This window comes from Panicum virgatum, chromosome 9K (assembly GCF_016808335.1).
Source record: "Panicum virgatum strain AP13 chromosome 9K, P.virgatum_v5, whole genome shotgun sequence".
Classification (NCBI taxonomy): domain Eukaryota; kingdom Viridiplantae; phylum Streptophyta; class Magnoliopsida; order Poales; family Poaceae; genus Panicum; species Panicum virgatum.
In genome coordinates, this window is record NC_053144.1 from 59117668 (window position 1) to 59189756 (window position 72089).

Genomic DNA, 72089 nt, shown 5'->3' on the forward strand with positions numbered 1-72089 from the left:
CACCATGGTGCTAGAATAAGCTGGGCTACGAACATACACAGGCCGAGCTAGAAGTTGCATAACAGCACTAGTTTTACGAAGCATTACCCACTGATATAGCAGGAATGAGTTTCATAAGACGGACAACTTGGGGTGGCATGGGGACGCCAAGTTCTCACGATCACGGCCACCCTCGCCTTCCTTCATTGGCTTCAATAGTTGTTGGTGATGCCCTTATTGTACACGCAGTTCGTCATGTTCTCACGGTACCGTTGATGATTCTACTGTGGTACACTGGTACCTGACGGCGGCCTCCTGAATCATGCGTTTGACGAACGCTCTGTATTCCCATCTTTAAATACTCCCACCGTCCCATATTTACTGCACTTATAAGATTCAAAAAAATTCCCAAATTAAACGCCCAGTATACCAACATCTGTACGGAGTATAGAGAGTAAAATAATCTGTAGGCCCATTTGTTAGTTAAAAAAGGAAGTGAAGCTTCTTGCTGCGCTGAAAAGGCCAGAATGCTCTAGTCTCTCTCCGCATGGCCAGCGTTCTCAACGCTGGAGTATCCCTCACTGGCAATTAAAAAATTACCCGTGACTCAGCAGCAACCTTTGAATAGGGGCGAAATTGTAATTTGCTGTCTATATTAATTTGCCCCCCTGTCCTTAAAATGCAGAAATATTGGGAGGGAGGGAGTATTCTACAAATAAATGAACAAGAACTCTGTTCTGACAATAATCGCCGAGCAGTGACAGTCGCAGCTGCCTGTCGCTTCTGCTATCGCCGCGGGCCGGCGCCTGCAACCTGTTCGACGGAATGCTTATGCCAAGGAAATCAGCCTCGCCGTGTAGCGGCATCGACGCAATGCGTGCAGCCCGTTCCGCTTAAACGATACTGTGATCTTAAGCAGTTTTCACCGGATTGGAGGTTGCTACTGCACCAGTAGGAATTACCGGAAACGAAAAAGGAGGATAATGATAACAATAGTAGAGCATGGTTCAAGATAGCAAATAATAACAATAGTAGCATTACGCAAGCACAGCCAAGTCTGCCATAACAGTACGAGGTTATTTTCTTAGGCAGTGCTAATATTAACCATACTAGTACGTTGTAGATCCCTGATCCATGCCGGGTGGCTGGCAATTAGGTTGCAATCCTCTTGAACCGCTGCGCCATGCTCTCGATCTCCTCCTTGCTCAACCTGCTCCTGTCGTTAGTTATGATGATGCTGTTCGTCTGCCCGGTGGATCTGTGCTTCGCTGACACATTCAGTACGCCGTTCGCATCGATGTCGAAGGTGACTTCCATAATGGGTACGCTCTTGGGCTCCGGGGGGATGCCGGTGAGCATGAACTCGCCGAGCAGGTTGTTATCCTTGGTGCTGGCGCTCTCGCCCTCGTACACCAGAAACTTCACGTCGATCTGGTTGTCGTATAGGGTGGTGAAGTTCTGTGTCTTCATGGTGGGGATGGCGGTGTTCCTGGGGATCACCACGCTCATTGTATAGTCATTTCTGATCTCGATCCCGAGAGAGAGAGGGGTGACGTCGCGCAGAAGCATATCCACCATCCTCCCGTCGTCGGTTCCGCCACGCAGAATGTAGGCCTGGATGGCTGCCCCGTACGCGACGGCTTCATCAGGGTTGATGCTTTGACAGAGCTCCTTCCCGTCGAAGAACTCCCTGAGCATGCTCCGCACCTTGGGGATGCGGGTGGAGCCTCCCACAAGGACGACATCTTGGACGCTGCTCTTGTCAACCTTGGCATCGCGGAGGCACTTACGCAAGGCCTCTAAGCACTTGCTGAAGAGCTCCTTGTTGAGCTCCTCAAATCGGGAGCGGGTGATGCTGATGCTCATGTCAATACCTTCATGGAGCGAGTCGACCTCGATGGTGGTCTGTGCCGTGGCAGATAGCATCCTCTTGGCTCTCTCGCAGGCAGTCCTCAGCCGCCGCAACGCCTTCTGGTTGCTGTTAATGTCCGTCGTCGTCTTATATTTCCTTGCGAACTCCTTCAGAGAGTATTTCACCATCTCATTGTCAAAATCTGCCCCGCCAAGGTGGGTGTCACCGGCGACGGCCATCACCTCAAACATGCCCTTATTCATGTCGACACCTGGATCGATGCTAAGGAGGGAGACATCAAAGGTACCACCACCAAGATCAAAGACAAGCACCGTCCTCCTCGTCCCTTCGTCGCAGACGGGCATCTTCTCAAGACCATAGGCGAGGGCGGCGGCGGTTGGCTCATTGATGATGCGCATGACATTCAGGCCAGCGATGGCACCCGCGTCGATGGTAGCTTGGCGCTGGGAGTTGCTGAAGTAGACAGGGACTGTGATCACGGCGTCCTTGACCGTTTTAGCGAGGTAGGCCTCTGCTGTTTCTTTCATCTTGGCAAGAACCATGGAGGAGATCTCCTCAGGCATGAACTCCTTCTCCTTGCCTTCATACTGCACCACGATCATGGGCCGGTCGTCACGACCTGCAACGACTTTGAAGGGCCACAATTTGATGTCTCCTTGTACAGACTCGTCATTAAATCTTCGTCCTATCAGTCGCTTCACTTCTGTGAGAATTTAGTGATGTATAATCGATGAGTTGAGTGAACGATAAATATTACTAGTAACAACATTGATTTGCAACTCCTGCCATTTCCGTTGAAAAAATTCTGGTAAAATAATACTCGTTACTCTTCTAATGAGATTGTGCACGAGTTGTGTAACACCCCAGGTGTTAATCACCTATAATCAAGATTAATCACGGGCTTAACTAGTTAATTAGAGACTTAGTTTTTCGGGTACAAATCGAGTCACCAAAAAATCGACTCAAGTTCAGTCCAATTTTCTGGAGCCTGGGAAAACCCGGATACTCCGGGTTTGCACCCGGATATTCCGGAATTACCCGGATACTCCGGATTTGTTTCCGGATAGTTCGGACCTGGAGTTTCTATATCACGTGTCTTAGCTCTTGCACTGTTTCCAAACATTAAAACATCAGCTCTTCTCTATTCCTCACTCCCTCACGCTCACCCTCACTCTCTCACGTCACTCTCTCCCTCTCTCACGTCCACTCCCTCCCTCACTCTCTCCCTCAAGTGTTCTCCCTCTCCCTAGAGCCCTAAACCCCAAATCCTCCACCCCAACTTGAGCTCAAGGCCAAGAAGGCTTCAAGATGGCGAGGAGCACCTTCTTCTCCATATGTTCCTTCCCGGGAAGTCTTGGGTTTCAAGTTATTCGCGCGGGGAAAAGCTCGTTCAAGGCACTCCAACTTGTGCCGGCCCGATCTATCTTTCTAGGAGGTTCTAAGTGATTTTCTTTGGTCAATCATCTCCTTATGCATCCTTGAACTAGGATTCAAAAGGGTTTCAATTTTGGTGGGCTAGTTTTTCCACCATGAGAATTTCTGTTCTTGGTAGAAAAAATGTTGTCGGGCCCGGAGACTCCGGGTATAAGCCCGGATACTTCGAATTTGGAACACTCCGGGGAAAACTCGGGGTATAAACCCGGATACTCCGGATTTTTAACATTCCGGGGACAACTCCGGGTATAGACCCAAAAACTCCGGACTTGGGATCCGGATACTCCGAGAATACGTCCGGATACTCCGGATTTTGTCTCGAGTCTCACATAGGCCAGACCGGTCTGACCGCTTTGGTATACCGGTCTGACCGATAGTAGTAGGGCTGACAGGCGTAATTATATGAGAATCGTAGCGTTTATACTCGGTCAATAGTTGCTTCGTGTTTGTGAAATTATAATCGTATTATTTATATGCATGTACATTAATTGGCATTTCATATGCATTCGTATAGAATACGTGGTGAGAACGTCGACTACAGATGGATCGTGAAGCTCAGGATCGGTGAAGCAGGATTGAGAGGGGATTCGTGAAGACCCGGCCCAATGGTCGGAAGGGCCCAAGGCCTTGTTAATATTAACGCCAACTTAGTGTTACCCTCAGGCAAGCCCCGGTGCATGTCCTACTATTTCAATTTATGAATTACTATGTATGCTTATTACTTGTACATTATGTTTCAGGAGTTGTTTGAATCCTTAGTTGCATGATCTCTAGGTTTTTCTGGGCCTTATACTAGTATGTGTAGGTCGGTAGCACTGCTATGCTTAACAGGTCTCGGTAGAAGTCGAGTGATATCCTGTTACTCGCGAGATATAAGATATTTTAGAGTCGAGTAATTTTCTGTTACTCGTGAAATATATGATGTCTCTATAAATTGAATACATAGAATATTGGAAGATGCAGGAAAGGAAAGGAATTGGAGACCGGGCGGGGAAAGGCTAGTCCCGTCTGTGTCGGTTTAGGACCGTACCGTTGTCTGGCCCTGCTGATCGAGTTTGAATTGTACTAGCCGCATGCCGGGAGTAGGAGGTAGTCGAAACCGGTAAGCCGAGTACTGCTTTGCTTCGAAAGTACAGGAACCCGCACCCAACTCCTGGGGTGGTCGAGTAGTCGCGGAGAATTGGGGATGCATATGTTTACTTTTGGTGGTCTCACGTTGAGCTCGGCTGACCATATGTCGTTGGGCTGCTTCCTGTAGTTCGAGGCGTGGAGGGGAATGGTTAGTGTGTGTGGTCCGACGGGGCGTACGCGTGCAGTGTTGGTTAGGTTCACCTTGCAAGGTTAAATCGGATCGATTCGCTGTCAGTCGCTCTCGGATATGAGCACCTTGATCGTAGCACCGTATCGTAGTAATGCTATATGGAATTTAAGTGATGATTGAAAATGATTATCATGAATTATTACACTATGTTTGTTACGATTGCTTAGCAGGTGCAAATACTAGTTGATGATTTTAGCATATAGAATTTGGAGCTAAAAATGAAAAAAAAAATAAGGACTCATTTTAGAAGCCTTTTTTGCAAAATTAGCCACCAGCCAGAAAGCCTTGCATGTCTAGATATGTGGGCTAAGTTATATGCACTGGTCGGGTAAGTCTTGCTGAGTATTAGTTGCTCAGGGTTTGTTGTTTACCCTATTTCAGGTTTAGGAGCTAACTAGGTGTCATATCGGTGGGCTCGATGTGGCGCCTTGTCTTCACGTCTCGGTAGTTCTCGATTTATTTAGTTTGTTTTATTTATTCTCTAGTAAAAATGGTCTGTAAGTAGATTCTTTTCCGCTGCTATCTTTTCATTTGTAAATTTTAAATTTAAAGCTGTTTTGTAAAAGTCTTAATATAATTTGCTATTTTTGTAAGATTGTATCGTGCTGGTACCTTCTGCGCTCGTCTTCGTGCGAGACTTCTGGTGTGTTTCGGTCGTCCTGTGGGTTGGAAACAGCCTGTCAAATTACACTTACTTAAGTTAATGCGCTAGATGGTAGTGGTTACGTTTAATTAAGTATTTTAACTCGACGGGGCTGTCACAAGTTGGTCCTCTCCGGATCTAGAATCGGGTGGACTGATGGGTTGCCCTGACTCTTTCACAACAGCACAAAACTAAAATAAAAGAATGGCGATACTATGAAACTAGCTATTTTGAATCTATTCGACATGTTCCCTTTTTCTTGGCTGAATTTACTAGTCCGTGCCTGCGTAGAACACAAAAACATAACGATTAAATAAGTGGCAGAAGTATATGAGCAGGCAGCTAGAAAAATTATCTTACTCTTCGTGGTCTGAATTGTGTTCCGTAGGGCTACGCAACATGGGCAGTTGGGCACATATGGCAACTGCTACGACTGAACTCGTGGTTTCATTTTTCACAGTGGAAGGCCTTGAGGTGCACCTCGTGTGGCCGTCCCACCACCCAGTCACGCCGTCCTCTTTCATCCTGGTTCTGCTCCGCTAGTTTAGTTTCTCAGTGCATTACAGTTCATGGATGGAAGTGCTCATCTTTCACGTGTGACGGTGTGAGGAAAGGCTTTATTGTTGAACTATCCCTCCACATAGAGGAGAACTTGGAGCCCATCAAACTCATTAAGATAGCCAAGCTCAGTGCTTGTGCACCATTAATTTGGTACTCGATCCAACGGTTGATAGCACTTCAAAGGGAAGTATAAGCACAAGAAAACCACAACCTTCTCTCAATCCCATCTCAAGACTTCACTTGAGAGAGGGAGGGAGAGCAAAACACACACAACACAACTAGAGAGAAGAGGGAGGAGGAAGGAGAAGGTCTGTCCATATTTGGATATTTGGTGGCTCTCACTAATCTTCTTCTAGCCAGCGATTGGAGGCTCAAACGTGCTTGGATTTGCACCAGACTTGGTGAGTTCGTTCTACACTTAGAGTACTTCAATTTGGTCAGCTGGTTTGAGGATTGGTTGACCAAAGCATCAGATTTGAGAGGAGTTTTATAAGTTCGAGTGACTGCAGTTTCAGCACAGAACAGTTTTGGTAGACGATTAATTTTGGTGGTGAAACAGTGCCCGATTGAGCTGAAATTTTGTCAATGGACTCGTAGATCTATTTTTCTATCGTGCACAATGGTCATGCGGTTTATGAGATATGAACTAATTATCGAAGGGGACAAAATCGGTGACTTCTCAGTTTGATGTTGTCATACCTCTTGTTAGATGATTGTGGTTGTTGTTGTTGATGATGCTAAGTTTGCATTATGGTGAATGTGTTGCTGCTGGTATAATTATTTGTTGATTATAGTGGAAGCTTGAAGTGGACCGATTGGTTCTGTGGCTTTTTACTCCTCACCTTGAGGTGGTTTTCCCACATAAATTGTTGTATTTTTTGTGCACGCGATCGTTATTATTCCGCTACATATCTGTTGGTAGATGTTATCCTTAATATTCATCACTAGATGAGAGATTAATTAGTACATTTCTATGGCCTTTATCACAACATTTATTTTAAGTTAAAGTTGTACTCTTGTAATTTACTCTTTATATCAGAATAACACATGGCTTTCACATGTACTGTATGCCCCCCTCCAGACTAGCGATGAGATACACCACAAGCAGCATGCCTGCTACTGGGCCGAGCAACACGCCCATATCTGCTTGCGCATGCAACATGGTAACAGGTCATATGTAAATTAATTAAGTTCTTGTCAATTTGGATAAAAAGTTAAAATTAGAGGCGAGGTCGTGTTAGCAGTGGCGAAGCCAGAAATGGAAGGCAGGGGGGCTGGTGACCCTTCTTCTTCCTTACTCCCTCCCTTCCTTCATCAATGGTCTCCAAAATTTTAGGGGGGGCGGTGGGGGCTCCAGTAGGGGGCCATGGAGCCCCCCTTAGATCCGCCTCTGCGTGTTAGAATATAGGATGTAACTAATGTTATTCTAATTTTTGTAATATTTTTTACTAAAATAAAAAGGATCCGCTATAATAAATTTTTAGTAATAACTACTACGCACGATTACTATTAGTTTTTTCCTGAACTCGATTCAATAATGCAGTAATTCGGCTCATTAATTACTCATCAGTTTGGTCAATAGTTTAACTACTAGGTTTAGAATAACCCTACATCTACAATGCAAAAAAACGTTACCGTACTAAAAAATATAAAACTATGATTTTTTAAATAAAATAGTAGAATTTATATTTTTATGTCGCACTGCACGAACATCTCTAAAGACCCAAAACCAGTGAATTTCTTGAGCAGAGATTGCGCCACGTCAGCCACCTTTCCTGGCAGTTCGATCGGGCGCGCGAGTCCGATCATTTTGCAAAAAAAAAATTCTCAATCTTTAGTTAAATCAAGTTCAGCCTCGTCTCTTAGATATTTTTTCAAAAAAGACCACAACTTTTATCAAAATTAACACACAGACCAACCTTCTCGGTTAAGGAAATTTGCAAAGAAAACTTTAGACTTCCATAAAATCAACCCGCCATCCTGCTTCTCTTCGGAATTTTTTAGAAAACCCCTTGGATTTCAATTAAATCAAACCACAACCTGTTCCATTCATTTCGTATACACGAGCAATATTATACGTACAATTTAAACATCAAAACATGTCGCAATCAGAAGTTGTTCAATATAAAATTTGATAAATTTTTTTGAGAACTACAACTCTATTATAGAGCAAAATTTAATTCGTTTTCACAAATGCTTATGTGGGATCCGTTGTACCTACAATTTGGATACCAAAATATTTTCAAATTAAGAAATGTTCAATACAAAAGTTACTCATAATTTCAAAATCTATAGCTTTATTATATATGCATTACAATTTCAAACTCAAAGCACTTTTAAAAAAGTTTTGAATACAAACATTGCTCAAATTTCAAAACCTAAACTTTGCTACACAACAAAATTGTAAGTTCGGCTTGTTTTCATAATTCATTCAACATATGATCCTATTTTGCTAAAACTATTATATCGTACCACCCTTCTTCTATGGCTTTTAATGCTACCTATACAGAAGCGTGTCATATTAATTGCCACATAACTAAAAGTCAAAATCTCCTCGTTTCTCAATTACATTAAGTCTCTAGCTAATTGTGTCTCCTTATTTCTCAATAATTTTACCCCTACTTTCACCACAATAAATAAAGCTAAAAAAATCATAGATCCATTTCGATACCTAAAATAATATACTACCTAAATAGTAGCGTCACGTTAATAGAATGCACAAAATATGTATCAAGTGCAATAGCAGGCTGCAGGACATGACACTTACACGGAAATAATGAAGCGACAGATTTATCTTACCCACGCTGCTTAAAAAAATTGATCATTTGTCTAGGTACAATACTTGCTATATATATGAACTAAATTATAACACTACAACATGAGATACATGCCCCGTGCTATCATCTTGCTCCCATAAGAAATGTAGTTCCTTCTAAATACACGCTTCGTACTTTAGATTGACCAGAGAGTTACAATTAACACTTCAGACGATCTCTCATGAACCTTTTGTCTGCAATTGCAAACATTGACAGCCTATCAAGCATCTCCAAGAGTTTCTAATATTTTTTTCTCCAAAACTTGTTGTTTGCCAACTCTCTAAATAGGTATGGAGAAGCAAAAAGGAGTCTATCTCCAATAGTTCCCCATTTTTACTCCTAAAAATGAGAAGTTGTGGCCTCACAAGGATAATTCCACGAGAAACTTCCATGGCTTGCGGACATGGCTGGCAGACAGGAGCTTCTTGCAAGTCAGAATGCCGGTGATTTAGGCCACAAGAGGTCTTGAAATTTGGAGGAAAAGAAAGAGAATGACGAGAGGGTTCCATTTTACCTCTTACTTGCGCCGGTGATGCACCGTGGTGGCCGGAATCGGTACGGGAAGAAGTGGCGGCGGGCGCAGTTCATGGCGGACAGGCCAACAACGGCGACGGTGACTATAGAAACTAAACCCTAAATCCTAAAACATGGGGAAAAAATCAAAAGAATGGATTTGATCCATGGCGCGATGGAGGGATGGTGCGGGGAAGAAGACGACGCGATAAAAAAAGTCACGGGGAAAGGGCGATGGGGAGCGATGAAGGCATGCGTATTTTTACGCACAAGGGAACCCAATTTGCCAATTATTAGAGATGGAAAATTGGGATGGGGAACTATTGGAGTGTGTGTTTTTGGCTTTTTTTCCAAAAAAAACAAGGATGGGGAAGAGAAATAGGGTATTCTTGGAGATTCTCTGCTCCATACTGCGGGGTGGGCAGCTGCCCCAGCTACCGGTGGAGCAAAACCCCCACTCCGGCCCCTCCCATGGCGTTCCAGCCGGCGGCGACGAAGGTCGGCTTGGGAGATGACGCAACAACATACTTGGCGGCGGTGAGGCCCTAGAAGAGCATGAGCAATGGGTGGTATGGTTGTCGTCAGAGAGGAGGGAGCGGGTGCCCTTGCGGTGGCGGAGGAGCCGGTGGGCCTTGTGATATCGAGCGTCGGGGGCCTGAGTGGGGAGTGCAGTGGGGCCAGGTGAGGTGGAGGAGGATCGGCGATGAAGATTGGGAGAGAGGGTGGCCGTTGAGGAGGAGGCGACGAGCATGTACACTGCCACGCCGGCGTGGTGCAGGCGACACAGACGGTGCTGTCGGAAATGCAAGGCGAGGTCCCACATGGAGGAGGGGAGCAGCAGTCTGGACGCGCTCACCATTTGGGTGTGTGTGTTGCGCGGCGGAACTCTAGCCGCCGTCGGCCGACCCCTTGCGGCCTCGCCCCTCCTATCCATGGCTCCGTCTGTTGGCTCGCACTATGCACTCACTATCCCGTCGGCTCTGATTCATGGAGGGGGAGGCGGAGGCGCATCAGCGTGGACGCTCCTGCTGGGCACGGCCGTGGACGTAGAGTGGAGGCGGCGGCAGCGGCTAATGCCAGGGATGAACAACCAGTAGGCGTCAGTGTTGGGAGTTGGGCGAGGGTGAGTCTGACCCATCTAAAATTTCCGGCGAGCTACGCCACTGTTTTGAAAGCTACTGAAATAGCTGGTGCTCCTACAAAGGAGCGGCTGCTTGTGTTTCTAGTATTCTCTAGCTAGTTATTACTACCTCCGTTTCAAACTGCAGTTTGTTTGACTTTTTTTTACTAAGTCTGACCATTCATCTTATTCAAAAAATATATGCAAACATTTGTCAAATTGAAGTCATTCTTGAAGATCTTGTATTGATAAAGCAATCCACAACAAAAAAATAATATTTTGTATAAATTTGTGAATAAGACGAGTGGTTAAACTTGAGGTCAAAAAAGTCAAATGACCAATAATTTGAAACGGAGTGAGTATGTATAAAAACCATTTAAGCACACCCGACGCAAATCAGCGACACCACAACACATGAACCCAAAACTCGTGGAGTCGAAGAAAATAACAAGATAGTATACTCCTAGATATATAGGCGAGTGATGAAAGAGCACGTGTGTAGTTCTCACCGAAGATTGTGTTGGTGGGGTTCAAGGCGGCCTGGTTCACGGCCGCGTCGCCGACGTGCCTCTCGTCGCCCTTGAACGCGACGCAGGACGGCGTGAGGCGGTTGCCCTGGTCGTTGGCGATGAGCTCGCCGCGGTCATGGCGCCAGACGGCCACGCACGAGTAGGTCGTGCCCAGGTCGATGCCAACCGCCGGCCCGTCGTCCTTGACCTTGGAGGCCGCCATCTCCCGTCAGGAACGAGCGAAGTACGTGTAGTGCTAGTGCCGCTGGGAAGAAGCGCGTGCGATGATGTATTAATAGACCGATCGACACCGGCGGTTTTGGGCGAGATATATAGACCGACACCGACGACTTGGCGTCAACTCGGCCCGTCGATCGGCGACTTCGGGCGTCAACGGAGGTTTCTAATCTTGTAGAGGGGTGCATGCACCCCCGCCCCAGCCAAAGAGAACACAATGCAAGCACGTCGCGTGTATACTAAATGCCAATGAGGGTCCATGTCTGCTGGGCGTGAAGGATGCTGACAAGATGGAAGAAATCGTCAAAAGATTGGCCGTGGGTGCGGGGTTTCGGTTTCGCCTAGATGATTGATCGTGGACGCAGCATTTCCTCCAAATGGATTGACCTGTTGCTAGCTCTGATGAGAGGAGCCAAACCAACACTATTTCTTTTTTCATAATAGCTTTATTGATTTTCAAGAGCATATATTGACTTGATGTAAAGTCTCGAAGATGCACGTAGTCTAAAAAAATATTTCTTCCATATTGTAAAGAAAGTCGGTCATTTTGACTCTATGTTAAGTCAAATATTTTAAATTTTGACTATAAATAATTTTCTTTGGGTTGAGCCTGAAAATATAAAAGCGATTTTGACTGTAAATAATGTAAATAATTCGTATTGAAATGTAGCTTAGTAAAGGAATATGCCGACTCTTTTTTTTAGGAAAAAGTCCACTTGACACCCGTGAACTATCACGAAAGTCCGATTTTCAGTCTTCAACTCAAAAACCAGATAACAAATGCCATCCAACTATTGAAACCGGACACATTTGACCCCTTAGGTGGTTTTGAAGGTGGTTTTCCATTTTGTGATAAGTAAAAATATCAATTTCAAATTAAAAAATTCATAAGTAATTCATTTTTAATCAAAAAAATGTGAAATGGGTTTCGAAAGTTTTTTTTTAAAATATAACATATCTAAGTGCATATTTGTGGATCTATTATTGTTGGATTTCCATCATTTAGCAGTAGAATAATAGATCCACAAACATGCACCTAGGCTATGCACCTGAAAATTTTCCAGTGAAATACACATGCAAAAATTAGGCTACCACAAAATTTTCAAGATTTTTAGACAAACAGAACAACAGATACAAAATAAACTAGATTAAACACAACCTAAAATTTTAGAGGGGCAAAATTGACATTTCACATGCATGAGTATTTTTTCTCTGTAGATCTTGATTTAAGAAACCTAACAAAATTAAGTTTTATTTTTTTGATTTTTTTATAATTTTTAATTAAATTTAGAAGTTCACTGTTTTGAAAACTAAAAAATAATTTTTTGCCTGGCCTACCGCCCCGCCAGTTGGCGGCAGGCCCGGCAGGGGGGCGGCAAGCTCCCCAGGGGTCAAAATGTAATTAAAAATAAATTTTATTTACATTCAGATCCCTACCGCCCCGGCAGTTGGCGGCAGGTACCCTGCCACCCCACAGCCGGGCGGTAGGGGTTCAAAACTGTAAATTATGGATCCGAAAATATATTTATGTAAAAAACGATTTTAAAAATATAAAAATAAAAAAAACGCCCACTCGGGCTGCTGCGCGCGTCTCGCGGCCTGCTGCCGCTGCAAGCTGCGCTCGCAAGCACCGCCGCCTGCGAGCTGGTGCTGCTGACCGCGACGCGCCGCTGCGTGCTTGGATCTGCCGCCGGGAGAGCTGCTGCGCGCCGTCGCCCGCCTGCTGCTGGCGAGCTGGTCTTGGGGCCGCCTGCCCCACGTGCTGGCCGCCGCCGCCGCGGAGTCCTTGCGTCCCTCGCGCACCTGCAGTGCAAGAACAGGAGGCAAAGAGGAAAGCAAGAAACGAAAACCGAACCTTCTGCTTCAAATTACTCCCTCAAAATGCGACGAATCAAGATGAACTTCCGGTAATAGATGCGTGACTACTAGACCAAATAGATCCACGACGAATCAAGGGAAAAACCGGAAGCACCTTGAAGAACACGTTCTTGACGAAATCTCAAAATCCGGACTGAAATCGCGATGAATTCAAGAGGGGATTGAACCAAAGTTGCTCCCAACGATCCTAGCAACAAAACCCCTCAAGAAATCCTGCCAAAATCGCACCCAAAAGCGACGAACGAAAATTCATCCGAAAATCACCCGAAAATGCGCAGAAAAGGAAAAACGCAGTGAAATAAAATCAAGGATTCAAATCTTCGATCCCGGAGGGCACAAAAGGTTTGGGCCTCCTTTCCCAACAAAATCTCCCATAAACTCTAATCCGAAAATAACAAGAATTAGAAGACCAAATGAATTAGGGTTTGCTAACCCCTCTACTAGCCATCCCTATCTATATATAGTGCTGCCGAAAGACTAAAATACACATATACTATATATTACAATAGCCACCCACGCAGGGGCAAAATCGTTTAACTTTTTATTGGAGTCCCGGACAGACACGCCGTCTTCACAACTTCGCTTCGCCTCGACGCAAGTTTCGCGATGACGCCACGTGCCCTCCGCTCGGACCTTGACCGCGTCAAGTCCCCCTCCGGTTTTGAGGCCCAAACCGGTCAAACCCGTCTCCCCCAGTTTTGAGATCAAACTGATCAAATCCTCTCGCACACCGCCGCACGACGTGACTGACTCCCCGATTTTGAGGTCAAACCGTCGATGTCAACGCGTGTTCGACCTCCCGCCGAGCCTTGACGCCTTCAAGTCGTTCGTGCCCACCCGCCACACGGGCCGCCTACTTGACTCGCCATCGTCCTCGCCGACTTGGCCGACGCCGTCTTCATCACCATGTACTCTTGCTCTTCAGTGCACCGTGTGGACCGCCCATGGCTCCGCACAATCTCCTCAAGTCTCTCGGTCCAGGCCTACTCGCATTCACCTTTTACCGTCTTGGTCCTTCAGCATGAATCTTTCGCCTGACCTTCACCACGTACTGTCGACCGCCATGCCGCATCCAACACCTGCACATCACGAGTCAAGAGATACATCAAATCCACACGATGTTGTCAATCTGTAACATCCCGAAAATTCGCCCAAATAAATTACTCGCTAAAAATGATTTTCAAAATATTTTCATCGCTGAGCTCAAATATTTTTCGGTGGTTCGTCGCCCTGACACCAAACCTAATTTGTGACACTGAAATCAATCGTCGTCTTCTCCTTGTTTCCTTTCTCGTTTTGTGTGCGCATCGCTTCCCGCCGAAGCCGCGCGGCGCACTGACGACCGACCCCTCTCTATTTTTTTCCCGCTCTAATCTTTTGCCTAAACACCATTTAATATTATCTTCCTTTTAAGCCATCGGTGCAGCCTAATCCTCTTCCTCCTAATCTCTTGCCCTCTCTCCTTCCTATCTTTTTCCCACGATCAGACCTCAAGAGCTACACTTGGGAGCAAGCAAGTCAAGCAGCAGCACGCACTCCAGTCTCCAGCTAATCAATTTTCTTTCCTAATCTCTTGCTCTCTCTCTAGCCTGTGCACTCTCCCACACACGCAGCACACAAGCAAGCCAAGTACTAGAACTAGCAAGCTAAACTCCACACACGCACTAACCCTCCCTAGCAGCCCGACCTTGCTCCAGCGGGAGCCGCGGCGTCCACGCCCAGTGCAGCCCGTCAAGCTAGGGACCCCCTTGCCGTGCCTCTTCCACGCGCCGCACGCGCAGCTCCCTGTGCGCCCACGCGTTCCCCGCGCCCGGGATGCTCGCTGTGCCGCTCGGCCCCTACCCGACCAGTCCCGTCGTCCCATGCCGCCTCGCCGCTCGCGCCACCGCTCCGCGACGCCGAGCGCCGTTAATGGCTGCCGAGATGCTCGCCGCGCCGCTCGGCCTCTGCCCGACCCGTCCCGTCGTCCTGTGCCGCCTCGCCTCTCCGCGACGCTGCGCCGAGCGCCATTAATGGCTGAGATGCTCGCCGGCCGGCCGGCCACCGCGACCGCCTTTCCCCTTTCTTGCTCGGCCTATAAATAGGCCCTCCACCGCGCACTCCACCTCCACAACCACCTCCACCACCGCGCGCCCCTCCCCAGCCTTGCTGGTCCGCTACCAGAGCCACCTCCGCCCGCCTCCGCCGGACACCGTCGCGCCGCCTCTTCGCTCCGCCATAGCCCGAGGTGAGTAGGGGAATCAGACCCCCTCGGCCTCCTCTCCCTTTCCCCCTCTTCCCGGCCGCCGCCATGCTCCGGAGAGCCGGATCCCAGGGGCGCCCCCTCCTTCCTCCCCCTCCTATGTTCTGTCGAGGGAGAGAACGGGAGGAAGAAGAAAGGGCTAGTTTGCCCTTAGCCCCCTCCTCTCTTCCCTTTTCTGTTAAGAAACCCCCCACCTCTCTTGACCGATTTCCAAAAGAAGCCCCTCTCTTATTCCTTTTAATGAATAAGCCCCTCCACTATACAAAAACAATTACACCGAGATCCCTGCCCCTTTTCAGAGTGGCACACACATTTCTAGGAATTCCAACCAAGCCCTTCCAATCCCAAAAGTAATTACAAATAAACCCTTGAACCCCGTTTAGCCCTAGACGCCTCTTCGACCTACCATTTTATGCACCAAAAATCCTCCATTCACTCCAAAACTTTACCACGCCCTTTCCAGTAGTATTTTGGCCAACTCCATTCAAAAAAATCCTTCCAAAAATATTTTCCCATCTTTATTTCTTTATTTTCTCCGATTCGAGCTCAACGATAAAATATGTGTTTCTTTTCTTCATTGTGTGCTTGTCTGTGTGACCGAGGAAGAATCCGTCGACGAGCAGTACCGCGAGCAAGTGTGCGAGGACCAGTACAGCGACCCCGAACCCGAAGGACAGTACATCGATCAGAACTTCCCGGAAGGCTTTGTGAACGGCAAGTTCAATCTCATCCTTTGATGCATATTTTGTCCTAGTTTTATAAACACCACCTATTGGTCTGTTTTACAAAATTGCATATGCTTTGACTGCTAAAATCTGGTTGGATAGCTATCCCTTGATTTGTTATAAGCATTCCTTGATTACCTAGATTAATGTCTAAATATGATTTGATATATTTGGATATGGATCGCTGCTAGAATTGCTTAGGACCTTATACTCATCAAATATGGTGTTATTGTTTATAAAAGAAAATGTGTGAGTGTGTGGGGAGGGAAAAGGTGGATTTATTGAAGAATAAATAAAAGATGTGTTTTGACGAGATGGATGTCATTTCTGTGTGAGGTGCCAAAAGGTGTGCTTGACCCGGTGTGGTTGAGCAAGGTTGGGAGATGTCCATCTTGTCACAGTTAAGGACCAAGTTGTTGTGACGTCTTGCCTAACCCAATCCATCGTGCAACCACTCGACTGTTGTATGTGGCAACAGCTTAGCATAAATCCCACTAGCTAGTCTGATAGTCATCAAGAGAGCTGAGAGCAACAGGTGGCCAAGGAGACGGGATAAGATCTGGGTGACTTATGCCCGATTAGTCCTTGTGGGTAGGTTAACCCCTTGGTGGAGTCCATGTTGGCTAGCCAGGCTTAGCTAAGGTGGGTAATGGCTTTGTTGGGATCTGCACCAGCACTAAGGTGACCGTGGTGCGGTACCCCACTTGTGGGTAAAGTGTACAATCTCTGCAGAGTGTAAAACCTATTCGAATAGCCATGCTCACGCGATTGAGCGGGTTATGGTTTGGTCACATAACTAGTGTTTTTTCTGGGGATGTTTGGGATGGCGTGAGTTGTTTTTGGAAAAGTGTCTGGCAGTAGTGCCGTGTGCTACGGCGGATGAGGAGTCCGGTAGCAGCTTTTAAAACTTGTATCCAGTGAGGATCAAGCCCATTTTGTTACTCGGCTACGATAAGAATTGTTTTATGAAAACTCTCTTTTCAAAATAAACTCTTGCATAAAATTAGCTTTTCGCAAATTAACTGATAGTCTTATTCTTGATTAATCCTATACATGTATTCTGTGTTATCCCCCTCCGTGGGTGGGGTTGGACTTGCTGAGTATGTTTGTACTCACCCTTGCTTAATATTTACAGAGGAAGATCCAGAGTTCGTTCCTGAGGACGTTGAGTAGGGGTTTCGTTCTGCACCCAACCTTACCTGTGGTTAGGGTCACCCGCAGGAAGCTTCGTATGGCGCAAGACTCTGATGACCTCGACGTGGTTCATGTTCTTGTTTGGGTTTTAGTTGTTGTTCTCGCGTTAGTGGCGCTTCATTATCCATTACCGCGTAGAGTTGTACGGTGATGTACCATATGATGTAATAAATGTGTTATCAACCTCCTGGGACTGGTATTTGTATCACATTTAAGTCACCTCTTATGAGGGGACGCTTCACAATCACTCATCATCTAAGGATAACTACCATTGGTCCTCAATTGCATGATATTTTTCAGTTATTCATATCTGTTTTTTATTTTCATAATATTTGGTTGTAGTTATGTCTTATTTTTTCAGTAATCAAGATTCAAATAGATAAATAATAGATAGGTTAAATTTTTAAAAAAAACTTTGATACTAGTTTCAAATTTTTCTGATTTAAAATGAATTATTTTTTAGATCTAAATAGAATTTTTTAAAAAATTTTAAAAAAACACCTTAGAAACCACTCGAAGGGCCAAATTTGCTCAGTTTCGACAGTTAAATGGCTTATGTTATCCGGTTTCGTAGTTGAAGGTTAAAATCAGACTTCTACAATAGTTCCAGGGTGTAATTCAGACTTCTCCCTATTTTATAAATGTTTTATAGTACAAAGTTTGTTTTGGGAGACCGTGACGATGTCCGAAATGACTTTTTTTGCAATATGGAGGGCATAAAATTGATTGGACCACACTAGTGAGAGCAAATCTGTAATTAAGAAGATAGCATTTAAGGGCGTTCGCAATGGTAATAGCTAGCACTAGCTACGTAGTGTGCTGATGTGGAGCTGAGAGATAAAAGAAAAGACTATTTTATACAATTGGACCCACATGTTCCTCTCATATATTTTTGGACTATGTGAAATAGATCAGTTATTTACTCATTGCTAGTTACTACACTCTCTCCTATTTTTCTATCGCCACATCAGATCTAGCTAGCTAAATAGCTAACTATTGCGGATGCCCTAATGGAGAAAGAGGTTACATCTTTCTTCCCAAAAGCTAGGCATTTATATATGGTTATACTCCCTCCATTCTCTATTGATAGTTTTATTTCATCTTGACATAATGATCAAGGAAAAGCAACCTTACTTATCATCTAATTAATGTATGCTTTTTGCTAGTCCTCCAATGTCTTTGCTAGAATTTTCTCGTTACTAGTACTATTTATTGTCATGGTCCAGAGCAAATAGGATTATCATTTATAAATATTTTAATTTTGCAAGTGAGACTATCAAAAGAAAGGAGAATGGAAGGAGTACAGACAAACAAGCAGTAGCCGTCAGTCGGCACTAGCAGAATTAATGGTTCCCAATTTTCCATGACAAGTCCTGAAGCCGCCTATATAATGGACTGCAAAGCACAAGCACAATGCTCCCTCCATTTAGTTTTAATTGATATATTTCTATACGACACAATGATTAAGAGCACCAAGTGTGCTTATCAATCTAATGAATGCAGCATAGACTTTTTTGTTGGTTCTGTAATGTTTTAGCTGGGAACTCCTCGTTACTAGTGTTATTTATTGCTACAGCTCATGCCAATAGCAAATATAACTATCATTTTTGAACATTTGAGTTTTTGAAATATAGCTATCAAAAGTGAATGGAGGGAGTAACATTAAAAAATAGATGTATAATTATCTCATCTTTACGGCAAAACATGTTATACTATCATGCCAATTGTGCTTCACTAACTGAATTATCTTTTGTCAACAGTACCATTTGTAAGTACCACATGGCGCAGCGGCTGTTTAAATTCTAAATATGTTTGTTTAGAACTATGGATCAAAGCTAGATAATGAGATTTAAGTAAGAAAGGACCACTTGGTGCAAGTTCAACCGAGCACGCTTTGCCCCTGGGCCCTGGCTCAATACAAGTGTTCAGGGCTATGTTGTATTTCCTAATCACTTTTTTCCCAAAACATAATTTATAACACATTTAACTATAAAGGTTCCAAAATGTAGAAATTCTCGTTTTACTGAACACAAAGACTAGCCTAAAAGGCTGGGTGCCTATTTTTCCATAGAACATATGAAGCAGCTTATATACTAATTGCATAGAATTTTTTGTAAGGCCCATCGCTGCAAGAAGGAAATGAAATGATATAGTGGTATAGCACGACGTCTGTGGAATACAGCGTCAGGCATCCATTGCAATACCATGACAAGTAGTGGCTTACTCGAGCCTTGAGTTGATCTCCTCACTCTTGTACCTCTCGGCCTCCTGCACCATGCGCTCGATTTCCTCCTTGCCCAGCCTGCCGTTGCGGTGAGTGATGGTGATGCTGTTCCTCTGCCCAAACATGTTCTCTGCCATCACGTTGAAGACTCCATTCGCATCAATATCAAAGGTGACATCAAGAGGTACGCCCTTGGGTGCAGGAGGGATGCCGGTGAGGTTGAATTCGCCAAGCAGATTGTTGTCTTTGGTGCTCTGGCACTCGCCCTCGTAGACCTGGATGGGCACGGCGGTCTGGTTATCGTAAGCGGTTGTAAAACGCACCTTCGTCTTGGTGGGAATGGCTGTATTCCGAGGGATCAGAATGGACATAACATCATTTCTCCTGGTCCCCATCTCATCCAATGTGGTCGCTATCCCAAGCGAGAGCGGCGTGATGTCGCGCAGAAGCATATCCACCAACCTCCCGTCGTCGGTATGACCACTGAGAATGGAGGCATGGATGGCAGCGCCGTACGCGACGGCTTCATCAGGGTTGATGCTCCGGCAGAGCTCCTTCCCACCGAAAAAAGTCCCGGAGCATGCTCTGCACCTTGGGAATGCGTGTGGAGCCGCCCACGAGGACGACGTCGTGGACGCTGCTCTTGTCCATCTTTGCATCCTGGAGGCACTTCTTCAGAGCCTCCATGCACTTGTGGAAGAGGTCTCTGTTCATCTCCTCAAATCGGGAGCGGGTGATGGTGGTGCTGAAGTCAATGCCGTCATGGAGCGAGTCCACCTCAATGGTGGTCTGTGCCGTGGCAGATAGCATCCTCTTCGCTCTCTCACAGGCAGTCCTCAGCCGCCGCAGCGCCTTCTGGTTGCTGTTAATGTCCGTCGTGTTCTTATGTTTCCTTGTGAACTCCTTCAGAGAGTATTTCACCATCTCGTTGTCGAAATCTGCGCCGCCAAGGTGAGTGTCGCCGGCGATGGCCATCACCTCGAACAGACCCTTGTCCATGTTGACGCCTGGATCAATGTTGAGGAGGGAGACATCAAAGGTACCACCACCAAGATCAAACACAAGCACTGTCCTCCCTTTGTTGCTCACGGGCATCTTCTCAAGACCATAGGCGAGGGCGGCTGCCGTTGGCTCGTTGATTATGCGCAAGACATTCAGGCCGGCAATGGCGCCGGCGTCGATTGTAGCCTGGCGCTGGGAGTTGTTGAAGTAGACAGGGACTGTGATCACGGCGTCCTTGACTGGTTTGCCGAGGTAGACCTCTGCTGTTTCTCTCATCTTGGCAAGAACCATGGAGGAGATCTCCTCAGGCATGAACTGCTTCTCCTTGCCCTCATGCTGCACCACGATCATTGGCCGGTCGTCACGACCTGCGACGACTTCGAAAGGCCACAGCTTGATATCTGCTTGTACAGACGCGTCATCGAATCGGCGGCCGATCAGTCGCTTCACTTCTGTGAGAATTCAGTGATTATGCAATCAGTAATCAATCGAGTGGACTATAAACAATTTAGCAGTAAAATGGATTTGCAAATCCTGCCATGCATTTCCATAAAAAAAATTAGTAAGATAATACTAGTGACTTTTCCTATACCAGATATTATTAGCTTTGGGTAGTTTCCTACAGACCTCGTTCCTAATAAGGTTGTGCACGAGTTGGTGCGTTCCTTCTTTTATCCTCGTTCGGCTGAACTTTGAAGATTAATTAATTAAATGCCCTTAATTGTCACTTTTTGGCATGTATACAAGAATTCGAAGCGAAGAGTTATTTGGAATTAAAAGTAATGCACGGTATTCATGAGATTTACAAGTCTTATAAAAGTGCCTCGGGAGAGTAAACGGATGCGTGAAGATGAAAACGCACTCCACTAAAACACGGTTAAATAAATGGTAGAAATATGAACAGTAGTCACAAATTGCAGCTTGCCAGTGCGCGCTACTGCTTGGATACCGATACTGGGTACGGTGATGGTGATGGAGCGGCAAACTTCCTAATTCCTAATACATGATTAGTACTATTCAACCATGAGCGCCTAGGCGATCGATCTACGTATTAGCTAAGCTAGGCCAACCACCACAACTCACATGACACAACCGATACAACAAGATCATAATTAAGCGAGTGTGAAAGAGCAGCTCTGTGTGCAGTTCTCACCGAAGATGGTGTTGGTGGGGTTGAGGGCGGCCTGGTTGACCGCCGCCTCGCCGACGAGCCTCTCGGCGTCGGTGAAGGCGACGCAGGACGGCGTGAGGCGGTTGCCCTGGTCGTTGGCCATGATCTCGCCGCGGTCGTGCCGCCACACGGGCATACGGCCACGCACGAGTAGGTCGTCCCCAGGTCGATGCCGACCGCCGGCCCGTCGCCCTTGGAGGCGGCCATCTCCACCACCGCGTCAGGAGCCCAGGAGGCGAGGGCGAGCGAAGCACGAGTAGGAGTTGCGCAGGGGCGTGCGTGCAGGTATATATGGAGGCATATGTATGCGAGTGCTAGGGTAAATCGCTTCGTGGGCTTTGTGTCATTGTGTGGCCGCGGATAGGCCACTTCGGCCCAAAATGGCCCACCACTAGCTAGGTATAGTGATTAATTCCATTGGGAGGTAAAGGTGAGCGTTTTCCCATTTCCATTTGATTTTATATTTTCCACAATATACTTGTAGTAGTAATTAATCACTTCTACGATGTGACCTTAGAATTGGAAGAGGAAGGAGCTAGCTGGGCCTTTCCATTCATCCATTGTTGTAACATCAGAAAAAGGAGCTAGCTCGAGAGAAGTTTATTTTCTATTTTTGAATATAATATATAATTATCCTGCCTGATTTTAGGATGGACGGTTTGGATGCGTCGACTCCTGCGCTGTGCAAAAACCCCAGACATGCTCCTTCCTCGAGTGCGGCCTGGCGTTGAACAAACACAGCGATGACATGCGGAACAGAAACGAGAATCTGTAGTAGGCAACTTCTTGCTTGCACTCAGTTATGATCCGAGCCGAGGTAGGATCTGTTCGGCCTTGATTTGTAAGACATGGTCGTCGCTGCTAAAACGAAGCCACGGACGAGAGAAATCGGGTGGCCACGATGGCATGGAGGAGCGGGCTCTGGTTGATTTGATCAGACTCCCATAAAGGCTGTGTTTAGTTACTCCAAATTTTCCAAACTTTCCGTCATATTAAAATCACATCGAAATATTAAATATAACAAATAATGCATACATGGAATACTAAATGTGGGTAAACAAAACAACTTATTGCACAATTTGGATGTACGTTGCGAAATGAATCTTTTGAGCCTAGTTAGCCCATGGTAGGACAATATTTATCACATACAAACGAAAAGTGCTACAGTGCTTTTCAGCTTTACTTTTCGCAAACTTTTCGCATCTAAACACAGCCAAAGGCAGAAAAGCTGCAGGTGAAAGCCAGGGAGGCACGTTTTTGCCGGTGCCACTGCAGCTCACAGCTCGCTGCCTCGCTCCCTGGCGGAGACGGTCCTTTGCAGATGCGCATGGCATCGAGGACCAGCATGTTAGAATTGCCAAAACTTAATATTAGTGGCACGTTACCCAAGATTTTAACATAATCTAGTTCATGACAAATCAATCTAATGCGGAATAAATGGTAATCGTTATACCAGCGTTAGCAGTAGCAGCAGCCATTTACGCCTGATCCATAGAGGAAGTAGGCGTTCTTGTCGGTGTAGGAGATGCAGCAGCGAATCGGCATCCTCCGGGCGCCAACGGGAGTGCTTGGCCTTACAAACCCCTCCAGTGCCCTTAGCGATCAGACTAGCGGTGGCTAGGGTTTTAGATTGAGATGAATGGGTGATTAAGGTGCTAACCACGACCTTATATTTATAGTCACTGTGGGGCTGGGGGCCAGCCTCTGGAAACAGGCCTAATGGGCCTACTGATCACAGCCCATTAGGGTTTTGTCATTAGGTTTCCTTAATCGCGTTTAGGTGGTTTAAATGCTTTTCTTAACAGTGAAGATCACATATATCTTAACTGAAATATTTCCAACATTCTCCCACTTGATCGAACGGTTAAGGCTAATGTTCGTATCATACTAATGTTCACCCTTAGTAGTAACAGAAAGTACCGGACCAATGCGTCGTCAGTAGCTTGATGCACTACTGGGACCCCATTACCCACAGTCTCACTGAAACACCTCGGTAGAACGCTTATTCGTTAGTTGGGAGTTCGTAATGGCCCCAAACCAGGACCTAAAGACTATCCACCAAACCCATATTAGTAACGTGCTGCTTAAACACGTTCGGTGGTAAACCTTTAGTGAGCGGATCCGCTAATATAGAGTTAGTTCTTATATGCTCAATTTTAATGGTTCGATCCTGGTATTTTTCTTTCACAACACGATACTTAAGGTCAATGTGCTTGGAAGCACCACTTGACTTGTTGTTACTCGAAAAGAATACTGCAGACTGATTATCGCAGTATAACATTATAGGTTCCGTAATGCTGTCAATTACCTTGAGGCCCGGAATAAAATTCTTAAGCCAAACAGCCTGTCCAGTTTCTTCATAGCATGCCACAAACTCAGCTTGCATCGTCGACGCTGCAACTAAACTTTGCTTAGAGCTTTTCTATGATATAGCTCCACCAGCTAACGTGTAGATATATTCTGATGTAGATTTCCTACTATCTACACACCCAGCAAAGTCAGTATCAGTATAACCCACAACTTCAAGGTTATCTGATCTTCTATATGTGAGCCTGAAGTCTTTAGTGCCTTGGCAGTAACGTAATGCCTTCTTGACACCAACCCAGTGGACCTTTCCGGGATTTTTCTGATATCTTCCAAATATTCCGGTAGCAAATGCCAAGTCAGGACGCGTACAGACTTGTGCATACATCAGACTTCCGACAGCTGAAGCATAAGGTATGTCCTTCATCTCATCTGATTCCAATTGGTTTTTAGGACATTGGGCTTCACTAAATTTATCTCCTTCGCTAATGGAACAGGTGTGGCCTTACTCTTATCTATATTAAATCTTTTAAGCATTTTCTCAATATATTCTTTTTGAGACAATCCTAGTACTCATTTGGTCCTATCTCGGTGTATCTCAATGCCCAGAACATAAGAGGCTTCACCAAGATCTTTCATATCAAAATTGGATGAAAGAAATCCCTTTGTCTCATGCAGCATACGCTTATCGCTGCTCGCTAATAGGATATCATCCACATAAAGCACTAGAATTATAAATTTACTGTGACACCTCTGGTGTCAGTTTAACCAAAGCCAGGCAATTAACATAACTTCACACACAAATGAGCTAAGAAAACTTAAATAAGAATCCTATATCTAGTTTTTGCAAACTTGTGTGTAAATGTATGAGTGCAATGTGCTTGAAAAACAATAATTGGTACCCTTTTAAACTTGACTTGACATGTGTGGTAATAAGGCAATAAAATACACCTTTCATAATGACCTATAAACTTTCTATGCAAATCAAATCCAAACTGGAAAGCCCTCAAATGCAAAGATCAATGGAACCATTCTTTGATTTGTGAAGAGCTACTAATTCAAACAAATTAAATCAACAAGAGTTCAATTTCTAGTAATAAGGAAGTTAAAAACAACTTTCAAACCAATGCACTTATGCATAGGAAAATGAATAGACATATTCACCATGTCATGTTAAACAAAAACCTAGTTGAAGCCTAGGAGTAAAAGTGCCAAAATTCACATGAAATGATAAGTATTTTAAATGGCAGTTTTTGAAATAATTAAATAACTCTCAAACCATTGCTCGAATGAAAAAGTGCATAACACGAAAGTTGTAGATCTCGAAAAACTGAGCAAAAGTGGTATTCAACACTTTTTCATTTGGAGCCAAGAAGAGGGAGAAAAATTAAAATTACAGAATGGAGTTTTGAACTTCGGTTTATTTACGAAACTGCCCCTGCCGTCTTCTCCTACCTCCGTTCTCCCTGCTCCCTGCCTACGGCGTCACGCCGTACGCCGCCGGCGCCACCTGGCCGCCCACGCGTCGCGCCCCAGCTCCAAACCGCTCCTGCGCCCCCGGTATTGCCGAAACCAAGCTTCCCTGTCGCTCGCGGAGGTCGCCACGCGCCCCCCACCCTTCCTGCGCGCGCCACGAGGATGGCCGCCGCGCCGAGTCCGCGTCCTCCCCTGGCTTTGCGCCCTGCCCCGGCTGCTCCCTCCCCAGTTCGCCCTCCCTCTCCTTGCCGCCTATAGAACGAGTCCCTGGCCCCCTCGCGCGCCCAGACCCCATTTCCCCATCCGTCGCCCGCCATTGCCGACGGCAAGCTCGAGCTCGCCGTGGCCAGGCCATTCCCGAACCCCATTGCTTGTTTGGACGCCACCAAAACCTTCCTCGCCTCTCACTGGTGCTGTACACCCGGTCGAACGCCGCTAGAACCCGCCGGAGCACCGCCGCGCCGGACCAGAACCTCCGCCGGCCGCCCCTCTCCGCGGACCCGCCTCCTCCGTCCACCTCCCGGCGAGCCAAGACCACCGGAAGGTAGCACGTGAACCCCTCTCCCTTTCCCCCCACTTTCCCCTAGCCGCCGGCCATCCCCAGCGCCGGGAACCGCCGCGCCAAACCCTCCTCTGTTCCTGACTTCCGCCAGGGACCTTGTTTGAGAAGAACCAAAAGTTTCAGGGGTCCAACTGCAAAATATACATGAACCTCCAAACAGCAAACTTCAAAAATTCCTAGAAAATCGTATAAAAATCAGAAAAATGCAAACTAAAATTTTCTGGAATCCTTAGAACAAGAACTACAACTTTTGTTACATTCACATGTTCATATTTTGCTTTTATTTTAATCTGAGAAAAAGAATAAGAAAATCACCTTATGCATGTTCATGAAGTTCTACTCAGCAAATGACCTTGATTTTTGGATATGTTATCAATAATGGAATAATAAGATCACAGTAAAAAGATGACACCCAACCAAAATAGTTATCATATTGGAACAATCAAGATTCTCTAATCTGTTATTGACATTCTTGAATTAATACTAGAAAATATGCACATGAACTTGCTCTGGAATTTTGACTGCATGCATGTGAAACTGAATCCCTGTTAATACCTAAATTTTAGATTTATTTGAGTTCATTTGCTATATACCATGATTTATGCTTGTTTAATCAACTTAATTCTTCATATATAGTTCTTATGCTCAAAAAAATCTATATTTATTTCTGAAGTCTCTTTTTAGCTCTGTGTTCCTGTCTAAAAATTTTGAGCTTCATTTACTGAGTTTTGCTTTGGTGAATAATCATGCTTAGTATCTTAGGGCTAGATTTACTATTTTTGTTCTGAGTAATCTACACCATAACTGATCTTGATTTTTGTACATGATCTTGTTTAGAGTATGTTTTATCTGTAATAAAAATTTCATGCAGTACTGGTTAAATGCACCTTGAGAAATTTATGCTAAATCATGTTAAGTTAAATGCATAACTAATTTATCTAGTGGTTATAAAGCTTGATAATTTTTCTGAAGTATGTTTAGCTCATGAATAGGCTCTGGTAAAAATTTGAGAATCATATCCCTAGTACAACTCTCTGGAGAATTAATCTTAATTAATGGCTTGTTGTTTTTGTTCTTTTTATTACCTCAGCTGTATAAGTGAATAAAATCTGAAAAAATTACAGTACTGAGTAGATGCTTGGTAGATGCTCCCATAAAATTTGTAGCACCAGAACCCATGTCAAACTTTCTGTGCAAAAAGGTGAAGCAACTAGAGTAATCTACTTACATGCTTTGTTATGGATAATTGCTTTATGATTAGATGCTGAAATTGATACCCTATATGCTAGAGTATATGATCTGTGTTACATTAATTTTTTTTATCACTAGCTCATGAGTAAATTGGTTGCTATGAAATAGTGAAAGTCTGCTATGTTTTAATGATAAGAATGAAAATCAAAACACACAGCTCTTTTATGAAGTAAAGTGAATTTAAGAACTACTCTATAAACGATTGCCCAGAAAATAAAGTTAACTAAGACCACCACAACAAACACGTGCTATTCTGGACTACAACTTTATAGTGAAGGAAAGAAATATGTTTATATCATGTTGTAACAATATCATTTCTGCATGCATATAGAAACGGTAAATCTACTCGACGGTGATTACGAATTGGTGTCCGCGAATACTACCACTCCGGAGGTTGTCTCTCTTATTTGTACTGACTTGAATCAAGACCCGAACCAATGTTCGGAAGAGCAAAAGGCTACTTTTGAACAGTGCCCAAGAAGGCAAGCCCCGGTGCATAATCCCATTATTTTACGCCTTATATTCATCTATCTATTTGTATATGTTGTAATAATTTTTATTGCGCATTTACGTTTTCTAGGAGTTGATCGAAAACCTTAGGTGCATGATCCCTAGGTACCTATGTTTGATACCCGGATCTTTTTATCGACTAGTTGCCATGCTAACTAGGTACGGTAAAAGTCGAGAGGTTTCCTGCCTTTCGCGAGATTATAGGAGTTGACTGACTTTAATTCCTGCTAAAATATAAGGACAACGGGCGGGGTTGTGTAGTTGTGATACCCCGCTGGTATAGTCGAAAATGGTTAAGGTCGCGGTGTGTGGCTCATTTCGTTAAGCGTTTGAAAGTACTAGCCACATACCGAGAAATATGGTAATCGGTAAGCTGAAGTACCTGATTGGACCAGCGAGTGGAACGATCTCGCACCCTCTTGGTAGAAGTAGGTTTTATTTTTTTTTGTCCGGACGTACGGGTGCAGAGACGTCGGGCTCTGTAGTCGGGGAGGGTGTTCCGGATCCACGGACTGGAAAGAAAGGGGAAATGTTGTGTGGGTGACTTGGTTCCCATACGTGTGGTCTAGGTTCCCCTGGCCAGGTTGAAATCCGATTCAGAATCGTCCGCCTCTCACGGCATGAGACTGCTTAATGTTTTCGGTCACACAGAGTAACAAGTGGAACATAATGATGATAATACTGCTGGTTGATTAAATGATTGCTCTACCATGTTTGTGTAGAGTTGGATGCAAACTTAGAATGGTTAATCTAACTAGAAGATGGCTAAATAAAATCTGAAAATAAGGATCAACATTTAGTGGCGTTTTTGGCAAAACAAACCCCACCAACCAAAAAGCCTTGCATGTCTAGTTATCGGACTATGTTATATCCAGTGATGGGTCAGTCTTGCTGAGTATTAGTATACTCAGCCTTGCTTGTGGCACTGTTTTTCAGGTACTAACTTCGAAGATCTATTTGTAAGTCTTGCTTGGCCGTGTACCTTGCCTCCGGGCTGGTCTTTTGAGTGGGATGGTCCTTCAGCTGGTGCTGACCACCCTCCCGCTGAGTGACGCTTTCGTACGGGCTTTATCGATGCGTCACGTTATTTCGTTAGTTATCTTTTACTGCTTCCGCTGAACAATGAGACTTGAATAATTTGAGTAGAAGGAACTCTGTAGTACTTTCGCTACTCTGATCATGGTTTGTAATAAATTTCTTTTCCGCTGCAATCACTCTGAGATGTATGAAATGTTCTGTGTTGTAACCTCTGGGCTCACCTTCGTGTGAGTGTTGTCTGCTGATCCTGGAAGAGCGTGGCTTTTATCGAGGCTTCACTCGAGGAACTACCGGTGAGTGTCAATTTGGGTCAGAGTTGCTTAGCAACAAAGATCAGTGCACCCGGGCCCAGTAGTTTTGGGTGGTTCCGCCACAGCTGGCATCAGAGCTTGCAGACAGCCTACCAGAGATGACAGCCTCGGTTTTCAAAACAACAAATTAAAACTTGACTTCAAAACTACTAAAGTTTTTGAAAGAGTTTAGGATCTCCAAGGACAAGTCTAGGACGTAAAGCCCTAGGGGATCTTATGGGTATAATCAGGTGGCTTATTTTGTATGGCTAACTTCCAGCACATTACTTTTCAGTATTTAAATTCTGTAATTTAAATTCTGCAACTACACGTCGCCGCGGAGGTATGCTTACTCAGTCAGCTGAGGGAGTCTGACCTTCCTGTCGGTGATGCGAGCCGAACGCTGGAGCTCAAGCAGTGACCTACTTGAGCTGCTGCCCATATACCAACTTCGGTTGATTATATGGGGAGTAATGGTTCGAAATTGGAATTCAATTCCCCGTCAAAGACGGTACACAGTCAATACGTTATTTCGATAACGTATGCTTAACGTTGTCCATACGGCGGTAATTGTATGGATGCCGGTTCTATAGTGATCGGTAATGGATGAGGACGCTTTCGTGAGTGCTGGCACGGAAGGTTCAATTTATGTATTGTCAATTTTCTGCAGGTACGCTAACCCGAAATCAAATTTTTGGCTATCTAGCTATATCGAGTAGCTATATAGTGAGAGACGTAATATGTATGCCACCAAAGTCATTGCGTAAGACCAAGGTTACTTGGCAATTCTTTTCTTGGTGAGGACGATTAAGATCTGCATTCATCCTCAAATCATCAGCAAAGAAACTTTGGAAAGAAATCAAAATCGAAAAGTTTAAAACACGATCTTAAGGATCATCTAGACAGTCTGCAAATTCTGGAAAAAATTGGCTTTCTCGAATTTTTAAGATATGAAGATTTGCTCAAATCAAGTTAGGTCAGTAAGATGAAATTAATCTACCTAAATCACCAAAATACTGTAAAAATTTGAGAATTTTTAAAGTTCTCTACCTTAGTGTTTTCAAATTTATAGTAACCTTCTGCAAATCTGTCAAATTAGAGCAATCTGTCTAAAGTGAATTTTTTCGACAATATTAAGTTGCTCATCTGAAAAATCGTTCAACACAAAAGTTGTAGGAAACTTGATGAAGAACTCACTGTAAAATTTTGATTTATCTTTGTCAAGTGGTTTGGTAGATATGGTCAAATTTCACCCTCTCTGGACAATCTGTTTTCTGGTTTGACATCGCTTCAAAACCTTGAGCATATCACCTTGTTAGGATCTGAACTGGCCCTAGTGTTGACTAGATGAAATGTTCCTCACTACCTTGGGCATCTTCTGTAAAAGTTTGAGAATTTTATGCCAAGTAGATTGTCCCTGGTGAAAAAAAAACTATCACCCGGCCTGCTGAAAACAGCCAGAACAGAGAAGCAAAGACCGAATATTTCAACCATCTTAACCATTGTTTTAGCCTTGGGGTTGAATACCAAAGTTGCTCCAAACAACCTAAGCTACATGTCTACAAAATTTCAACTTCATTAGATGTATATAGGAGTTATGGCCTAGATACAGAGACTCTGTTCAGAAAACCAGAGGTGTAGTAATGGACAATTTCAACCATCTTATTCTTAGAATTAGCCTCTGAGTTGACTACCAAAGGTGTAGCACGTCAAATTATCTAGTTGCTGTCAAAATTTTAGAAAGTTTCAATGAACCAAAAGAAAGTTACAAATTTCTTTGTAACGACTAACGCTGCACAAACTGGTTACACAGCTTTTGTTGTGTTCTATTGTGTTGCACACTTGTACATTGCATCTTGGAAGCTATACGAATCATATCGTTGATGCTTGAACTCATATATTTCAGATGGTGAGAGCAACCCATAGTACTCTAGATAAATTCGGTGCCAGTGGTAGCGGATCGCAGCCACCACCACCCGGCCTTGAGGAATTACTTGCCACCCAAAATGAGTTGCTTCGACAACTTGTTCAGGGACAGCAAGCGATTTCTCATTTTCTGCAGCAACAACACTTTCAACTAGATGGGCACAAGGTCCACCAAACTCCAGTTGCAGACTATCAAGAGCTCCATGAAGACACACAAGAAATAAAGGATGTTCACTCAGACTCCCTAATGCCACCATCACAACTTCCGATGAAACTTAAGGATGACCAAGGAAAGTGTCTGGCCCCCAAGCATGGCTCAAGCAATATAGACTTGACTGGATGGGAAATTACATGCACAAATTTTGTTCCCCGTGGTAAAAGGCAAACCCGCAATGCTATTGCTGCCAACACAGTCCTAAGAGCAAGAACTCGCTCGCCTGTCCGTGAAACCATGGACCCAACTAGGTGCACTATACCCGAGAATGGTTCAGTAGATATGCCAGTGATGACATCCTTACGATGCAAACAGCACAATGGTCCGAGTGAGACGAACCGTTGTTTCATCTGTAGAAGTCCTACCCACTTCGCTCGAAGATGTCCTCAAGCCACACAGCAAAATCAGGACCAAGGTTCTAGCCAAACAAATAAAAGCATGCGCAAAAGATTGCGGGATGAGCGCAAGAAACAGGCTGATCAGGTCGAACAAGGAAGGATCAATTTCACCACTCTTGAAGAAATTCATGATGGTACCCGTCATACCTTCCCTATTTCCAACTCACCTGGCTCTCTAGTTAGCATATCAAGGATGAGTAATGTGTTGATTTGATTTCTAAATTCAGGTCAACATAAATATAAAGAACTTGCATAACTTTCTTGGTCAGTACACTGCATTGCAACATGTGCAACGCATGCCCAGGCACATACTTAGCACACTTGTGTGTACCACATTATGTGCATAAACCATGTGTACCATCACACCATGAACTGCACATCCACTAGCTTACCTCAGGACAAATGCACCAATCCGTGGGCATATTTCTTAGGAGTATGGGTCGCTGTATCCGTATATTACATCGACACAAACTTATCTCCCATGGGTGCTTTAACTCATTTAACCACATATCTGCATTGCCACATTGCAATTTCCATACTAGAAAGCTGTCAGATATAAGTGGACCGGCAGGTACAGAAGAGAAACCCAAATCTTAGACCTGGCCAACTACCTCAAAATAAGCTGAGCCTGTGTAATAAGATGTAGTAAAACAAATCTCCTTACTGCTGTAAAATTTTGAAAATTTTTAGAAAAGTGTAACCCACAAAATTCAGTCTTTTGGTAAACCCCTATGATTCTGTCAACTTATAGCAGTCTGGCCACATGAATTTTTCGACCCATCTAAAAGCCTTTCCTGAGAAAACGTTCAACATGAATGTTGTGGATAACTGAGTCTAGAAGCTACTGAAAAATTTTGAGAATTTTTTTTTCCAAGTGGTTTGGTACTTACAGTCAAAATACTAGCCCTCTGTTCAGTCTGAAATCTGGGTCAACCTTCCTGCAAACACTTAAGGATTTGACTATCTTAAGCTCTGTTTCTGAGTTAGAGTTGACAGAGGAAATGATCACAATTATCTTAGTCACCCCCAGTAAAAATTTGACAATTTTTCGACCTTGGATTCATCAGTTATGCTAAATTTTATCAGCTACTCAGAATCTGTCCTGCGAAAATCGTCAAGCACAAGCTCTTTTAAAGAATGGAGAAGCCTAAATGTTTTAGTGCGACAAGGATAGAGTTGTATGGTTTGAATCTCTATAGTGGATCAACTGAATCTTGATCTCTGAAAACCAATTCTTGATAGGTCACCTTTTTCCAAAGCTTTCCAATCACTTGGGTATTAATGAAATATATCAAGACCCTAGGCAAATTTCTTGCTTAGTATATCTCATAATGCTATACCGAGATCACTTATAAATACCCGTTACACTCCAATTTTTGCCGATTATGGATTTCATGATTGGTTTGCCAAGCACCTCTCCAAGGCCTAATTCCATATGGATCATTATCGACAACCGACACCTTTTCTTCAATTACACCCTATTCATACTACCAAGAAGTGAGCCAGTATTCCTCTTGATCATATTGTGGTCTACATATCACACCACATACAATTAAATTCAATAGTGGTGCTCAACTCCTAGCGCATTTTTGGGAAATCCCTTGCAATCTTCCCCGGTCACCAAACTGATCCGAAGTTCAGCTTATCATCCTCGAACCGACGGCCAAACTGAAAAGTGGACCGAATCTTAAAAGACACGCTATGATCTTACATAATTCATTATGACAACCACGAAGACAAATGCCCATTCTTAACAGAGTTCTCACCCAAATATCAAGCAAGCTTGAAAATGGCACTATTTAAAGCATCGTATGGTCAAAGGTGTCGAACTCCTTTGAGTTGGTCACAAACCAAAGACCATAACATATTGGACCAGACTTGATCATTAGGCAGAATAAAAACCAAAGATAATACAAGAAAATCTTAAAGCTACCCACTCTAGCCAAATGAGTTATTTGGATAAAAAGAAGAAAATCTTTGCAACTCGAAGCCCGTAATAATGTCTACCTTCTGGTTTCACCAACCAAAGGCACACACACTGTCCACACTTAGTTTATTCACCTGAATCTCGGGACGAGATTCTTTTTAAGGGGGGTAGGCTGTGACACCTCTGGTGTCAGTTTAACCAAAGCCAGGCAATTAACATAACTTCACACACAAATGAGCTAAGAAAACTTAAATAAAAATCCTATATCTAGTTTTTGCAAACTTGTGTGTAAATGTATGAGTGCAATGTGCTTGAAAAACAATAATTGGTACCCTTTTAAACTTGACTTGACATGTGTGGTAATAAGGCAATAAAATACACCTTTCATAATGACCTATAAACTTTCTATGCAAATCAAATCCAAACTGGAAAGCCCTCAAATGCAAAGATCAATGGAATCATTCTTTGATTTGTGAAGAGCTACTAATTCAAACAAATTAAATCAACAAGAGTTCAATTTCTAGTAATAAGGAAGTTAAAAACAACTTTCAAACCAATGCAATTATGCATAGGAAAATGAATAGACATATTCACCATGTCATGTTAAACAAAAACCTAGTTGAAGCCTAGGAGTAAAAGTGCCAAAATTCACATGAAATGATAAGTATTTTAAATGGCAGTTTTTGAAATAATTAAATAACTCTCAAACCATTGCTCGAATGAAAAAGTGCATAACACGAAAGTTGTAGATCTCGAAAAACTGAGCAAAAGTGGTATTCAACACTTTTTCATTTGGAGCCAAGAAGAGGGAGAAAAATTAAAATTACAGAATGGAGTTTTGAACTTCGGTTTATTTACGAAACTGCCCCTGCCGTCTTCTCCTACCTCCGTTCTCCCTGCTCCCTGCCTACGGCGTCACGCCGTACGCCGCCGGCGCCACCTGGCCGCCCACGCGTCGCGCCCCAGCTCCAAACCGCTCCTGCGCCCCCGGTATTGCCGAAACCAAGCTTCCCTGTCGCTCGCGGAGGTCGCCACGCGCCCCCCACCCTTCCTGCGCGCGCCACGAGGATGGCCGCCGCGCCGAGTCCGCGTCCTCCCCTGGCTTTGCGCCCTGCCCCGGCTGCTCCCTCCCCAGTTCGCCCTCCCTCTCCTTGCCGCCTATAGAACGAGTCCCTGGCCCCCTCGCGCGCCCAGACCCCATTTCCCCATCCGTCGCCCGCCATTGCCGACGGCAAGCTCGAGCTCGCCGTGGCCAGGCCATTCCCGAACCCCATTGCTTGTTTGGACGCCACCAAAACCTTCCTCGCCTCTCACTGGTGCTGTACACCCGGTCGAACGCCGCTAGAACCCGCCGGAGCACCGCCGCGCCGGACCAGAACCTCTGCCGGCCGCCCCTCTCCGCGGACCCGCCTCCTCCGTCCACCTCCCGGCGAGCCAAGACCACCGGAAGGTAGCACGTGAACCCCTCTCCCTTTCCCCCCACTTTCCCCTAGCCGCCGGCCATCCCCAGCACCGGGAACCGCCGCGCCAAACCCTCCTCTGTTCCTGACTTCCGCCAGGGACCTTGTTTGAGAAGAACCAAAAGTTTCAGGGGTCCAACTGCAAAATATACATGAACCTCCAAACAGCAAACTTCAAAAATTCCTAGAAAATCGTATAAAAATCAGAAAAATGCAAACTAAAATGTTATGGAATCCTTAGAACAAGAACTACAACTTTTGTTACATTCACATGTTCATATTTTGCTTTTATTTTAATCTGAGAAAAAGAATAAGAAAATCACCTTATGCATGTTCATGAAGTTCTACTCAGCAAATGACCTTGATTTTTGGATATGTTATCAATAATGGAATAATAAGGTCACAGTAAAAATATGACACCCAACCAAAATAGTTATCATATTGGAACAATCAAGATTCTCTAATCTATTATTGACATTCTCGAATTAATACTGGAAAATATGCACATGAACTTGCTCTGGAATTTTTACTGCATGCATGTGAAACTGAATCCCTGTTAATACCTAAATTTCAGATTTATTTGAGTTCATTTGCTATATACCATGATTTATGCTTGTTTAATCAACTTAATTCTTCATATATAGTTCTTATGCTCAAAAAAATCTATATTTATTTCTGAAGTCTCTTTTTAGCTCTGTGTTCCTGTCTAAAAATTTTGAGCTGCATTTACTGAGTTTTTCTTTGGTGAATAATCATGCTTAGTATCTTAGGGCTAGATTTACTATTTTTGTTCTGAGTAATCTACACCATAACTGATCTTGATTTTTGTACATGATCTTGTTTAGAGTATGTTTTATCTGCAATAAAAATTTCATGCAGTACTGGTTAAATGCACCTTGAGAAATTTATGCTAAATCATGTTAAGTTAAATGCATAACTAATTTATCTGGTGGTTATAAAGCTTGATAATTTTTCTGGAGTATGTTTAGCTCATGAATAGGCTCTGGTAAAAATTTGAGAATCATATCCCTAGTACAACTCTCTGGAGAATTAATCTTAATTAATGGCTTGTTGTTTTTGTTCTTTTTATTACCTCAGCTGTATAAGTGAATAAAATCTGAAAAAATTACAGTACTGAGTAGATGCTTGGTAGATGCTCTCATAAAATTTGTAGCACCAGAACCCATGTCAAACTTTCTGTGCAAAAAGGTGAAGCAACTAGAGTAATCTACTTACATGCTTTGTTATGGATAATTGCTTTATGATTAGATGCTGAAATTGATACCCTATATGCTAGAGTATATGATCTGTGTTACATTAATTTTTTTTATCACTAGCTCATGAGTAAATTGGTTGCTATGAAATAGTGAAAGTCTGCTATGTTTTAATGATAAGAATGAAAATCAAAACACACAGCTCTTTTATGAAGTAAAGTGAATTTAAGAACTACTCTATAAACGATTGCCCAGAAAATAAAGTTAACTAAGACCACCACAACAAACACGTGCTATTCTGGACTACAACTTTATAGTGAAGGAAAGAAATATGTTTATATCATGTTGTAACAATATTATTTCTGCATGCATATAGAAACGGTAAATCTACTCGACGGTGATTACGAATTGGTGTCCGTGAATACTACCACTCCGGAGGTTGTCTCTCTTATTTGTACTGACTTGAATCAAGACCCGAACCAATGTTCGGAAGAGCAAAAGGCTACTTTTGAACAGTGCCCAAGAAGGCAAGCCCCGGTGCATAATCCCATTATTTTACGCCTTATATTCATCTATCTATTTGTATATGTTGTAATAATTTTTATTGCGCATTTACGTTTTCTAGGAGTTGATCGAAAACCTTAGGTGCATGATCCCTAGGTACCTATGTTTGATACCCGGATCTTTTTATCGACTAGTTGCCATGCTAACTAGGTACGGTAAAAGTCGAGAGGTTTCCTGCCTTTCGCGAGATTATAGGAGTTGACTGACTTTAATTCCTGCTAAAATATAAGGACAACGGGCGGGGTTGTGTAGTTGTGATACCCCGCTGGTATAGTCGAAAATGGTTAAGGTCGCGGTGTGTGGCTCATTTCGTTAAGCGTTTGAAAGTACTAGCCACATACCGAGAAATATGGTAATCGGTAAGCTGAAGTACCTGATTGGACCAGCGAGTGGAACGATCTCGCACCCTCTTGGTAGAAGTAGGTTTTATTTTTTTTGTCCGGACGTACGGGTGCAGAGACGTCGGGCTCTGTAGTCGGGGAGGGTGTTCCGGATCCACGGACTGGAAAGAAAGGGGAAATGTTGTGTGGGTGACTTGGTTCCCATACGTGTGGTCTAGGTTCCCCTGGCCAGGTTGAAATCCGATTCAGAATCGTCCGCCTCTCACGGCATGAGACTGCTTAATGTTTTCGGTCACACAGAGTAACAAGTGGAACATAATGATGATAATACTGCTGGTTGATTAAATGATTGCTCTACCATGTTTGTGTAGAGTTGGATGCAAACTTAGAATGGTTAATCTAACTAGAAGATGGCTAAATAAAATCTGAAAATAAGGATCAACATTTAGTGGCGTTTTTGGCAAAACAAACCCCACCAACCAAAAAGCCTTGCATGTCTAGTTATCGGACTATGTTATATCCGGTGATGGGTCAGTCTTGCTGAGTATTAGTATACTCAGCCTTGCTTGTGGCACTGTTTTTTAGGTACTAACTTCGAAGATCTATTTGTAAGTCTTGCTTGGCCGTGTACCTTGCCTCCGGGCTGGTCTTTTGAGTGGGATGGTCCTTCAGCTGGTGCTGACCACCCTCCCGCTGAGTGACGCTTTCGTACGGGCTTTATCGATGCGTCACGTTATTTCGTTAGTTATCTTTTACTGCTTCCGCTGAACAATGAGACTTGAATAATTTGAGTAGAAGGAACTCTGTAGTACTTTCGCTACTCTGATCATGGTTTGTAATAAATTTCTTTTCCGCTGCAATCACTCTGAGATGTATGAAATGTTCTGTGTTGTAACCTCTGGGCTCACCTTCGTGTGAGTGTTGTCTGCTGATCCTGGAAGAGCGTGGCTTTTATCGAGGCTTCACTCGAGGAACTACCGGTGAGTGCCAATTTGGGTCAGAGTTGCTTAGCAACAAAGATCAGTGCACCCGGGCCCAGTAGTTTTGGGTGGTTCCGCCACATTTACCACCCTTTATCTTAGTGTAGATACAATTATCCACATTATTCTTCTTAAATTCGAATTTCTTAATCACTTGATCGAATTTAAGGTTCCACTGTCTTGACGCTTGCTTAAGCCCGTAAATGGATTTCTTAAGTTTGCATCCCAAATGTTCCTTGCCCTTCACAACAAAACCTTCCGGTTGTGCCATGAAGATGGTCTCATCTAAGTCACCATTAAGGAACGCAGTTTTGACATCCATCTGATGCAGCTCTAAGTCATAATGAGCCACTAGCGCCATAACAATTCTGAATGAATCTTTCTTAGACACAGGGGAGAAAGTTTCATTATAATCAACCCCTTCCTTTTGTGTAAAACCTTTGGCTACAAGCCTTGCTTTGAATCGTTCGACATTCCCTTTAGAATCACGTTTAGTCTTGTAGACCCATTTACAGCCTACTGGTTTGACTCCATTAGGAATATCTACCACATCCCAAACATCATTGGAACTCATGGACTTAAGCTCTTCTTCCATGGCCTCAACTCATTTGGCAGAGTTCTCACATGATACTGCCTCTCTAAACGAGTTAGGATCATCAGATTTCCCAATATCATACATGTCTTCACTTAAGTATGTCTCGTAATCAGGGAAAACTGTCTGTTTCCTAGTCCGCTGTGATCTTCTTAATGGTTCAACAGGCTAAAGTGCTGGTTGAGGTGCAGCCTGAGGCACCTCGATAGGGTTCTGAACTTCAGCATTAGGCGCCACTTGCTCGGCTTGTGGTTCGCTCGCAGGCTCATGAGCTACTTCAACTTGTGGAGCAGCGCTAGTACTCTGAGCAGGAGGCATAATCTGAACAGATGGTGTACTCTGAACGGAAGGAACGAACAGCGGCACTAACTGAGGTGTTACTGTTTCCTGAATCACCGGGATGGGAAGCTCAGCCCGTATTTCTTCAAGATTAATTCCCCTCCTTGTAAAGCTCCCACTGATTCCTGCATCATCTAGGAATACAGCCTGTCTGGTCTCAACGAACTTAGTGAAACGATCAGGACAGTAGAATCGGTAACCCTTAGACTTATCAGGGTATCCGATGAAATAGCAGCTCACCGTCTTATCATCTAATTTTTTTTGCTGTGGATTAAATAACTTAGCTTAGGCTGGACAGCCCCACACACGCAAATAATTAAGCAATGGTTTCTTCCCAAACCACAACTCATAAGGTGTTTTTGGCACAGATTTGGAAGGAACACGATTAAGTATGTGCGCAGCTGTTTTTAATACTTCCATCCACAGCTCCACAGACAAAGTAGAATAACTAAGCATGCTACGTACCATATCCATTAGTGTACGATTACGACGCTCAGCAACTCCGTTTTGCTGTGGTTTGCCCGGCATACTGTACTAGGCCTTTATACCATTCTCTTCAAGATACTTAGCGAATGGTCCGGGTACTTGGCCGAATGGAGCATGTCTCCTATAATATTCACCACCTCGATCCGATCTCACTAATTTAATAGTGACATTATGCTGATTTTCCACTTCAGCCTTGAATATTTTGAATTTATCTAATGACTCGGATCGATCACGAATGGGGTAAATATAACCATAACGAGAGAAGTCATCTGTGAAAGTAATGAACGAGTCAAAACCATCAACAGACTTTACTGGGAACGGGCCACAAATATCAGTATGAATTATTTCTAATAGGCCCGAACTCCGTGTAGCTCCTTTCTTAATTGTCTTAGCGAATTTTCCCTTAATACAATCAACGCATTGTTGATCTAAGTCTGAGAGATCTAATGAATGGAGTATCTCTTCTCTTATGAGACGCTCAATTCTCCCCCTCGAAATGTGGCCCAAACGACGATGCCACAATTTCGAAGAAGTCTCGTCATCACGCTTACGCTTATGCGATACATCATCCACATTCATTGCAGAATAAACATTATCAAGAGAGAGCAAATAAAGATCGCCTTGCAAATGACCAAGGCCCACACTTAAATTATGAAATTTAATGTTGCACACAGAGTTGCCAAACTCACAAATATGTCCCGACTTATCTAAACGCGAAACAGAAATAAGGTTTCTCTTCAAACTGGGAACATAAAGAACATCATACAAACTAAGGTTGAAACCGCCTGGTAACTCCAAATCGAAACTCCCAATGCCTTCAACCATCACTTCATTGCCATCAGCCACTCTTAGGCTTCGCTCCCCCTCTCTTATAGTTCGGATCGAACTGAATACCTACAGTGAATTGGAAATGTGCACAGTGGCACCTGAGTCAATCCACCAAGTATTAGGAGAAAAATTCACTAAGAATGATTCGTCAATAAAACATACATAATCAGTAATTGTACCTTTGTTCTTAAGCCACTCCTTAAATCCATGGCAATCCTTCTGCTCATGTTTAGGTGATTTGCAGAACTTGCATAGCCTCTCATTAGAGGTCTTCTTATGTGACACGGCCTTGCTCTTATGGCCCTTAAACTTTCTCTTATGCTGCCTGCTGCTGCCAGACTCAGCCTGATGCTTAGGAGTGTTGCTCATGCTAACACGCCCAAAGCGCTCGCTGACCATGTTGACAGCATTCTTCATCCTTTCAGCTTTCTGTCTTTCTTCTTCCTCAACACAGTAGCTAATGAGTTTAGCCATGCTCCAAGTCGCCTTCTGAGTGTTGTAGCTTATTTTGAAGGGACTGTACTGTACTGGCAGAGAAGTCATGATGAAGTGCACCAGAAAACCATCAGAGATAGCCATATCCAGTGTCTTCAGCTTATTTGCCATGTCACACATGCTCATAATGTGCTCCCTGATTCCACTTTGCCCATCATACTGTGAAGTCAGCATCTTCATGATCAGGGTGCTAGCATAAGTCTTGGAAGAACTCTTAAAGTTCTCCTCCACCTTGGCAAGGTATGCCTTGGCGCTCAGATCATTACCATTCTGGTCCTTATCAGGAATAGCACCACAGATGGCCGGAGTGATCATGTTCTTAATGATCATGTTGGCCATCCTGTCTGATTTCTCCCACTTCTCAATGGCAGTATGATCACCATTGGGATCAGCAGGCTCTGCTAGCTTGTCTTCACGTAAGGCGAGATCATACTCGCACACAGCAATGGCAACATTAACATCTTTATACCAGCTTGGATAGTTGGTGCCATTCAGGGGTTCAATGGACTTCAGGTAGCCCGTCACAGTGTTCACTGAAAATCATGAGAACAATAACTTAATTAAACTCACAATTAAGATGTGCATAAGAAGTATGAAATTAACCCTTCGATGGTCTGATTAAAATCATACATAAATTTCAATTTGCATCATCGATGGGGAAAACAAACGAAATTTATCATTAAAACTCGTAATTAAATCAACGATGGTCAGAATTAATTGCAAGTACTCTAAATAAACTTCCCGATGGTTCCATTTAAATAGAGTGCATCTTAATTGCTTATGGTGGATGAGCATAATTTTCAGTGAATAAATGCAATTAAAACATAATTAAAAGCATTTACATAACTCATGGAAAAACTAAATAACATAATGCTGGTAATAATAAGTGCAACAGAAATAATTAAAGCCTTTAACATAACAGCAGCAATTAAAATTAAGCTTAAATCATAAAAAACAGTAATACAAAAGGCTTTAACATCAAATTGGGCTAAAAGACATAAATCTGGATAAAAACAAGAATGGCCCAAAAAAAATCCCCTTACTCGCGCGGCCCAAAACGCACAGTCAGCCCATTTGGCCTAGATCGGCCCACTAACCAGCAAACCCTAACGCCGGTTTGATCTCAGCCGTTCATCTTGATCCAAAAGCCACGATCTGATGTGGTGTAGTATAAAACAGTGGAAGCTGGTCTGAACCCTAGTTTCCTCACTCCACTTTCTCCTCAGATAGTAGCCGCCGAACGCTTCAAGGCCCAGCGCCGCACGCCGGCGTCATGCGCTCGGTGCCTTGGCCGACAGCAGCGCTCGGGCCCCGGCCGCCGCAGCGCGTGCGCGCAGGCGGGCGCGCCTGACGCGCGGACGGTACTGGCCGCCGCCGCTCGCACGCAGCAGGGAGCTGCGCCTGGGGCGCTCTGCGGCTCGGGCCGGCTGGCCGCCGCCTTGCGCCTGCAAGCCGCCGCCTTGGGCCACGCGCGGGAGCTGCGCGCCCCGCTCATGCGCGCGAGCCACCACTCCCAGATGCGCCGTGTGGGCCGCCTGCTGATGGCCGCGTGCTCCGCGCGGGCCTGACCGCCGCCTGGTGCGGCTCGCAGGCCACCGCCTGATGCGCGGTCACACGCGTAGCAAGCGCCGGCCGGTGCCTCCTCATGGCCCGAGCTCTCCTGATGCACCACTGCGGGTCCTCCCGCCGGCGCCGCGTGCGATTGAGTCGCGCGCGGCTCCGTCGGGGGGTCCTTCGGTGGTGCTTGCTCTGCGAACCAACTCACGGCTGCCTCTGAGGTAAGACTCTTAGGGTTAGGGTTCATGAGGAATTTTGGGGATTTCTTATGCGATCTGAAATTTGCATTCCCTTTCTTCTCAAATGCTGACTGACCCTAAACCCTAATGCATCTAATTTCATGGATTTGGATCTAATTTGCGGAAAATTAACATGAACAGAGGCTTAATTTGGGGAAAAACTTAGTACCGAAACCCTAGATCCCTAATTGCATTATTAATCATCAATTGCCTCGGTTTAATCATGAATTAGCATAAACATTAATGATTTGCATCTAATCCGAGACACTTAGCATTAACATATCAAGATTAAACTTAAACTTAACCTAAACCGAATTAGATTAGATCTAATCTCGTGATCAGAAACCTAATTAACCATGATTTAGATCTAATCAAGTATGATTAACATGTGAAAGCCATTCTACAGGATCTAATTGTATCTAAAACATGAATCAAACTTAACTGTGCAATAGGATCTAATCTGCACAGTTCATATGCATCTTAAACCGACGAAAATCAGAGGCATAAACATGGCTTAAAGTTGACCATGCATGACTAGGTTAAGATGGCTCATGATACCGATTGTTAGAATTGCCAAAACTTAATATTAGTGGCACATTACCCAGGATCTTAACATAACCTAGTTCATGACAAATCAATCTAATGCGGAATAAATGGTAATCATTATACCAGCGTTAGCAGTAGCAGCAGTCATTTACGCCTGATACGTAGAGGAAGTAGGCGTTCTTGTCGGTGTAGGAGATGCAGCAGCGAATCGGCGTCCTCCGGGCGCCAACGGGAGTGATTGGCCTTCCAAACCCCTCCAGTGCCCTTAGCGATCAGACTAGCGGTGGCTAGAGTTTTAGATTGAGATGAATGTGTGATTAAGGTGCTAACCGCGACCTTATATTTATAGGCACTGTGGGGCTGGGGGCAGCCTCTGGAAACAGGCCTAATGGGCATGCTGATCACAGCTCATTAGGGTTTTATCATTAGATTTCCTTAATCGCGTTTAGGTAGTTTAAACGTTTTTCTTAACTGTGAAGATCAAATATATCTTAACTGAAATATTTCAACACAGCCCCGCAGGAGGCTGGGCGCGGACGCGGGCGCCGCCACACGTATACAACAGACACGTCTCGGCTCGCGGGGGACGCCGCTGGCCGTCTATCTTCGCCGGCGGGTCGTGCCGGGGCCGTCCCCACTCCAAACCAACCAACGCGGCCTACGCGTGCACGCCGTGGCGCCGCCGCGCTCAGGCGTACTCCTGCGTCCTCCAGCTTCCTCGCCAAGCCCTCGTATCGTAACCAGCTTGCACCGTGCCCTCTGCCCTGGGATGAATCCGAACAGTTGCTGTGCATGACAATTGACAACCGCTACAGGTTTTTTCTCGGACGGAGCCCCAGCCCCGGTGAGCCGTGAGCTTCGGCCGCCGTCAGTCAGTGCTGTGCGCCGGCCGCGTCCGTGAAGGATATCTCGGCAATCGCGCTCAGGTTCGGGAGAAAACATCGAGCACCACCCCTGGTGATCTCGAGAAACGCCGCGACCGCGCCGCCGGGCAAGGCCCGCACTCCGCCATGCGGACATGCGGTCACCGTGCTTCACCCCGCTGGGCGCTACAGTTCCGTCCGCGGCCAAGAGTCGCCGCGGACGGCCTGTGCGTGGTCACCCTCTCCGTTCACGGCCACCACCTGCCGCGCCCTTCTGGTGAACGGTGTGTGTGGTCAGCGGCCGTGCGGACGCAGCTATCCCTGGAGCACACGTTCCATCGTTCCGCGCGGGGTGCTTGCCTGTGGCCCCGCGGCGTGCGTCCGAACCTGCGGAGCGCCACGGGCACGGCCCCCGGCGTCTGAGCTCGGCGAGGCAGCACGCCTTACCGGATCCACCCGATCTGAGCCGCACTAAGCCGATCGGACGGGCCTCAGCTACCCAAGGGATGGACGGCATCTGAAATACCGTCCACCCCGGGATCGCAGTAGACGCCGTCGTCATGACGACGGCCTTCAGGACTTGCCGCCGCCGCGCAGAACTGATGAACACGCGTTTCAGACACCGAGCACCCACCCCTAGGGGGGAAAAGAGCATGCTGGCGCCTGGCGCTTCATGGCACGCCTCGCCGGAGCATCGCGCGTTCCTGCTGGGATCCATTCCTTCTGGGGATCTCACGCCAGTCGAAGAACACCTGCATCAGAGTGAACACCCTTCGAAGTTCAAGCGACTATGAGGGATGTGTAGAGATGGGGACATTTTGAGATGTAATTTGTAATACGGACAGTGGACGCTGCTGGTCTGAGAAATTGTATTCTTTCTGCTACTATTTGTTTGCCGTATGCCACCAGCTTTGGTCCAAGCGTTTCTGAACGTTGCGCCAGTTGCATACCTGCTGGGTGACTCTGGTTTCAGGCTTTCAGCCAGTTCTGGTTGAATGATGGATCTTTGGCTTAGGAGTAGCAACAATCATTTTATTAGGTGCGCCATTTTGACACCAGGTAAACTCTGTTGTGTCCGGAGTACTGAAATTAGATTGCAGAGGCAAGACATTCAACAGATATATAGAAGGTTACTCTAATATCGCCAATTAACACATGGTTCAAGAAAATACTGAAAATAAAGTTCAAGCTAGGCTATGGCCATGCATATGCGAAGCCATAAGTTGCAGGATAACAATATTACTAGCATTAAGCATCCAGTGCAGGGAGAACTACTAGTAGTAATAAGTAATAAAAATAAGTAATTCCTTGCAGACGGCCATTGCAGTGCGATGCCGCTCGTACGCCTTGGATACGGGGTAGTGCTGAAGAGTCACTTTCCACGCTTAGTTCTCTTGGCCTGCTCGGGGTTCCTTGATTCCATCTCCTTTGCCTTGTACCACTCGGCCTCCTGCACCATGCGCTCGATTTCCTCCTTGGCCAGCCGGCCGCTGCGGTAACTGATGGTTATGCTGTTCCTCTGCCCAGACATGTCCTCTGCCATCACGTTCAAGACGCCGTTCGCATCGATATCAAAGGTGACATCAAGAGGTACGCCCTTGGGTGCAGGAGGGATGCCGGTGAGCTTGAATTCGCCAAGCAGATTGTTGTCTTTGGTGCTCGGGCACTCGCCCTCGTAGACCCGGATGGAAACGTCGGTCTGGTAATCGTCCGCGGTTGTAAAACGTTCCTTCGTCTTGGTGGGAATGGCTGTATTCCGAGGGATCACAATGCCCATAACATCATATGTCCTGGTCCCCATCTTATCCAACGTGGTCGCTATCCCAAGCGAGAGTGGAGTGACGTCAAGCAGAAGGATGTCTGTCGCCTTCCCGTCGCCGGTTTCGCCACTAAGGATAGAGGCCTGGACGGCGGCGCCGTAGGCAACGGCCTCGTCTGGGTTGATGCTCCGGCAGAGCTCCTTTCCATCAAACAAGTCCTGTAGCATGCTCCGAACCTTGGGGATCCGGGTGGAGCCACCCACGAGGATGATGTCGTGCACGCTGCTCTTGTCCACCTTGGCGTCGAGGAGGCACTTCTCCACAGCCTCCATGCACTTACTGAAGAGTTCCTTGTTGAGCTCCTCGAACCTGGAGCAGGTGATGGTTTCGGAGAAGTCGATGCCGTCGTGCAGTGAGTCGACCTCAATGGTTGTTTCTGCCATTGAAGACAACAATCTCTTTGCCTTCTCACAGGCTGTTCTCAACCTCCGGAGTGCCTTGTGGTTGCTTCTGATGTCAGTCTTCCTGTGTTTTTTTATGAACTCCCTCATACAGTACTTCAACATCTCACTGTCAAAATCCGCCCCGCCAAGGTGAGTGTCACCGGTGATGGCCTTCACCTCGAAGAGACCCTTGCTTGTGTCAACACCAGGATCAATGTTGAGGAGAGAGACATCCAAGGTGCCGCCACCGAGATCAAATACTAGCACTGTTCTTCCTCCATCGCTGACTGGCATCCTGTCAAGACCGTAGGCAATGGCAGCTGCAGTAGGTTCGTTGATGATTCGCATCACATTCAGTCCGGCGATGGCGCCAGCATCAATTGTGGCCTGGCGCTGAGAGTTGTTGAAGTAGACCGGCACGGTGACAACGGCGTTTTTGATAGTGGTGCCCAGAGAGACCTCGGCTGTCTCCCTCATCTTGGCCAGCACCATGGAGGAGATCTCCTCTGCTGAGAATTGCTTCTCCTCACCGTTGAACTGCACCACTATCATCGGCCGGTCCTCCTGACCTGCAACAACTTTGAAAGGCCACAGCTTGATACTTCTTGGACGGACTCGTCGCTGTGTCGGCGTCCGATTAGTCGCTTCACCTCTGTAAAAAGAATCAGTCATGTAGTCAGTAGATTGAGCCATGTATAGGTTAAGCTTCAGCTATATGAGCTGCATCTCTCGCCATTTCCATTCCCAAAAGTTCTTCCCGTCTCCTTTTACTAACCAAAACACTCCTGAGTATTGGATTGCACCAGCTACACCCTAATCTTTTAGTATACATGCAACTTCATTTTGACAAAAAAAACAGGTACTCCCTCCGTTCCAAATTATAAGTCATTCCAAGAATTTTGGAGAGTCAAACCATATCAAAGTTTGACCAAAATTATAGAGAGAAATATAAAGATTTATGACATTAAATAGGTGCACTATGAAAATATAGCTAATAAAAAATCTAATGATACTTAATTGGTATCATAAATATTATTATCTTGTCATATAAATTTGGTCAAATTTAAAAAAAATTGACTCTCCAAAATTTTTGGAATGACTTATAATTTGGAACGGATGGAGTATTTAAGAGTGGTTCTGCACAGAGATTCAAGGTGTTGTAAAACTCAGGTATTTTATTAAATGAGCTCTACACCTAAAATTTTAGTTTCACCAACTCTGCCTAGATTTTACACCAAAAAAATCATTGTTACTCTAGTACAAGTTTTTTTTGTGATAACTTTACTCTAGTACAAGTTGACTGTAACTCTTGAATAAACTGAGTTTAACTACAAATACCTTAGCCACACCCAAATTCAGTTTCGGTGACCCGTCAAACAATTAATCTCAAGCAGTACAATCTGACGGCCACAAATTCAGGTTTGAGGAGGGCCAAAAATACCCTGGCACAGTTTAGCTTTTCCGTTAAAAAACTGAGACGGCAAATTAGATTAAATCTACTCAATTAGCTCATAGTTGTTTTTATTTGAACTCTGAAAGGCTATCTGCTCTTAGCCTTTGCTGGCAGCTTCGTAGAAACATCCTAGTAGTTCCTACTATGAAAACCTCGGCAATCTAGGTAGGCATAGCTGATCAATCTGTAATCTAAAAAAAAGGCTATTCGATCTGTGACGCAAATCAGCGAGACGCCGAGACCACGCGAGCGCAAAGCTAGTGGCGGCTGAAGAAAACAACGAGTTATATATACACAAGCGAGTGAAGAAACAGGTTGTGCGTGGTTCTCACCGAAGATGGTGTTGTCGGGGTTCAGCGCGGCCTGGTTCACGGCCGCCTCGCCGACGTGCCTCTCGGCTCCCTTGAACGCGACGCAGGACAGCGTGAGGCTGTTGCCCTGGTCGTTGGGGAGGACCTCGCAGCTGCCGTTCCGCCACACGGCCACGCACGAGTACGTCGTCCCCAGGTCGATGCCGATCGCCGGGCCGTCGCCGGCGTTTCCCTTCGAGTCCGCCATATCTTCACCCTCGGAGGCGAGGAGAAGCACTACTAGTACTAGTGGACTGTTGGTAGCTTGCTTGGTACAATGGTACTACACTACTACATCGAGATTTATGCCCGGCGGCTTTAATGTTTCTAGTAATGGGAATGGCAGCCTCGCTGAACATTGGTTGGGGTGGCGGCGCGGGGAAGACCTACAGGCGAGGATACTCCCCGTTGCCAAGGAGCCCAGGATACTCCCGTTAACGGGCCAAAGGGCCCACATGGGAATAGTATCTATTTGAGGCCCATAATGAAAAGGCGGCTCCGCTTTCTTTGTTCTTCCCCGTTCGGGCCCCCCTTTCGGACCTGCTTTGATGGATTCCACTTCCATCGAAGCAATTTGCTTCTCCCTTTCGGTGCCGGCGGGCGGCGGCCGCTGCTGCCGAGGTTTGTTTCCGCCTTCCCAGAGGCACTCTTTCCCTGCGGATGCGGGGTGCTCCCACGGCCCCCCACTGTTCATCCTCCTAGTCCTAATTCCTAAACCTGCTGCCGTCGTCCGTGTTACCCGGCTGCGCCAGCACGTCGTCATCAGGCAGGTGCTCTCAGTTTGTGGTGAAGTGCATCTTGATTTTGTTCGTTTTGAACCATTTCTGTGCGAACGGTGTCGAGTAGAAAGAGCTAGCCTTAGTATTGGGCACAGGCATTGAACTATTTTAGTCATGGTTTTATTTTCATTTTCTCAGGCAGCCTTAGTATGGCAGGTTCAGTTATTAGCATGCTACCATCCCCTTCCATTCTTGATTGTGATTTTAGATGTTCCTTTCGTATCATACTGTGTAAAGTCCAATGTTTGACAGCTAGCTTATTTCATAAACGTACTGCTTGGTACAGTCTGGATAGTGAATAAAAAATAATGCAAGACTGAATAAAAAATTAGTAGAAGTCTGGATAGTGAAGAAGAATGCATGCCGTTGCAGTTTGCTATTTTTATTGTGGTCTAATAGCTGCTTGTTACAGTCTTATAGAGTATTTTAGTAGTTTCCATTCAGTAAATAAAACTTGCCCAAAGGAGGTATTTAGTGATCTAGCTTACTGGCAACCTCTCCCTCAAATAAAATTATGAGACAATATCTCTATCAATCCTGGTGCTTACTGTTCATTTCCAATATTAGTTACTTTCATAGGCCTGTGCACTGGTACATACTTTCTTCTTCTCCAAGCTTCATACACGCAGTCCATCAATTTTAATGCATCATCTTCTTGCTCATTATCTTCCAGTTCAATGCATCTGTCAGGACGTGCTCTTCCTTGGTTTACATTTGAGCTTTAGTACAGCTTTTCATACTAGAAAAGCTATTTGTTCCAAACTATATAAATCCAATGCAGTATGTAATTGTTTTGACAGTACTATGCCCTGGTTATCCATTAATCGGATTTTGCTTTCCTGATTTAAAGTAGCACCACCTTCAGCTGGTCCAAATGCTTGGAACACATCTTCTTGATTATACTTTAACAGATATACAAAAAATTATTACCTGGCAATCTACAAGGTCTGTTTACACATGTTTCTCAGTACGTCATTGTACAGAAGGAGGATCAATCTGACTGAGTTGTGCCTCATTTTCTCACATTATCTATCCTATGTCACAAGAGATTAGCATAGTAATATTACCTGATGTTTCTCCTCTCCAATAATACCCTGCTCTTTATTACCACAAATCAGCCTTACACCTATTGGTAAATGAGTTTCTACAACAGCCCTTACTAATAATTTTGAACTTAACTACATATGGCTATTTCAGTTCCATGATAAAAATAGATAACTTCGGTATCCAAAGAAGTTCCTTGATTTTAACAAGGCAACATACGTTGAGGTCATAGGATAAAAACAGCTAAATTTTGTTAAAAAAAATCTGGACCAACTTTTAGGAGGAACTAGGTGGTTTTATATTAAGAAAATAGGCACCCAAGTTCGTCTCAGCGAGGACTTGAACCTGGGTGGTCTAGGCGACTTGGCGTTAGGCGTGCATCCACACCCTCAACCATGCTAGGCTCAGTTTCCTAACTGCTAGTTTTTTTTTCAGAATTTCCTAATGATATTGATATTAGCAGCAACCTGAACACAGTATAACCTTGTGATTTCAATCATGTTTATTATTGAATAATTTTAACCTGTTAGAGAAGTATCCCAGTGGATATACTGGTGTAATCTTGCTTTTGGCCTATAAAAAGTCACGATATCTTTTCACAGGCAACATTGATTGAATATGTTCCTGTTCCTGGTTACATCTTCTATGACCATAACAAAATAGTAGTATACCTTGAGCTCCTGCAGCATCTGCGCACCGTTCTCGACGCACTCCGGGCGCACTGACTTCATCTGAAGCGCTCCAAGTGCTCGTTCGGGGCCTCGTCGGTGGCATACCTGGGCCACATCATCTCGGCGGGCGGCGACGCCATGGACGCTGACAAGGTCGCCATGGTGGCCGAGTGGTCGGTGCCACGGTCGGCTCATGGCCTGCGGGGCTTCCTCGGCTGGTGTGATAAATATCATTTATCTCTTTAGCTTACTTTCTTAACTGTTCTGTGGCATGCATTTTTCTTTTTTTCAATACTAATGTTCTTATATTTAGTAGAATAATGGAAGCAGTTTGCAAGGCATGATGTGGTTTTGGTCACTGTTACATCTAGCACCAACACAATTCACAGTATCCAGGTGTGTCATCTCTCCATTTAATAATTATTTTGTTCCTTGACCTGGCTAAAGCTTGCTATTGGTTTTATATAGGATCTGGGTCTCTAAAATAGTTGAAGTTACAAATTATTCACACCTGAGGTGAACATATTTCTATGTGATTGCTGATGTAAAGCAGTGCTTCTGGGAAGCTCGATAAAAATCTAGGTCTGCTATACCATGTCCAATTTAATAAGTTCTCTTTGTTGTTCTCTGTCATACATATATTTCTGAATAATTGAAGACTATGTTACCTACTGTTTACACATGTCCAATGTAATAAGTTCTCTTTGTTGTTCTCTGTCTGCATGTTTTTCTTGCCAATGTTTAATATTTAGTTATCAAAACCATACTACAATCTTTTTTTGCCATCACAAACTCCGCTGGATGGGACTGGAATAGGAAAAGAACATATTCAATTCACCTGTCAGTTGATTTTGTCAGAAATCTGAATGGAGAATTGTATAGACAATAAAAACTTATTTGCATGGAATAGGAATAAATAAAGAATGCAACAATTTCCTGAATCGAAGTAGCGCAGCTAAATTGTATTTCTGCTCTGCATTAATGTTTGAGTAGTTTATTTATAAAACATGACCTTCATCATGCAGTAGCTTTGATCTACAAGTATTCCTTTTCAGTACCATATCTTTATTGCGCTAAGTTCCCTATCAAAATTGAATCCAAGACTTTTTCATATTGTGACAAAATCCACATAGGAATGTATTCACTATTTAGCTCAATTAAAAATATTTTATCTCAGAGGTTGTGTCCTTCCTTGACTACCTGCCCTTAAACAAACAGAACGATGACAGGTGCATGAGGTAGAAGGATCTCTTGGTTGCCTGCACTTGGTATCAGGTTATGATATACATCTCCATTCAGTTTTTTTATCCTTTGGCATTGTTTATTCAAAGCATTGCCTTCTTGCAGTGGCGGAGCTAGAACCAACATAAAGGGGGGGGCAATTTGCCAATGAAAACCATCCGTAATTAGGTCATCAAGAAATTAGTATCACAGTTCAACAGATACAAGTGTGTATTTGTCTGTGAAAACCATCACACTACCAAATTAATATTATATTATTTATATGCATGCCAAAATGGTTGGACGCATAGAATCAACCATACCAAAAGATGCATGTTTGGCTAATTGCTGTACGAAGAGCAGGCGAGCAGCAGACAGGCCAGACTTGCTGAGGAACCGGAGAGACAGAGACAGGAGATTATGCGTTATGGCCTTATGGGGCCATGGACTTCAGAAAAATTTGAGAGACAAGGGGGGGGCCATGGCCCACTATGGCCCCCATGTAGCTCCGCCAGTGCCTTCTTGTGATGTGATGCAGAAACGGAGACCAGAAAGTTACCAGGACTTGGGTGTGTGAAGTTCCTCTCGAACCAATGATCCTGAGATCATTTGCTCATCATGCTCACTGCATAATCTTGATGTCCAGAAAGACAGCAAATGACTTTTCTCAAATTTGCCTTACTATTCCTGAGGATTAGCATATTTTTTTTGGTACTTTGCTTGGCTGAAACAGAGCAGTAACATCATGTTTGTTTAGCTAGACAATGGTCATTTACTAAAAGAATTCGGTGCCAGACAGTATGGTGTAAGGCTATCAGCAGAACATCTATACGGTTTACTTCCTTGTAGTATAAAAAGCAGATTACTGCTATTTGTGGTATGCTTATGGAATGTGATTTCACTTTCTGCCAGTTCTGGTTACATGATGGGTTTGCAGTATTTTCTTTTCTTTAATGATGTACTAACAATCACTCTAGATACGGCATTTTGAAATCAAACTGAGAAACTCTTACGTACGGAATACTGAAATTATAAGTACAGATGCAAAAAAAAAACCACCAGTTAACACATGGTTCCAGAAACAATGAGAGCTCAAGCTAGCTAGGCTATGGCTGTGCATATGCCAAGCCAGAAGTTGCAAAGTAACGAGCCTGTTCGGCTGGTAGAATGAATAGTACTCGGCTGGTAGATTGAATAGTATTGTGTGAGAGGAAATAAGCCGTAATAAGCCAAGCCAAGTCTAGACCAAGCCAAGCCAAGTGAGACCTCTCATTCGTCTTGTACATGGGGTGGGGTTGAAGAATCACTTTCCATGCTTAGCTCTCTTGGCCTGCTTGGCACTCCCTGATTCCATCATCCCCTTTGCCTTTTGCCTCTCGGCCTCTTGCGCCATGCGCTCGATTTCCTCCTTGCGCAGCCGGCTTCTGTGGTTGGTGATGGTGATGTTGCTCGCCCGCCCGCTGGTCTTGTCCTCCGCCGACACGCTCAGGATGCCGTTCCCGTCGATGTCGAAGGTGACATCGAAACGGGGCACTCCCCTGGGCGCCGGGGGGATGCCGGAGAGCCGGAACTCGCCGAGCAGGTTGTTGTCCTTGGTGCTCGCGCTCTCGCCCTCGTACACCTTGATGTCGATGGTGTCCTGGTTGTCGTAGAAGGTGCTGAAGCAGTCCATCACTTGCCTGGTCGGGATGGTGGTGTTCCTTGGGATCAGGACGGTCATGACGTCTCCTTTCGTTCGGATCCCAAGAGACAGCGTCGTGACATCGAGCAGTAGGAGCTCGCCCACCTTGCCATCGCCAGTTTCGCCATTGAGGATGGAGGCCTGGATGGCAGCGCCGTGCGCGACCGCCTCGTCAGGGTTGATGCTCTGGCACAGCTGCTTCCCGTCGAAGAAGTCGCGGAGCATGCTCCGCACCTTGGGGATGCGGGTGGAGCCACCGATGAGGACGATGTCGTCGACGCTGTTCTTGTCCATCTTGGCGTCGCGGAGGCACTTCTCCACGGCCTCCATGCACTTGCTGAAGTGGTGCTTGTTGAGCTCCTCGAACTGGGATCGGGTTATGGTTTCGGAGAAGTCGATGCCCTGATGAATCGAGTCGACCTGAATTTTGGTTTCAGCCATGTAAGACAGCATTCTCTTCGCCTTCTCGCAGGCTGTCCTCAGCCGCCGGAGCGCCTTCTGGTTGCTTCCAATGTCATCCTTTCCGTGCTTCCCGTGCTTCTTTATGAACTCCCGCAGGCAGTAATTGACCATCTCGTTGTCAAAATCCGCCCCGCCAAGGTGAGTGTCACCGGCCGTGGCCTTCACTTGGAACAGAGCCATACCAATGTCAGTGCCGGGATCAATGTTCAGGAGAGCGACATCCAAGGTGCCGCCGCCGAGGTCAAAGATCAGAACTGTTCTTCCTCCATTGTTGTTGATGGACATCTTGCCAAGACCGTAGGCGATGGCTGCAGCGGTGGGCTCGTTGATGATGCGTATTTCATTCAGTCCAGCGATGTAGCCGGCGTCCCTTGTAGCCCGGCGCTGCGAGTCGTTGAAGTAGACAGGGACAGTGATGACGGCTTTTCTGACCGTGGTGCCGAGAAAGACCTCGGCGGTCTCCCTCATCTTGGCTAGCACCATGGCGGAGATCTGTTCAGGCGTGAACTGCGTCTCCTCGCCTTTATACTGCACCTCGATTATCGGCCAGTCCTCGCGATCACCTGCGACGACCTTAAAAGGCCACACCTTGATGCTTTCTTGCACAGGCTTGTCACTGAATCGCTGGCCGATCAGTCGCTTCACATCTACAAGGAGCAGGTCATGTGTAAGCAATTCAGTGAAACAGAAATGCTTCATTTCTGCAGAAGTGACGGAATGTGAAACAGTAAACGAGCTAGCAAACAATAACTGAGCTTGTCACTCAAATTAGTACGGCCGATATGTGGAGTACTCGCATGTAGCTTGGAATTCTGTAAATACAAACCAGAAGGAAAATATGTGGATGTAGTCTAAAAGAATTGCTAATGTAGAAAACTAGAACGAATCCATGGTAATTGTTTCTAATTTGTTTCTCATTTGAATTTTATTTTAAAAACAAAAAGATGAGACTAACATCCAGAAGTGACGGATGTACTAGTATAAAACAAGAGATTGTTGCTTATTCGAATTTTAAAATACTACCTGGCCATGGTAATTTCTCCGTTTGCAAGCAGGAATTAATGATGGGACTAACTGAGCAAAGAAATTGCATGGCAGGACTAGTTGGTGTGTTTAATAAGGGAAAACAAATGCATGCGTAGAATACGAGAAGGTAGTACTCCAATAAATCCAGCAGGCAAACAGAAAAAATAATAAAGGGTAGAAATATGAACGGGTGGCTTGAGAAATCAGGCTTGTCATCTGTGTTGGTATGAACGCGTAAAAAAAAAACATCCGATCTACCGCAGAGTATTCGATCTACAGCGAGCATCGACGAACTAGTATGCTTGAATGGTGGATGCTTTGAGCTGCTGACGGATTGATCGACTTCATTATTTCTAGTACATTCTAGTCGCTGCTACTATCAATCATGAACACGCGCGCATCTCGTCAGTCTAAGCATCTGCTGCAAAACTACAATCATACAGAGGGCGCAGCTGATCTGGGACGAGCCCAAAGCTTTCTGACTACCGACGGAAGTACAGGCGAGCGAGGGATCAAGCAGCTAGCCACTTCTTACCGAAGACAGTGTTGGTGGGGTTCAGGGCGGCCTGATCCACGGCCGTCTCGCCGACGACCCTCTCGGCGTCGGTGAACGCCACGCAGGACGGCGTGAGGGGCCTGCCCACGTCGTTGTCGATGATCTCGACGCCGCGCCCCTGCCACACGGCAACACAGGAGTAGGTCGTCCCCAGGTCGATGCCGACCGCCGGGCCTTCGCCTTCCCAGGCCGCCATCGCCGCCTTCGGTGCCTGCGGAGGCCAGGCGAACAGGGGTGCGAGTATGGGTGGTAGGAGTGTGGAAACTGGATCCAGGAAGAATTGAACTTGACTGTTGGTAACTTGTGCATTTCTTTTTTCAAAAGAATGCCTCATTTATTAATGGGAGTAGACTATTCTTTCGTTTGAAATTTGAAATGTAGTACATATTAAAGCAAGGCTAATAATTTAGTCTATTGCTAGCTGCAAAACTCTTTATTTGCAGCTCATCTCTTAGCCTACTTGTATAGTGGTTTAGCCCCCCACTGTTAATATATGACCCACTTGTCTATATCACAAATTTTTTTGTCAAAGCTAATCTTACAGCCCACTCCCTCTCTCCCTCCTCCACCTCATCATTCAGTCTCCTTCTAGTCCACCATAATACTTGCTTTTAATACTTGCTTTTAGTCTGAGGCCAGTTTCAGTGGAAATGTCATCGACACAGTACCAAAACTGTAAACTAGAGCTCTGTTTGTAAGGGCTTCTTGCGCAGCTCCGCGAGCGGCTCCAGGCGAAGCCCTCCAAACGGACTTTTTTTTGCAGCAGCTTCAAGGTGGAGCCGCATCCGGAGCCAGCGACGGCTTCCACAGAGGAGGAGGTGTGGCTCCGAGGGAGATAGAAGAAGAAAAATGAAAGAAAATTGAATAATGTAAATGAAAGAAAATAGATAGAAGAGATATATTTCTACACATAAAAAATGGAGAACAAAATCGAATCACCAATACAAGGCACAACCCTTTGCACTCTTTGTGTTTCTAGGGCTAATGCACGTCACGTTTGTTTGAGCTTTCGGGAGTCTTTGTACCATTAGCTTTCGGGATCTCCGAAACCAGATGCGCCCCCAAAAGCTAGAAGCTACAAAGCTCGTGAGGGTGCTTTTGGTGTGACTTTTGAGAGCATTTGACTTTTGGAGATCCCAAATGCAATAGTCCACACTCCACAAGTATCCAAAAGTCGAAACAAACATGGCATAAACATCAGTGGCCTAAAAAAAGTATCTACAGCCTGAAATAAATATGATTAAAGTTGAACAAGTTTAACTTAGAATAATGTAATGTGGCATGCATGTTAAAAAAACAGCGGGAGTATAAATGAGTCAAATTTTACTTAAAAAAATGAGTCAAACAGATCTTAAAAAATAAATGAGTCAAACAGGTCTATCACTCTTATCTTTGAAGATAACTGGGGCAACAAGAATATGTTTAAACCGTTAGAATTGTAGTGCAAGCAGACAAAAGGAGCTGAGTTTTCATATTGATATTATCATGATTTAGCCTCTCCAAAATTTTGTACAAACCAAAAAGAGACTTCATCTGAGGAAAGAAAAACTTTGCCACTATTTATCTTTTGAAAAATGCATGTTGAGATACTTTTTTCAATTATTGATTTTACGGTTTACTAATGAGGCATCATTTTAAGCAATGGACTGTTGTCTTAAATATCCCACTGCTGTCATGCCTAATAGTGTCGCCCACATGCTCTGGTACTGATGATACCTCTCCACCACCATGAAGACCGCTGCTGCTCTTCCTGGATTGGATGATGGTGGCATTCTGCCTGAATTTGCTCTGCTGGTTTGCTCTGCTCGTGAAACCAGTGAAGTTGTGTCCAACTAATAATTTGGGACCAACTAAGGCAAGGGCAAATGGGTTATTTTAACACTTATGTTAGCTAAAACTGGATACAAGGGATAATTCTTAGCCCTCACATTTTAGCTCCAAATTATCCCTAACATGTGGATAATTTTGAAATTAAGTGGATTATCCCTCTCAAAATCCTTCGCCCCTCCAAAGGGTGATAATGGGACTAATTTTGCATGGTCTCCACAAAAAAGATGAGTATACTAGCACACCTAGCCATGAGAATGCGAGAGAGAGGGTGAGCATTAGCCCATTGATCCAAACAACCTACCTTAAGCTAATCCTTAACCTACCAATTTAAGGCTAAACATTAGCCCTCAAAATTAGCCTTGGGCTAATGTTCCAAACAGCCACTAGGATATGGTCAGCATTGGCATGAAAGAAATTAAACTTTAAGAACGATGGCATTTACAAGATATGAGTTTCTTAGGGCCATAAGAATCTGTTTAAACCATTAGAACTGTACAAACCAAAGGAGCTGAGTTTTTACATTGGTGTTATCCTGTTTTTAGCCTCTTCAATATCTATTATCTTATTATTTGGCCAACAAACGGAGCCACCACATTCGCTCTCAAGGCCTAAAAATTCTCACGTTAATCGGAGAAAAATAGAAAAATAAAAATTATCCACCACTGCCATTATGATAAAAACGGAGCCACCACGTTCGCTCTCAAGGCCTAGAAATTTCCACGTTAATCGGAGAAAAATGGAAAAATAAAAATTACCCACCACTGCCATTATGATAAAAATTAGACTAAAATACTCTTGTGCCTAATTAAAAATCACCTACCAATGCCATTATAAAAAATTAAATATAAAATATCATTTAGCTATGTATCAGGCCTAGAAATTCCCACGTTAATCGGAGAAAAATAGAAAAATAAAAATTATCCACCACTGCCATTACGATAAAAATTATCCTAAAATACCCCTGTGCCTAATTAAAAATCACCCACCAATGCCATTATGAAAATTTAAATATAAAATATCATTTAGCTATGTATCAGTTACAAATATATACTATTAATAAAAACTAAAGCTAACAACAATAAATCAAAATAAAATGAAAATAAGAATAATTATCTGCATAATATTATTAAAGTTCAACAAATCAAATTATTATTATAGGTAGATCATAGTTGAATTGTTTTAATCAACAATAAGACATAATTTACGATAAAGAACAGGATGATGTATGGTAAAAAAATAGTATAACCTTTAAGTAAGAATACAACGACATGCAGTTTTTTGAATTTTCAATACTAGCCGCGCAAATGCGTGGGCTATACGCCTAGTTTTGTACAAACCAAAAGGAGACTTCATCTGAGGAAAACAAATTTCGCCACTATTTTTTTGAAAAATGTTGAGACATTTTTCCAATTGTTGTTTTTACTACTGAGGCATCATTTTGAGCGATGGATTGATGTCTGAAATATCGCAGGTGGTATTAAGAGTGAAGAGGCCATGATCGGGAAGCTCCAGAACTTTTAGTCAAAGATAATAAAAAAAATACAGAACTCATCTTTGTTTCATAAGGTAACATACCCATGAAAAAGAATACGTTCAACACCATTCGCTGTTTCATATTGATAAATTTAAAACGGCATAAATTTGCAGGAAAACAGATTACGATGCTAAAGGGCTAGATACATCTAGCCAAGCAAGCAAGTGCGCAGGCCACCCGACTAGTAGTTACAGAGTACGAAGGTATTGATAGAATAGAATTGCACAATCAGGCAAAAGTTTCAAAGCCGCCTTCTCGTCCTGCATTTTCTCCCCTACGTACCCTTGTAATATCTCTCGGACTCCTGTGTCATGGTTTCAATCTCCTCTTTTGTGAGACCCACGTTTTCATTTGTTATGGTGATCTTGTTCTTCAGTCCCGTTGTCATGTCCTTGGCTGACACGTTCAAGACTCCATTCACATCAATGTCAAACATGACGTTGATCTGGGGCACGCCCCTCGGCGCCGGGTTGATGCCGGCGAGCACGAACTTGCCGAGCAGGTTGTTCTCCTCGGCGCTCTCGCTCTCTCCCTCGTACACCTGGATGACGACGGCAGCCTCGTACTCCTAGAGAGAGCGGCGTGACGTCCAGCAGCAGCGCCGACGGTGATTCCGTCCGAGCCTGGTTGGCAGCATCGATGGCGGCTCCGTACGCGATGGCATGGTCAGGGTTGATGCTCTGGCAGAGCTCCTTCCCATCGAAGAAGTCCCGTAGCATGCTCTGCACCTTGGGAATGCGAGCGGAGCCGCCGGCAAGGATGATGTCGTGCAGAGGCGAAGCCAGCTAAAATCGGCAACGGTGTCTTACCTGCTGCGTACTGGGGTCTTTATCTTTGGCAAACAGTGCAAAACAGTATTTCTCTCTTGTTTTGCACAAATTCATCGGGGTCCGCAGACCCCAATGGCAAAGGGCAGCTCCGCCACTGATGTCGTGGACGCTGCTCCTGTCTATTTGGCATCGCGAAGGCATTTCTTGAGAGCCTTCAAGCACTTGCGGAAGAGGTGCTTGTTGAGCTCCTCGAAGTCAGAGCGGGTGATGGTCTCAGAGAAGTCGATGCCACCATGGAGCCCGTCCACCTCAATGGTGGTCTGCATCCAGGAGGACAGCATCCTCTTCGCCCTCTCGCAGGCATTCCTCAGCTTTTGCATCGCCTTCCGGTTAGTTCTTATGTCCATCTTCTTGTGTTTCCTTATGAATGTCCGAACAAAATTGAGGAACGATCGAGTACTCTATCCTGCCTATGATGAGTGAATTGTCAACCGTGCGTGTGATCGTGTGCTTGGTCTTTGGATTGCAGGTACACGGGCGTCGAGTGCCGACGGGGAGCTGCCGTGGAGGTGCTGTGGCCGATGGACCGTGCGGTGGACGGCGGTGAAGGGCAGCCGGGACCGGAGCTCGGACCGGGCGGCAGCTGTGGCGTCCACTCCTGGATCGAGGCGCAAGCGGCGACGGAAGGCGGGTTTCTTGGTTTGCGCCACAAAACCAAGGAGGCGGACGGCGGTTGAAGACGTCAAGTCGTGGAGGCACGAGCGTCGGTCTCGGGACTGGCGGAGGCGACGGGCATCGACGGCGTATAGGGCCTCGCTGCGGGCGAGGAGGTGACGGGCGTTGGGCGGCGTCTAGGGCCGTCAGAAGGCCGAGGCGGGAACGGCGTCTAGAGCCACGGCGTGGAGGCGGGAATCTTCCCGCGCGTGAGGTTTTGGCGGTTTTCTCAAAACCGGCCACCTACCCGGGTTCCGCGGATCCTCCAAAACCGCGGACCAGATCTTCATCAAGATGGCAGCATCATGGAGAAGACTTCGCTTCGAAGAAAGAACCTCAGCCGTCAGATGGGATCATGTATAGGGGGATACTGCAGACCAACCGGTCTGACCGGTCCCTGGCACCGGTCTGACCGGTCTCCGCGGGTATAAATACCCCTTCACCTGTATTAGGTCGGGTGGCTTTTGTATCTCGTCCGTGAATTGCTCTTTCTCCCAGGCTGCCACCCCTGTGTGTCTCTCCCCCCGTTCTTCTCTTTAGAGTAGAATTAGTCCATGGATTTGTGAGACTTTGTGTTGGATTTGATTGGGAAAGGAGGCCCTATCCTCCTCGTGCCCTCTGGGCTTTTTGAATCAATCCAATCCCCTCATTTTGTGCCCTTGTGTGATGGATTTTGATTTCGTTTTTGGTGCACAAGATTGCGAGGATTCTATGAGCTCTTTGTTGTGATTCCCGTGATTCTAGTTCTATCCCAAACCCTCTGGAATCACGAACTCTTTCGAATTTGGATTTCTTGAGGTCTTGAGAAAACCCCACCCCTTTTGATCTCATCCCGAAATTCTCTTGCTATGAAGATCTTTAGGGTGAAATCCCTTGTGGATATGTTCACGGGGTAGGTACGAAGCTCTCCTCCAAGTTTCATCAGATTTGGACGTGATTTGCTCGAGATTCGTGGTTTGAAGACTTGTTCACGAGTTTTTCTGGGTGCCGACCGGTCAGACCGGACAGCGAGACCGGTCAGAACGGTCTAGCCGTGTTCAGGCCCCGACCGGTCAGACCGGTCTGTTGCACCGGTCAGACCGGTCCAGGCAGACAGAGATCTGCTGTTTTTCCGACTCGCTTCCTATTTGCTTCGTGGTTTCGCTCGCACGTTCGAGGCCTTTTGTGTTGGTTTAGCTTTTCCATAGCTACTCCAAACTTTAGTCAGAACGCTTGAGGGCTTGGGTGATTTTCGGGATATAGGCCGACGATTTGAATTTCGGAAGAAATTTTGATCGGCTCCCATTCACCCCCCCCCTCTAGTCGCCGGCTTCGGTCCCTAAAAAATGAGACACCATTGCTTTGTCGAAGTCCAACCCTGTAACATCCCGAAAACTCACTAATTTAAACCATGCGCTAAAACTGTTTTGCTTAGTCGTTGAGCTCGACTCTCCCTTAAACCGCGAACCCTGGATTTTTTCTCCCGAACGACCGACGCCCGAATTCATTTCGCGTCCCATCTCTCCCCATCCAACGCGACGCGTCGCGACCGGCCGCCGCGAATCTCGCCCCTCTTTTTTTCCCTCTCTCCTTTTTCCCTCTCTCCCCTCCTGGCTGCGTGCCCCACCTCCCGTGGCCGCACTCCACGCGTGGCCGACCGCGGCTGCGGTCGCTGCTGGCGCGCACCGCCCCCCTCCTTTTTCCTTTCTCTCTTTCCCCTTTTCCCCATTTTCTTTTTCTTCATTTCTTTTTCCATTTTTCCATTTTCTTTCTCTTTTCTCCAATTATATTCTATTTTTTTCCTTTTCTTTTTTTCTCTTTCTCTTTTCCCTCCATCTCCTTCGTTTCTTCCCTCTCTCTCTGCTCCCAAGCACCGCCAGGCCCGGCTCCCTCCTTCCCCGCCGCGCCTGCCCCGAGCCGCCTCCCGCTCCCGGCCGCCCGTGCCACGCGCCCGGCCAACCTCCCCTGCCCTACTCCCGCACCCGAGCACGCTCCGCGGCCACCGTCCGCACGCCCACGCCCCCGTTCCCGCACGAGCGCGCACGCCGCGACGCGCGCACGAGCTTGCCACGCCGAGCCGTGCCACGCCCCGGCCCGGCCTCGCCCTCACTCGCCCACCACGCCAACCTGCTCCCCGCGTGCCCGTGCGCGCACCTCCCCGGCCCGCTCCCCGCTCAGGCCACGCACGCCCCGAGCACACCCCCTGCCGCTCACCGTCTCGCCGCCCGCGCGCACGCGCCCGCACCGCCTTGCCCTCTGCGCACCACGACGCGGCCACCTAACCAGCGCCCCGCCATCACCGCCTCGCCGCACGTCGCGACGCCCGCCGCTGGCACCTCGCCCCGGTCCCGCTCGCCCTGTGTCCACGTGCACCCGCCGCACTGCGCGTCGCCTAGCAACAGCGCCGCCGCAGAGCCGCCGCCTCGCCGCTCGCGCCAAGGCCAGCGTCCAGCCTCCCCCTCCACGTGCCATAGTGGGCGGCCTCGACGCCCTCGCCGCTGCATGCCGCTCCGCGACAACCTAACGTGGCCGCCCGCCATTAATCCCACCCGCAAGGCTCGCCGGCCGCCATCACCGCCTCCTCCACTCCACCGCCTTCCCGCGGCTATAAAAGGGACCCTAGCCCCGCCTCCAAGCCCACCTCAACCTCGCCGACCCCTGCGCGCCTCCTCCTCACAGCTCACAGCGCCGCCGCCGCACGCCGCTAGTGCCGCCGCCTGCTCACGCTGACCCGCCTCCTCGCTGCGCCCCGAGCCGAGGTGAGCGGGGGGATCAATCCCCCACATCCCACTGCCCCTTTTCCCCCTACCCCGAGCCGCCGCCAAGCCCCCACGCCGCCGAATCGCCGGCGCCGAGCGCCGCCCCCCCCTCCCCTGTTCTGGTCGCGAGAAGGGGGAAGAAGAAGGGCAATTATGCCCAGAACCCCCTCCCCTTTCTTCTATTTCCTTAAGAACCCTTCCACCTCTTGATACTTTTGCAAATAGAACCCCTCCTTTAACATAATTCGAAGTAAACCCTTCTCTCATGTCAAAACATTTATAATCAAGCCCCTGACCCTTTTTAATTAACCCAAGAAGTTTCTAAAATGCGAACCAAGCCCTTGCCTTCCCAAATATAATTACAAATAGGTCCCTAGATCATTATTTAACTCCAAAACCTTTATAAAACCTATCATTTCATGTAGCAAACGACCTCTGATCAACCCGAAACTTTACCACGTCTCTCATAACCAAGTCTTGGCCATTCCATTAGGAAACCACTCGAAAATATTACTCCATACTCCATATTTTATGTGTTCCCGATTCGAGCTCAACGATAAAACTTTTATTTCTGCGTCTTGATTGTGTGCTTGTTTGTCTGCATCATAGATCACGGTGTGAACGAAGGAGAGCCCGCTAATGAGCAGTACTGCGAGCAAGGGAATGAGGATCAGTTCCACGACCCCGAGCCCGAAGGACAGGACTTCCCCGAAGGCTACGAAGACGGCAAGTTCAATCCCATCCTTTTGATGCATGTTTCTGTCCTAGTTTTTATAAACACAACCCAATGGCCGTTTTATAAAATTGCATATGTTTTGATTGCATGAAAACACGGTTGGATAGCCACCCCTTGATTTGTGATGACCATTCCTTGACCACCTTGATTAATGTCTGATCTTGCTTGGACGTTAATCGACATTAGAACGCTTAGGACTTTACTCATAATATTATTTATTTTATAAAGAAAATGTGTGCGTGTGGGATGGGATAAATGTGGTGTTTTTGTAAAGAAAGTTTAGACGGGATGGATGGCATTTCTACGGATTTGCCATTTGGTGTGCTCGTGCCAATGTGGCAGGGCAAAGAAGGGAGATATCCATCTTGTCGTGCCTAAGGACCGAGTTGGTGTGTCATCTCACCTGACTCCACCTTCGTGCAAACCACTCGACCGTTGAATGGGCAACGGCGTAGCATAAATCCCACTAGTTGGTGTGATAGCCATCAGGAGGGCTGAGAGCAACGGGTGACCAAGGAGCAGGGATATGCTCAGTGTGACTTATACCCCGGTTATACCTCAGAGTTAGGTCGATGACCCCTTGGTGAATCCCGTGATGGCTAGTCAGGCTTAGCTAAGGTGGGTAATGGCTATGTTGGGATCTACACCGACACGACGGTGTTCGAGTTGTGGTATCCTACTTGTGGGTAAAGTTGCACACCTCTGCAGAGTTAAGAATCTATTCGAATAGTCCGTGCCCACGGTATTGGGCGAGTTATGGTGTGGTCACATAACTAGTGTTTAATTGGGATGGGCTGGTGTGAGTTGTTTTGGAATTGTGTCCGGCAGTTGTGCCGTGTGCTACGACGGACGGGGAGTCCGGTAGCAGTTTAAAACTTAAACTCCGTGTTACTCAAAACAAAAACTGGTTTCTGAAATGTTTTCTGCTAAATAAATGTAACACCCCTGTGTTAATCGTCTCGCTAATCTTGAGTTAAACTCGCTAATCGTGGACTCAAATTCGTCGTTAACGCTAATCGCGTTCGCTTAGTAAACATCTACTTAGCTGTGTTCGATCTCGTTTTTGTCCTTGATCCGAGCCTCAAATCAACTTTCGCCCAAAATGAAAGTTGTAGATCTTCTTTTTCTCTATAACTTTTATTTTGGCCAAATTTCATGTTCCCATATGAAATTTGGAGTTTCAACTGTTCAAATTCGAGCCAAAATCATTAAACGAAGAAACAGTGCATCTCCAGTGATAGAAATGCTTTGCTAAATAGGATTTCGGTAAAAGCCGAGTGATTGCTGTCACTCGCGAGTTTAGGATCTTGATCCCTTAGCTTTGGCTTGAAATGAATTGTTGAGTAAAGAAAAATGGAGACCGGGCGGAAATGAGTTGGTTTTGGTATGGAATGGATGGAAAGTTAGCTCCGCCTGTGTCGATTGAGGACCGTTCCGTTGTTGGCAGTGCTGATCGAGGATTGAACAGTACTAACCACATACCGGAAGTAGGAGGTAGTCGAAACCGGTAAGCTGTGTACCACCTTACAGCGGTGATTTGAATTCCGCCATGCTACGCTGGGCGTGGGAGTTGGCGGGTGTTGGATAGGATGCCGCCTCCGGGTTCTCCGGGAGTTCACTGCGAGGGGCCCATCACCTGGGTTTTAGCAGGCGTAGTTCAGATGCCGTGGTAATGTGGAAACAGTTGACGCGAGTGGCCCGACGGGGCTTGCATGTGTCGTGTGAGTTAGGTCCACCTTGCAAGGTTAAATCGGATCGATTCGCCGTGACTCGCGGTTATGAGAGCCTTGATCTCTTTGTCACATCGTAGTAAGAAGTGAAATAAGTCTTGAAAGGTAGCGATGGAATGTATATCTGTTGTTCTAAAAGATAATCAGTTCCACCATGTGTGTTTTAGATGAATAGGCGAACTTAGTAATACTTGGTATACTAAACGGAGCTAAAATACTGAAAGTAAGGATTCACTTTTAGCAGCCTTTCAGCAAAAGAACTCCAGAGCCAAAAAGCCTTGCATGTCTAGGTAATGGGCTAAGTATACCCAAGGTCGGGTAAGCCTTGCTGAGTATTAGTATACTCAGGGTTGTTGTTGTAACCCTTCTGAGCAGGTTGTGTCCCGGCGAGCTTCGAGGAGATCTGTGCGTCCTGGATTGGACAGTCGCTTCCTCCAGGTTGGACCGTCGAGTGGGCCCCGTCTTCCCCGTGAAGATTGGGCAGGTTGGCGTCACATCGGTGGGCAGGATGTGGAGCTCACCTTTTATCGTCGTCGTAGCTATCGTAGTGTATTTCGAACTCAGTTTTAAACTTCCGCTGTGCGTTTGAACTCTGTTGTTTGTATTTAAGACTTTTATGTAAAACTGGTGTTGTAAATTAATTTGAAGATTTCTGTATGCGGGTAACACCTGTGCTCGTCTTCGTACGGGTCTAAGTGCAATTGTGATCCTGGAGTACAGTAGTTTAATCGGGATTTTACCCGACAGCCTGTCAGGTTACACCGTTTTAAGTGCATAGTAACTGGATTAAGTATTAAGATGATGGTTAGTGCATTTAAGCCGGTCTAATTTGGACGGTGCTGCTACAGCTGGCATCAGAGCTCTAAATTGCACTGGGGTGATTACCTTGCAACGATTTAAGGTTTTCGAAAAGTTGACGCTAGATGCGCTAAGGAATAGAATAGATAGTTCGTATGCCCTAATTATGTTGTATAAGTTAGGTGGCAACTAAGTATCTATTTTATTCCAGCACTTCCAGCTTTTACTTTTTGTTAAACCTTATTTCGGTAACGACGCACCTACGCTGAGGTAAGCAAGGTAAGCATTCTGGTAGTCCTTAGAATAGCCCACGTGTTTCATACGTGCGCGGGTCCCGTATGTTGAGCATACGAGGAGGTGATAAGGCTCAATTCAAATGAGCCTGTCGCTATCTGCCGCCTGATATGGAGTGCGGATTTCATGTCGTGTGATTGTGATCACGGCCATTTCGTAAGGCAATGTTACGAGATGTAAACCTGTCATGCGGTTGGCCATGACCGTGACCCTTGGGACACGTCTACCCTTGGATGTCCCGTAAGGCGAGTGTACGGGAAGTGAATACGTTGTTATGACGTATGCATCGCTGCCCATTCAGCGTCGAACGTCTGGGTGCCATCTCTATAGTGGATGGTAATGTATGTGTGAATATGTGGGAAACTGCATATGCGTTACCCGTGTGGTGTAGGACACATGGGGGCCGTTCGTGTGTGCTGGCACGAAGGGTCCAGAAGTGGATATTATATCTGTCTCTGTGCTTTTCTGCAGGAAACTAACCACGTAAGCGCGTTATAAAATCCTTGATCGTAGGAACGACTAGTCTATATATAGGGAGAGTACGTAAATGTGTCACCAATTGCCCTCGTATACCATATTTGGTACTTGTTTGGGTGAGAAACGCTAGAACGTGGCATGCATCTTGCATTCCTGAGTTGTTGTTTATTTTTGTTACCTTCGGTTGCGCTTCACAAAAATTTATTTGGATCACCATGTTTTTACTATGTGTTCTTAAAAATTTATTTGTGTTGTGTTGCCAGTTTAAACCTGTTTCTTTTGAAAACTGTCACTTACGTCAGCGCTATGTGTTCTTACAGATGGCTAGCTTCACGCACGTGATCGTGGACGCTGAGGGTTGGGCGCATTCCAGTGCCCTCCACACCGGCCACTTTCCTCGTCTGCTGTGGCAGATGCTCAGGGCGTTTGACTACACTGAGCCCCCACAGTACTCCGGACACGAGTCTAGCTTGCTGGGCACCGAGCGCTGTCAGATGGTTGTGAAGATTCCTGCTTGCCCCGCTCGCTTGGACTGGGACTCGTGGCAGCTCACTGTCTATGGTAGGAAGCTGGCAGACTCCTGGGAGATTGCAGCTAGGAGGGCCATTGAGGAGTTCTCAGAAAAGCATAATGCAGAGGTGATAGATACTCCTTACAGTGTGTTTCCTCTGAGGGATGAGACCACTCAGGCCTATGCAGATCGGGTTAACCGCAACCTGAACATCATGATGCCCGACTACAGTGTCAGGACAGCACTCTCGTTCAGCTACTCCTCAGCTTTGAGCAACATGTATGAGCAGCTTCGTGAGGAGAATGCGATATGCAGGAGCAAGGCTCGAGAGGCTCACCTCCATGAGCAGCACATGATTGGTACCCAGGACAAGATCAAGACCCTGAAGGCCAAGTCTAGAGCAAGGAAGATCAGGATTCAGGAGTTGCAGGAGGAGTTAGAGAACAGGACTCAGATGGTGCAGCACCTTGAGGGGCAGCTTCAGCAGGCCCAGGAGTGGATTGAGGATGCCCAGGCTCAGGTGCAGGCAGCAGCAGAGATGGAGGCTGATGCAGTAGAGGAGGAGCCAGAAGAAGAAGAAGAGGAAGAGGACCCTGAGGAGATCGAGGGAGTGTCTGGAGTCGAGTCGGGACCTGGGACTCCGTGAGGACGTGGATGGATAGTGTTGATTCTCCCCTTGCAGTGTAGCCTTACTGTAGGATAGTTGGGTAGGATGACCAACATAGAGCTTTAGGCTAACCTTGGGTTGAGAATTCTTTTGTGGCTCAGTAGTTCGAGTCATGTAGGATAACCCTCCTAGTGTGGTGTGTAGCCGGGTCGTGTAAGACCCCGTAGTGGTGTGTTGTAGGGTCGTTTGTGAACCCTTCTCCCATGTTAGTTTGTTGCCGTAGCACGGCTTGGGTTGTACTGCACCTTGTTCCAGCTGAAGCAGCGTGGCTGCTTATTGTAAATTTTACTTCCGTAATGATCTTTTCTGTCAGTGTGTGAAATTTCAGCTTTGAGTTGCGCTTTGATCGTCTTCAAAACTGAAAACTTGTGAGCGATGTTTAGTATTGCATACGTTAGAACTACTCTGGACAGAAATTGTTGGGTGAGACGGTTTCAACCGAAGCAAGTAAATTTAATTCCCTTGGTGAACCATCTCGCGAGAGAAATGATTCATGCCGTGTGTTCATATTATATATGCACATTCTTTACTTGCATGGATTAGTCTTGCTAGCGAAATGGCTAACCAGGGGAATGATTCTTTTTGCAGATGGGTGATAATCATGACAATGACAATCACGAGGCACTGCCCCAGCAACCTCCCTCTTTGGCTCAAGCTGTTGCAGCTCTTATCGCCGACCGCAACGAGCAGACGGAGTTGATAAGGCAACTGGTGCAAGCCCAGGTCAATGCCGGCAGAGGTCGACATGCTCCCCCGCTAGCACCAGCAGAAACTGACTATGTCGGTTTTCTGGCCACCCAGCCACCTCTGTTCCACAAGGCCGATGATCCCCTTGAGGCTGATGCCTGGATTCGCACCATTGAGGATAAGTTCAGCATCCTCAATTGCACAGAGATGGACAAAGCCGCCTTTGCAGCGCAACAGCTGCGAGGACCTGCGAAAATATGGTGGGTCAATCATAAGGCTTTACTTCCCGCTGGTACACGTCTCACTTGGGATGAGTTTGTGGCAGCGTTTAAAGCTCACCACATCCCTACGAGCTTAATGAGGCGAAAGATGGCAGAGTTCCTAGCCCTGAAACAAGGGACTAACACCGTGCTGCAATATGCTCAAACCTTCAATCAGCTATCTCAGTACGGCGGTTTTCATGTGGATACTGATGAGAAGAAGCAGGATTGCTTCAGAAGGGGACTCTGCACAAAACTTCAGGACAAGCTAGCCCTCACCACATGCAACAACTTTACCGATCTGGTTAATAAAGCTATCACTCAGGAAGATGCCACACTGGCGCACAAAGCTGATAAGAAGAGAAAAGCACCTGCTGGATCCTCCAGCAATGCACCCCAGAGGTACAAGCTGGTTCAGACAGGGAATCAGCAGGCTTCAAACCGTCCTCCACAGCAGGGCCGTTGGGTCGCTAGGCCACCCCAGCAACAGCAGCCGTGGGTACCTCGTTTCCCGACACAGCAGCAGAGGCCCCTAATGATACAAGCTCCACGCCCCACCAACTACCCTTGTTACAATTGTGGTAACCTGGGGCACTTTGCACGAGACTGCCATCTGCCACCTCGGCAGAATATCTACAAGACTCCAGCACTGAGTCAAGGTTCCAGCCAGATGGATCAGAAAAAGAAGATTGTACCTGCCAAGACTGGTCGTGTGAACTACACCACTCTGGAGGAAGTTCCGGAGGGCACCCAAGTGATGGCGGGTACGTTCTCCATTAATCAATGCCCTGTTACTGTGCTATTTGATTCTGGAGCATCTCATAACTTTATCAGTGAAGCATGTGTGACACGACTTCACTTACAAGTAACATGCTTAGAGAGACCATACATTATTCAGACACCTGGCACCCGATTAAATGCTGGACAAGTAGTTCGAAATGTTCCCCTTATCTTGGGTGGGAAAAATTTTCCACTCACTCCCATTGTCCTTCCAAGCCAGGGGATAGATATCATACTTGGAATGAATTGGATGAAGAAGCATGGCGTTATCATCAATACCTCTTCTCGTATTCTTCAGTTCAACTCTTCCATGTATGGTTCTATGGACATTCATCTTTCCCAGCATGCAATTCCAGCCACTGTCATATACCATTTGGAGGGGAAAGTTCTAGAAGTAATTCCGGTGGTTTGTGAATACCCCGATGTGTTTCCGGAGGACTTGCCAGGCATGCCTCCCGATCGGGATATTGAGTTTGTCATTGAGTTACAGCCTGGCACAGCCCCCATATCTCGAAGGCCATATAGAATGACTCCCAGTGAGTTAGCTGAATTAAAAATCCAGTTACAAGAGTTGCTGGATAAAGGCTATATCCGACCGAGCACCTCACCTTGGGGTTGCCCGGCTCTGTTCGTAAAGAAGAAAGATCACGGGCTGAGGCTATGTGTGGATTACCGACCTCTAAATGCAGTCACCATCAAAAACAAATATCCACTTCCTCGTATTGATATCCTTTTTGATCAACTAGCCGGAGCTAAGGTATTCTCAAAAATAGATCTTCGATCTGGCTATCATCAGATAAAAATCAGACCGGTGGATATACCAAAAACAGCATTCTCTACTCGTTATGGGTTATACGAGTATTTGGTGATGTCCTTTGGATTAACCAATGCTCCAGCGTATTTCATGTACCTCATGAATTCGGTATTCATGCCGGAGTTAGACAAGTTCGTCGTGGTCTTCATTGATGACATCTTGATCTACTCCAAGAATGAGGAAGAACATGCCCAGCATCTTCATATAGTACTTCAGCGTCTGAGAGAGCACCAACTTTATGCCAAATTCAGCAAGTGTGACTTCTGGCTGAAGGAAGTACCATTCCTCGGTCACGTCATATCTGCTGAGGGCATCTCTGTGGATCCCAGTAAAGTACAGGATGTACTCGATTGGGAAGCTCCCACTTCAGTTCCTGAAATCCGCAGTTTCTTGGGTTTAGCTGGGTATTATCGACGATTTATTCCAGAATTCTCCCGAATTGCGAAGCCGATGACTGAACTTCTGAAAAAGGGTGTCAAGTTCTATTGGAGTAATCAATGTGAGGAAGCTTTCCAGAAATTGAAGACACTTCTCACTTCTGCTCCAATTTTGGCCCAGCCTGATACTACAAAACCTTTCGATGTCTACTGTGATGCCTCAGGCACAGGACTCGGCTGTGTCTTGATGCAGGAGAACCGAGTGATTGCTTATGCTTCTCGATCACTCAAGAGGCATGAAGAAAATTATCCCACTCATGATCTTGAATTAGCAGCTGTGGTCCATTCACTGAAGATCTGGCGACACTATCTCTTAGGTTCATTGTGCAACATCTATACCGATCACAAGAGTCTCAAATATCTTTTCACTCAAGCTGATTTGAACATGCGTCAAAGAAGATGGCTTGAATTGATTAAAGATTATGAACTCGAAGTGCATTATCATCCTGGCAAGGCGAATGTAGTTGCCGATGCGCTGAGTCGCAAAGCTCACTGTCATTGCATCTCAGCTATACCATTAAGCGAATCTCTTTGCTTTGAAATGGAAAAGCTGAACTTAAGTATTGTACCACATGGCACATTGACTCATCTAGAGCTTACTCCTACTCTTCGCGATCTCATCATAGCGGCACAAAAGCAAGATAAAGGGGTGAAGGAAATTCAGAGAAGACTATCAGAAGGAGACCCTAGAGTGAATTGCTTCCACCAGGATGCTGAGAATGTGTTATGGTTCAAGAACCGATTAGTGGTGCCTAAAAATTTTGAGCTCAGAAAACAGATCCTTGATGAAGCCCATACTTCACGACTATCAATTCATCCGGGTAGCAACAAGATGTACCAAGACCTGAAGCAACGATTTTGGTGGACTCGGATGAAAAGGGAAATAGCCAAGTATGTGTCAGAGTGTGATATCTGTCGAAGGGTTAAAGCCAGTCATCTCAGACCAGCTGGGACTCTTCAGCCCTTGAGTATTCCAGAATGGAAATGGGAAGATATAAGTATGGATTTCATCGTCGGCTTACCT

At 45.6% G+C, this 72089-nt stretch overlaps 2 protein-coding genes, 1 long non-coding RNA gene and 2 pseudogenes across 5 annotated transcripts; 1 reads left to right on the top strand and 4 right to left on the bottom strand.

Annotated features, from left to right (window-relative positions):
• Positions 1–960: 960 nt before the first annotated feature.
• Positions 961–11064, bottom strand: LOC120652818 (heat shock cognate 70 kDa protein-like). Its single transcript, XM_039930753.1, has 2 exons — positions 10770–11064; positions 961–2555 (listed from the first exon to the last, which is right to left on the bottom strand). Exons 1-2 carry the CDS (start codon positions 10990–10992, stop codon positions 1132–1134), a joined length of 1647 nt encoding a protein of 548 aa, XP_039786687.1. The 5' UTR covers positions 10993–11064; the 3' UTR covers positions 961–1131.
• An 8201-nt stretch (positions 11065–19265) lies between these two features.
• On the bottom strand, positions 19266–48156 carry LOC120652823 (annotated as a pseudogene).
• Positions 48157–48370: 214 nt separating this feature from the next.
• LOC120652826 lies at positions 48371–52431 on the top strand. 3 transcript variants are annotated; one of them, XR_005666657.1, is made up of 3 exons: positions 48371–50560; positions 50656–50738; positions 50811–52431. It is a non-coding gene; the product is annotated as an uncharacterized LOC120652826 (long non-coding RNA). The 3 variants fall into 3 exon arrangements; XR_005666656.1 differs by having other exon boundaries at positions 50659–50738; XR_005666655.1 differs by having other exon boundaries at positions 48371–50738.
• Positions 52432–52562: 131 nt separating this feature from the next.
• Positions 52563–55904, bottom strand: LOC120652825 (heat shock cognate 70 kDa protein-like). Its single transcript, XM_039930756.1, has 2 exons — positions 55268–55904; positions 52563–54353 (listed from the first exon to the last, which is right to left on the bottom strand). The coding sequence occupies exons 1-2, from the start codon at positions 55620–55622 to the stop codon at positions 52867–52869; spliced, it is 1842 nt and encodes a 613-aa protein (XP_039786690.1). The 5' UTR covers positions 55623–55904; the 3' UTR covers positions 52563–52866.
• A 3022-nt stretch (positions 55905–58926) lies between these two features.
• Positions 58927–72089, bottom strand: part of LOC120648187 — a 59810-nt pseudogene continuing 46647 nt past the window's right edge.

Bases quoted from the DNA above. Each gene is read 5' to 3' on its own strand.
- LOC120652825 (XM_039930756.1), bottom strand. From the start codon at position 55,622: ATGAGGCATTCTTTTGAAAAAAGAAATGCACAAGTTACCAACAGTCAA. The intron at 54,354-55,267 runs GTAAGAAGTGGC...TGCTCCTTGTAG, and splicing joins CCCCACCAACACTGTCTTCG to ATGTGAAGCGACTGATCGGC.
- LOC120652818 (XM_039930753.1), bottom strand. From the start codon at position 10,992: ATGGCGGCCTCCAAGGTCAAGGACGACGGGCCGGCGGTTGGCATCGAC. The intron at 2,556-10,769 runs GTGAGAACTACA...AAATTCTCACAG, and splicing joins CCCCACCAACACAATCTTCG to AAGTGAAGCGACTGATAGGA.